Raw genomic sequence first — 72,089 nt, 5'->3', positions numbered from 1 at the left:
AAATTTATTTGAGCATAAGCTTTCATGGGCTAAAACCTACTTCATCAGATGTATGCAGTGAAAAATACAGTAGGAAGATAAATATACACAGAGAACGTGGAAAAATGGGTGTTGCCATACCAGCTATAATGAGACTAACCAATGAAGGTGGGCTATTAGCAGCAGGAGAAAAAAAACTTTGGTAGTGATTATCAGGGTGGCCTATTTACAACAGTTGACCAGAAGGTGTGAGTAACATTGCGGGGCGGAATAGCATGGGGAAATAGTTTTACTTTGTGTAATGACTCATCCACTCCCAGTCCTTATCCAAGCCTAATTTAATGGTGTCCAGTTTGCAAATTAATTCCAGTTGAGCAGTTTCTCGCTGGAGTCTGTTTTTGAAGTTTTTTTTGTTGGAATATTGTGACTTTTAGATCTGTAATTGAGTGACCAGGGAGCTCCCACAAAAGCTTATGCCCAAATAAATTTGTTAGTCTCTAACGTGCTGTAAGTACTCCTCATTTTTAAACTGTTTTCACTGAAATCAAAAAGAAAAACATCATAATAATGTTTTACTCAAGAACTTCACTATAAGTAGTGGTGAGCAGAGTTCTGAACACGAACTAAGCTGATAGTGTCCAAGGGAGATTTAATTTTCCCCTGTAAATAGGACACCCTCTTCAGGGCATTCTGGATGCTCACTGCACTTCCAAAACATAGTCCAGAAAAGCAGCAGCTCAATGGCCTGTCTGTGCTTGTGTTTCACATATGGATGGTCTAGAACTTTTTCATCAAACTGTTTTTCCACAGAAATTTGGATTTATTTTTTTTTTTTTGCAGAAAGATCTGCTTTCCGGCCAATAGCTGAAATATTTCAGCCAAAAAAAATATTTTTGATTCTGATATTCTGCCACCACAGTGCCTCATGGGCACTGTAGTTCAGTTGCTTCATATCCGTATTCTCCATGGGTGAGACTCTGCAGCCAGACTTCAATTCCCATGGTGTACCACAATCATGAGACTCCCATAATGCACTGCCTCCCTGCACCAGGAGGGAAGAAGACCAGGAGGTATCACAGGAGATATTGTCTGATCAGAGAGCGCAGCCTATTGAGAAAAATGGGAACATGAGGCCCCCAAACAACAAATCAGACATTCCCCACGGCAGCATTTCCTAATCAAATTACTTTGGTTGTTGGTAGAAATATTTCAGTTTTTGATTTTTTGCAGAAAAGTTGAAATTTTCCCTGGGGGATGTAACCTGTTTTGTCACCACCTCTAGTTTCAAAGAAGTTTTGCAAAGAGCTGTACAAATTTTGAAGGGGCCATTGTGTGATTGTAGCACCTGTACCACTCATATGACTAACCCCTTTCTGTGCTGACTGAAGTGCTAAGAACATTCATGAAATACATGTTATCTTCTCTATCCATTTCAATGTGTTTTTATCTTTTATTTATTTGTATAGTCCTCAGGAAACACTGTGTATGTTCCAGCAGCAAAACTTTCAATGTTAGTAGCTTTCATTTGAAAGAGAGGGTCTGGAGGACATTGACACAAAGCGTCTTGGAATGCTCACATGCCAATATGCTCCTATTCTTTTTGTGATTATTGAACTAGCATAGAAGCTTCTCTACACTTCCATAGATCCAGCATCATAAATCCTGTTTGAAAGCAAGAGGGCCGCTATCAAAAATAGGCTCAGAGAATCCAATTAAAAGTTGTACTTTCAAATGTATTTCACTGTTAATTCGTGCTGAGAAATTATTTCTACCTTTTTAAATATCTGAGCAAAATAGAGTTTTCTGTTCAGTCTCTTGAGCCCTGTCCCATACTACATAAGTTAACCACTGGGAAAGCTTAAATGGACTAGTGCAATTTCATAAATACTATTCATGGACACTTGTTGTATTGACCAATAGGCTGATGAAATGATATTACTACATTAGTAAAATACCTTTTAATACCTCAGTTTTCAACTCAGAAAGAATTGAGAAAGTACTGCAAAGTTTATCCTAAATTAGGTAGGGACAATTCTATAAAGGTGTGAAAATACACTAATGAGCATGGCTTTTCCATCAGCATGGACTCCTGCCATTATTAAGATGATTTTTTTAAAAAGTGAATGGTACAGAGTAGAGTTTTTGGTTATCAGGGAATAACATACAGATTATCAAGGGGTACGAAGTTCTGTTTAAGATTAGATGGTGTCAGGAATACATAATCTGCAATATCTCCAATTGGGGGTAAAAGGTTGATGGGTCAAAGTACAGACATTGAGATATGAGGTTATGTTGTTCATAAAATGGCTATGTTCAGGTGTGGAGTATAAGGAGTGGATACGATGATGAGGATGGATTGACACTCATTTAGTGAGAATTAACGTTCAGTGAGTTTAAGGTCCAGTTCATATGGTCCAACAGAAAAAGTGTCTCGGTCCCTTTCTTGTAGTCGATGCATGATGTTATTAAAGCCCTATCAGATCCGAGACAAATAAGCAGAAATGCAAACTTTCCTCCTGTATACTTTACTTTTGAAATAATGTCCTTAACTTTATCATTTCAAATTGTCAGTGTTACCAGCTTTGCCGTTACTTTCGGATATGCTCATTTATTAGGGTTACTCTTCTGGGGGCAGGGTGGGGGGGCGTTTCTGTACTTCTATCAATGTACTCTTGTGTCACTTGTGTTCTCATAGGGAGCTCTACTTCTCCCTGCTGCAAGTTCCCTCCCAATGGAGCTATCCTGCAGGACCTAGATTCCCCAGAGCTGGGTTCTTCCAGCCCCAGAATCAGATGAACACACACATACATTAAGAGAGCGCGTCTGAGAGGACCAGGTTAATCAGCATTTCCAAGCTGACCCCTTATATGTCCCTGGACTCAGTAGACTGGGTCAAACACCACCTCCAAGCTGTCACCCTCATATGCCATGGACACCGCACCGGAATAGGGTACGCCTGAGCACGCTGGGTCGAGCAGCACTTTCAATCTGCCACCCTCATATGTCCCAGGTTCAGCATGTCCCTATCCCCACTTTCATGTTACAGTTGTTCTGGTAGTAACCCACTTGATGAGCAAACCCCACAGAATTTTTGGGTGCTGCAGTGATCTTTTAGCTTAGGTATGAGAAGCGTTGCTGCAGAGTGAATGAAGAAACCAAAAATCACCCGGGGGAGGGTGGAGGAGAGACAGAGAGAGAAGCAACCAGCTTAATCATGAAAGTCATTTATTGCCAGGTAATAACCATAGAGGAGCCAAACAAACAAAACAGTTATAATATTAAATCTAATTTGAATTTGATTGTAAAAGTCAGGTTTTGAAAACTATAACTGATCACACAAGTCAGGGTCAGAAGGCTATACCTAGAGAGAGAGAGAGCTGGGTTCTCACCACTCCGTAAAGCTTGAATCAATCAGGGGGCCCAGGTGGTGGAGGTAGCTGAGGGTCCGGAGTGCTGGAGACAGGCAGAGCCCCCAGCACAATCAGTCAGGAGAAGATGAAGTCCTAATGGAACTGACGCAAAGTTTGGATCCAGGCATCAGTACACTTAGTTGAGCGTGGGTAGGGGGGGTTCTGTAGAGAAACAATGGTTCAAGGGAGAACACTAGATTTGTTTATGTGTAAACTGATGGCTCAAGGGAGTATATCAAAGTTGTTTTGTTCAGGCTAGACAATGGGAGTTGATCATTCCTGGCTATGGGTGGTGTTCCTTGGAGGGAGCTCCCAATGCAATTAGGGAGCTTCACTATTTTGGATACAATAAAGTATTTTATACTAGAATTGGTCTGAGCCGGGTGTGTGCAAATGTGGGTTCATTAACATCTGGAGCAGAAATCCCCCATCATGCAGTGCTTCCCTGCTTTCCTGGTCCCAGAGTTCCATACAGTTCTTGCCTTGCAATCTCTTTTCTCCATTCTGTATGCTAATGGAGATGCCTCCTTGTCCCATCTTCAATGCAGATGAGGCTAGGGGAGTTTCCTTAATCCTGTCACCTTTATCCCAGGGGTTTAGGTGTGTCTTTCACTGCCTTTTCATTGCTTTTTGTAAGTCTTTCTTCTGATTGGTTTTGGTTCAAGCAGAAGCTGGGGTGGTGCGGGGGTGAAAGGTCTTTTGTGAGTCAGACAGGCTGGGTACTGCACCCTGGTTCCCCAAGAACACAGAGATTCTAGGTAACATCAGATTGTAAAAATATTTTGAAATTGTACAAAAATCAGTTTCCTCTCTGTAGTTGGAGGAATGTGTGCTTTCATCTGTCACGAGCAACAAGAGATGGTTTTATGCTACAGTATTATCAGCATCCTATTAAAAATCATAAGTAAATTCCAAATGAGGTTTTGAAAGCCATACTTAGCACAATTAACACTCTGAATAAACATGTTATTTACTGTGGGCCATATGCTTCTCTTTCTGTGTAAAAATGCACAGAATGGAAACACAGCCCGCAAAGTTTCAGGACTTTCGAAAGTTGCCACTCTCCTGACTTCTGGATAGAGCAGGAGCCCAGGAGGAATATTCCCAGCTAGGATTTTTCATTCAGCCAGAGACCTACAGGGATACCGAGGGAACACTCTTCAGATCTCAGGCTATATATGGGTTTCCTTGTTGCTTTTGTGGGCTTGTCTTCACTGGAAACTTAGGTCATGTTAGAATATGACTTTGAGGTGACATGTTAACTAACATGATGTCAAACAGACTTTGCAACCAATATAGGCGGGGACTGTTATGTTTAATATTGTGTCAGATGGTCATGGAACTATATATTTAACCACAACCAGCTGACATGTTGTTAAACACAACTTGTAGGAATCTACACTGGTTGCAAAATTGTGTTTAACATCCCGTTAACTAACATGAACCCACAACGTTGGGTTTAACTTGATCTAAATTTCCAATGAAGACAAGATCTGTGTTGTTCTTGCCTTCCAGATAGCAATGGAAGTCTGACTCACACAACTATAGCCCAAAAGGCACTCACACTTCTTCCTACTTCTTTCGTGCATCTAACTAGGAAAACTGGCAGCCAAAATTCACTTTTGGTATAGCTCCTCCATCAGAGGTACTAAGAGTGGAAGTCATACTGTAGACAGGATTCAGACCTTCTTGCTACCATGTTATCTAACACAACATAGAGCAAGATTAGTGATAAAAATGCCTGAGCCCTTACTATTGTATCAGATGACATCATTGCAAAGTACAATTCACTAACAAGGGAATATCCACAGTGAACAGTCCCATGACTTCTTCCCCACATTCTGGCCAAGCTTTTCTTAGCTACATGGAAATTAGCTCCTGCACAGTGGTCTTGGAAAAGCCAGAGGCAGCTGTGGAGGAGAACACTTACAGAATTGCTGCTTTCCCTCCACATCATCCCTCATCCTGCACAATTACTCAGCACAGTTAGGACTTTTCTCTTGGCCTACATGTTGTAACAGGTGATGAGGGAAGCATATGCTTTGTCTCTCAGGGGTTCTCAAACTTCATTGCACTGTGACCCCCTTCTGACAACAAAAATTACTACACAACCTGGAGGGGAAGCGGTGTCTCGGGCTTCAACTTTGGCTTGGGCTTTGGCCCCAGACTCCAGCAAGTCTAACGCCAGCCCTGGCAACCCCATTAAAATGGGGTTGTAACCATAGGTGCCAATTTCCCCTCTGCCTGGTGGGTGCTCGATCCCCCGCCCCTGGCCCCCCCGCCCCACCTCTTCCTNNNGTTTCTATCTGCCCGCTCCTTCCCCCCCTGGCTCTGCCCTCACCCCACCCCCATTCCACCCTTTCCCCAAAGTCCCTGCCACACCCCGCCTTTTCCCACCCCGGCCCCCCTCCATTCCCATCCCCATTCCAGTCCCATTCCACCCAGTCCCCGCCCCTGCCTTGCCTCTTCTCCACCTCCTCCCCTGACTGCACTGCATCCCCACTCCTCCCCCCTCCCTCCCAGAAAGTCCTAAGCACCACCAAACAGCTGTTAGCTGGCGGGGGGGTGGGAAGCGCTGGGAGAAAGAGGGAGGAGCTTGCATGCAGCGTGCTTGCGGGGGGGAAGAGGTGGCAAGGACGGAGGAGATTGGCTGCTGGTGGGTGAGGAGCACCCACTAATTTTTCTCCATGGGTGCTCCAGGGCTGAAGCACCCACGGAGTCGGCACCTATGGTTGTAGCACACTTTGGGGTCCTGAAACAGAGTTTGAGAACTGCTGCTAGACAGTTCCTCTGTAAGAACAAAACACAGCATTGCAAACATTTTCCATCTACTCTTCAGTCACATTTTGCTGTGTGAAGTGAAGGAGCAATGTAGCCTGTCTAGAACCACTGACTCTGTTACCACATCAAGTTTTCTTTGAGATTGATTCATCGTGGCTATCTTTTGTTCCTCCCTTTTTATTTTCATTTGAGAATATGGCCAAAACAAAAATAAATTCATTAGTTACCATTACTGAAAAAGTGTTAAAAGAAAATATTTTTTAATAAAATCTTTGTATTAAATGAAGATTTTAATGACAAAGGATAGTAAAATTAATTGTACATCCTGACAGCAACAGAGAGTTATAATGGAGAATGTACATCAGACACTGCATTTGTTCTATAGTACAAGGAGAAAGAAGGCAGAAAGGAAGCCAAAGGGTTAAAAAAAAACCCAATATATTATTACCATGGTGAAAAGAGAAACATAGTGATTCTAATCTATATTGGGACTGTTTTTCAAGCAAATTTGAAAATATTCAGTATTCAAACTATGATCTCCTGATCTGCTTTGAACAAAACTACTCACCACTTGGGCATTTTGTCACAAAGGCCCTGATTTTCCTCTCATTTATATTGGTTTTACACTGAAGTAATTCCATTCCCTTCAATGAAGTTACACTCAATTCACACCAGTGTACGTGGGTGGAGAACTAGGTCCCAAGAATACATTTAATCTATATATGCTTCATGTTTGCAAAATCTTCAAGTAATTGGAGCATCTACGATATAGCTGTTGGAAAGAGCCATGGCACATGGACAATAATCCCCTTCTCCCAGTCATACTGCCTATGCCAGCTGCAGAGAGAGAAATGGTTTAAGAGCTGCTGGCAGATCCCCCTACATTGAAGTGACCTTCCTGTGGCTAGTTACTTTGGCTAAGATGCCCTAACACAGGGTTGAATCTGAGCTTGTGTGTGAAATACTTCATAGTAAAAGCTTGCCATTTTATAATACTGAGCATGAATATAAGATAGACTTGGATGTAAAGTCACATCAGGTACAGTGGCACTTTTAAAGTGTCTCCACAGGTTTTGAAGTTCTTACCAGTTGGATATACATACCCTGTACATGTAGGCAGAGGTGATCAGAAGAAGTCCATTGAAATTAGTGGGAATTTCATCACTGAGTTCAAAAAAAGCAGAGTTAGGCCTACACAGAGCACATTTGAAAATCATACCCATACTGGGGATCACCAGTAAAAGCAGCAAAAATTTTCCAGTTGACAGAAACTTTTAAAGTGAAACCACTGTATATATTCAGTGTAACCTGGATATGCTATAACTGTGCAGATCCTATTCACCCCCACATTATGGGCCAATGTGAGATGCATGTGAAAGTAAAGCATGTGAAATAGTATGCATGTGAAAGTAAAGCATCTGATTAAACTCAGAGCTGGAATGCAGATTTGGCAGGAAAGCTCTAGACACACTTTTACTAAAATACACAGCAACTGCTGAGAGGACTAGGAAAGCTCTAGCCCCAAGTGACATGCATACACAAGTAACAAAGGGAAGTATGAATACACTCCTCAGTAGCAATAACCATTTTTTCATCATTTACTAAGACCTCCCTATTATATTTTCTCAGACACAAATCATGTATTTCTCAATCTAGGTGACATTTATTTTAGATTTAGAAACTGCACAGAAAGAACTAATATAAAGTCACCATGAGGCAGGAGAGCCCTGTGACTCCCTCTGTGACATTCTGCAACTGAACTGAATGGCAATCTGTCCCCCAGCCAACCCTGCAGCTGCCAGGGAGAGGCCTCTATATTTAAAGGTGCAGTATCTAAAAAACAGAATGGCAACATCGGGGTTTAAAGTAGAATGAAAGAGGAGGAACTCTCACTGCACCAACTGAGGATTGGGTGAGAGGGCTGTACTTTGCTTATATACGCTTCCTTTTACTTTAATCACTGGGTAACATCTCCCTTCAGTGATAGTACACAAACTACACACAGCATATGCATCTTATGAATTTCTGCTTTGTGTAGTGTGATGTGCCCAGGTAACAAAATTTACAGATTTGTCCCAGAGGAAGTGCCCAGAGAAATTTATTTTTGTTTCCACCATTGGTTACTTGTCTGCAGCCTGAATACTCTATTGTAAACACTATCAAATATAATAACTGAAATACAGCAGGTTGCTTAAAAGCCCAATTGCTGTCTCTGCTCATCAAGAGTTGTTAACCTGCTGCCTACTGCTTTTGAAAATTCCCCAGGCGTTTCTCCAAGTTTCCCTTTGAAGGCTGCCTTAAAGCTTTGACATCAGTTGGAGCTACATGAAGGAAATACCAGTTCCCTCTCTCCTCCAAATTCTGCATTTCCCAGCTTAAGCTTTTAGACTGATGGATAAAAACAAAAACATTTAAAAAAATTCCCAAGCCCATGTTTAAGCTTCCTTTTTCCAGTCAATCTTGAGACTCTAATATTGATCAAGGCTTTTCTAAGGATGCACTTGTACTCCACCCTCATGCTACTGGTACACTGTGTCCTAGTTTCAATATCTATTTCAATTAAGAAAATAGAGGAGGAAATGACATTTATTTTTTAAATAAAAAGCTTTCAAGCTACCCTTGCAGGCTGCTTTGAGGATCTGGTATTGATCAAAGCTGCTTTGAGGAACCATCTCTTTTGCCTGGAATAGGATAGCATATTGTCCATATAGACTGTTAATGCAGTGTAAGATATTAAAACAGCTGGTACATTTTTGCACTAGAAGCAGTGCTGGGAAAAACTCTTAAGGATTCAAAAATCTGTGAATGCCCCAGAGATCTGAATAAAATCAGATGTTTCATAACCCCATCTCTTTTCACTCTGCCTTTCATTTTCTCATCTTTTTGTTTTCTTATTTGTGCACTTCTTCCTGTCTCTTTTTGTCCCCTTTCCCCTTTGTCTTGTGTTTCTTATGTTTCCTTCTTCCCTCCCCACATCATCCCTTTCCTGGCTACTTCTTTCTCTTCTTGATCCTCTTTACTCTCATGGCCTCTTTTGTACTTCTTCCCATTGATCACCCATATCTTCTCATCTGCTTCATGTTTTGCTTTTATGTCTGCCAGTCCTCCTCATACTTTTTGCCAAGCCACCCATTCTCATTTCTGAATCAGTCCTTCCAGAAGCAGAACTGCCTGCCTTTCAGTGACTGACAAGAGGTGTGGGCCTACCTCTCCTCTCACTTCACAGAAGTCAGTGGACTTACACTGGTGGAAAATCAATGTAAGTGACAAAAGAATCAGGTCCCCTGCTTTCAAAGCTGTTGGAAGCACGTTGAGCATGCTGAAGAACAAGTGGCCATGCAGGAAATAGGAGAGGCTGTGCAGGTTACAATTGCTGAACTGGAACCTTCAATGGAAATTTCTGGTTTTGTTCAGGAAATCCAATCTTGTCAAGTCAGAGGAGAATTTGTAGTTGCTCAGGTGTATTTCTACTCTTCAGTTCACTGAACTGGTTTGTTCAGTTCCAATTTAAATATAACGCTGTGAGTGTCTTTTGTATTGTAGGGTGTAGTATATCTAAAAGGGTTCATCTGGAAATAAACAGCTATGAGAAACTGCCAGAAATGGTTTCATGCCCTCAGAGCATGATGCACCAATGGGAGATTGTTATGATGATGTAATGCTGCTAACTTGTATTTCATTGATGGAGGGTATTGTCTTGTGAATTGCTGCTCCAGAGTTATTGTTTTGGGGGGGGGCAGTGGGGAGGGAGGAAAGATTAAAGAAGTTTCTTTCTCCAACTTGCAATTCTGTTCAAGTTCTTATTAAATGCAGTTGCTTTTATGAGTCACCTACAGGGTCTTAATTGCTATCGTTCCAAACCAAAAATGGGACAGGCTCAAGATCGTGTCAATAAAAAGGCGAGAGAGGGTTAAAATAAAACATGTCCTTCTGGCACCATAGGACATAAATATCAGACTGCCTGCAGTGCACTCCACAACACAGTAGGTTTAGTCTTTTGGTGTTGTTTTTTCATGTTAAATGCTGTAGCAAGGATATTTTTTTTAAAATAAAAAATAAAACTGGGCAGAATCCTTAAGGGAATTGCAATTAACTGGAACGACAACTAATGTGAAAGTTAAGAACTTAACAGCTGTGACAGTGTCCCTTTAAATTATACTTGTTCAGTACAATGGAACTAAAGTGTTCTGTGCTTATGCATATCTTTCTAACAAATGAGTGCACAAATATTTGGCTCTTAACTATGAACTAAATGGTATGACATTTGCCTGGGAAAATTAATTACTTTAACATGTGTTGTATAAAATATGGAATAATTGTGTACTGTATTTGGATGCTGCAGAATGTTTCTCAGCTATCAAGTTATTACCAAAGGAAATTTATGAGAAATAAACAAGAAATACAGATGGATGTTGTAAATGTCATGTTATGCTCAAGGGCCTTTTGTGGCTGAATAATTTTTATGTGGATGAGGAGGCCAGGATCATGCTGATCCTCAAGCCCAAGCATTAAGTCAAGTTATTACAAGTTAATTTTTACATTTACATGTAATTTTGTTGTTATAAAATGTATCTGGGACATCTCTGTTTCAAGCTGTAGTGCCCGATAAAGATGTCTAAATATACAGAATAAGACAAGATCAAATCAGATTAACCTTAGGGATGCTGAATATCCTTGATACAGAATTTAAAACTGTTTGGATATGAGGGAAGGAAGTGGAAAAAATAAGGTAACTGTTATTGATATTATAGTTGATAGGATAGGGAAAGTGCTAACTTAATACTGTTTGAGGTTTTTTGGAGGTAGTGTAGAAATCTTCCTTATAGATTTTCCACACAAATGGGCCCCTCCCTGCAGGTCTGTCACATCTCCCAAGTAAGATGGTTCAGTCCCTTCCACAACACTGTCCTCTCATCAAACTCCAGGCCCCCACCACCAGAGGAGGCAGAGAAGATGTCTTGCCACAGTATGTAAATTTTTTTCCTAATCCACTCATTTAAAAGTTAGGTTAGGTTCTGAAGCAGGAGGGTTTTTGTTTCTTCCAATCTTTTGGATTTTTAAAGTGTAATCTTTACTAACGTAAATCTGGATGTCTCATCATCCATATAAATGTCCAGTCCTTTTTTGAATTCCGCTAAGCTCTTGGCCTCACTGATATCTTGTGGCAATGAGCTCCATAGGTTAATTGTGTGTTGCTTGGAAAAGTATTCCTTCCTGTCATTTTGAAATATGTTGCCTTTCAGTTTCATTAAATGTCCCTTTGTTCTTGCATGATGAGAAAAAAAAATGTGACCTACTTTCTGTAGACAATTATTTTGTATACTCCTCATATTCATCTCCTCTCTTAATTAAACATTCCATCTCTGGATGTTCTTACACACCTATGGTCACTCTCATTTCCTGTTTCTGAACCACCTCTACATATCATATCCTTGTAAAGGAAGGATGACCAGAACTGAACACACTATACTATGCATACCATGAAATTATGATGTGGGTGAGGTAATATCTCTTATTGGGCCAACTTCTGGACCTGAAGAGAAGCTGTGTAAGTTTGAAAACTTGTCTGTCTCACCAACAAAAGTTGGTCCAGTACAAGATATTACCTCACCCACCTTGTCTCCCTAATAGCTTAGGACCAACACAGCTACAACAACACTGCATACATGAAATTATAATGATATTCTAATATTTTCAGTGTTATTTTCCATCACATTCCTTATGTGTCCTAATAGCTGCTTTGCTTTTTTTGACCAATGGTTTTCACTGAGCTGTCCACAATGATATTCAGGTCATTTTCCTGACTAGCTACAGTTAATTTAGGAACTAGCAATGTTTTTGACAGTTACAGATTATTCCCTCCAATGTACGTTACTTGGCATTTATCAACACTGACATACTTTAGCTATTGTGTTCTCTACTCACCTAAATTGGTTAGAGCTTTCTGGAATTCCTCCGTCTTCTCTGGATTCGAGTAGCCTAAATAATTTGGTGTCATCTGCAGATTTTGACACCTCATTGCTCCCTCCTTTTTCTAGATAATGACAGTTAAACAACATTGGCCCTAGCATGATACCTCATGGTATTATCATTTTCTTATTACATCCCAAAAAATGACATTGCAAGAATGTTAAAGTTGCAAAGTCAAGCCCTCAAAATTCAGGAAATTCCAGAATTAAGGCTACATGTGCCCTCTTGTGGGTATGTATTATGAATAGTCTTTAATTACATGATCACATAGTACTTTTCCACAGGACTTCTACCTCATTTAGTGCACTGGATAGATAGTGGTCACTGAATAGACAGCCATTCAATATTTCTGATCCACAAAATAGCCCAATGTGCTTATTATCTAACTAGATGGTCAACATAAACTGCACTGGGAGACCTAAATGATGGTTTTGCCTTAGCATTATATTTGTTTTGGTTTCAGATCTGTTTAGTCTTATGGGTAGGTGACATTAATGTTATTGAGTTGGGTTACTGTCTGTGGGCTTCACAGAGGAGAGGGGTTGTGGAGTTTAAATAGTTTAAAGGTGCAGCACATCAGGGGTTTAATCTATACAGCAGCCACAATTCAATTTTAGAAAAATGGAAGGCTTTAAATTTTTCCTTTTTTTCTTCCTATTGTAAATTAACTTCTCTCAGACAGAGAATTATACAGGAAAAAATTACAGTGACTTCTGAAATTAGTCTTTCATTTAACAATGACAGCTTTCTATACTGAGGCAGAGTAAAAGAACTGTAAACTATGACATATTTGTTGGATGTTTCCTATTACACCTCTACCTCGATATAACGCTGTCCTCGGAAGCCAAAAAATCTTACTGCATTATAGGTGAAACTGCATTATAACGAACTTGCTTTGATCCATCGGAGTGCATACGCCCCCCCCCCCCCCGGAGCACTGCTTTACCGCATTCTATCCAAATTTGTGTTATATCGGGTCACATTACATCGAGGTAGAGGTGTACAACGCTCTGGCATTATTTTTCATATTATATAAGATTCCTTGTGATAGATAACATCATTAAGAGCTGAATTGAAATGACTGTAAACCTTGCAATAAGGCATTCCTAACTCAACAAAAATTGGCTCAAACCGAAGCTCCAGATCCAAAGACCATCTAAACTTTGTGTCAGTTCACATCCAGACCCTGACTTTACTTATGGCTCCATCTTTATAATGAGTCATACTAAAACACCAGATCTAAATGCCACCAGTCTTTGGGGAAGTTTGAACCCAGAACCAAATTTTATAGGTCAGGCACAAAGCCATGCTCACAGGTATCTCAAGAACTCACCTAGGGAGGTTTTCAGAAGTGTGGAGGAGGAATCTGCATTTATTAATGCTGATTCTAACTGTAACTGTTCGATTGCATTTTTCAGAAACTGGTTTGATATTTTTCAGAGTAGCAGCCGTGTTAGTCTGTATCCGCAAAAAGAACAGGAGTCCTTGTGGCACCTTAGAGACTAACAAATTTATTTGAGCATAAGCTTTCGTGGGCAACAGCCCATATTAGCTCTTCAGTGACCCTCAGTTTACCATCTAGAAGCCAACAAACCACCTTTCAATGTCATCATCGAAGAGGACATTTTTGTGTCTATCCAGCCAAGTCTGTTGCTCATGCTTATGCTGTGATTAATCACTGCAATGATTACACAAATGTCAACGTTCTATTCACCTGGGGTCCATCTTCTTCTGATAAAAATGAGGAGCTAGTCATATGAATGCCTATTAACAAATGATAAAGCCATATGGTGTCTGCAAATAAATGCATGTTCAAGCTCTATTGGGAATACAGTCCTAAATTGCCTGAGGTGTACCCCCGTCTAGCCCTTCATCTCTATATATGATGAAAGCATGTACTTTGTACCAATCTGCTTCCTATGGAAGAGATTTACTTTAGTTTGGATCTATACAAGTGGGATGGGAAAAAGGCCATCAAGATGAGTCCTTCACTGCTGGCTCTTCTTTTAAATAAATAGTGAAGCTGCCGTCCTTAACAGAAAGATAAGAGCGTGTTGATTTTGCTCTGTGCATGCTTGGTTCTAGTAGTACATTAGGAAATGTAGAGATGTGGGATGCCTGGTAGCAATAGCAGTAAACTATTACAATCAACCATTACATTTGTCTGTCTTGTGTAACTTACAATAACTTAGTGCATAAAAATTAGTAAAATATCAACTGTGTGTAGTAAAATATTCTTATTATTACCTCATACATTTATGAACGTTTTGCTTTGAAAGTCCGCTATTCAAAAGAAAACAATGAGGTGAGCAATCACAATTAATGCCAGAGTTTGATGTTACGTGTCCACATAACGAGAAACATGGCACAGAGGCCATTCATCGCTATTAGGAAGTAAATTATTAATGTTTCTAATTAAAGGGCTTTTTGAAATAATAATACATGACAGAAGTTTGCTTACATACACATAGAAAAGTCACCCCAGATCAACTCCATGAAAGTCATGGGAGCTCCAACCAAAATGGCATATAGAACCTGAGGAGAAGGAGCAGTATTATAATGACAAATTACAGCAGATTTGTCATTATACATTGTTCTATGGAAAGTTAAAGAGATGCTATCCAGGTTGGAAGGCCCCCACTTTGGCCTACAGTGCTAGTTTATCCCCTTATATCTGCTTGACAAAGCCTGAGTCATTCTTTATACGTGTGTTTTTCCCAAGCCAGTGACTGACTATGCTTTTTTCTAAAATAAAATAAATTGTATTACTACTAGGCCAACACAGCTGAGCAACCTTGCAACAACAAACCAAAAAGCCATCTTAGAATGGCTAAAGATAGTCTGTGGAGACCTCCCTTGCATAGCGGAACTTTCTCTGTCTGTGGAAAGACAGCAGAGATCACTCTGCCGCCTCCTATGCCAGCTGTCTCTCTCCCCTTCACACACTCCCTTCTATTGCAAGGGAAGGCATGGGGTATGTCAGGCATGTTACATGGATAGGTCATAGACAGAGCATACACAGAAGAAGGTGTGGTGGAGCAAAGCTCTATTAAGCCTGATCCTTCACTGTTTTAAGTTCTATTACCAGCAGCAGATGTTAGAGTTGGGGGTGGGCTACTCTAACTTCCACTGGAGTTGGGCAGCTAAGGGTCAATGAGCAGCAACTGGCTCCCTATCACCACCATTCTCCTGTATCCATGTGCAGTTCGACTGTGGTGGAGAATCAGGGCCGTACATCTCAAATTTCCAAAGCGACATTATAGACACAAATAAGGTTATGATTAAATAAGGGAGGGTTTTTTAGATTGAGTGTCCCACTGAAATAAAATAACCTGTTTGAAACAAAAGCAGAGTAGACACCATGCTTCCTTACCTGGCAATAATTCAGGTAGAGCACTGGGAGCTCCATGAGCTGATACGTGCAGCATTTCCTCATAATTCTTCTATTGCAGGGAGTGGGGAAGGTTTGAAATGGCAGTAGCTCAGCAGCTTACAGATTTCCAAGGTACCACCAGCAGCGAAGGTCCTCTGCACAGATGCTCTGTTCCTCTGCGCTGACGCCTACTTCCTAAGGCTCCTTGGTTGTTGGGCTTCTAAGAAACTCTGTGTCCAGAGGCTCTCAATATCATCCCTGCTCCTGGAATTACCCTTCGCATTAGGTTTTCCAATGTGGAACAAGAACTGGCATGTGTTAATGCTGACTCAGTCAATGAGAGCTTGTGCTGCTTGGCCTCATGCAACTGGGGTAGAGGAATGATGTCATTGTACAGTAGACCCCTTCCTACCTTTGGTGTTCCCCCACCTGAGCAGTGGAGTCCAAAGCCCAAGAAGGAAGAGAGGAGTTCCTGTGTAGTCTGGGGAATTAGAAGATCATACACTCCACTTCCACACCCCTGGACAGACATCAAGAGGTTCCAGTTTCCTTCTGCTCCTGTAAGTGGATGGGAGCATTGACCTCTACGATATAGTCATGTTGCTCTCAAACTGGGCTTATCTATCAATTTTGCATTACTTGTACGTACTGTATTGGGGCTTGGGTCAGGGTTATGAAAATGACTAGTAGTTCTAGTAAGTGTTAAAATTCCGGGAAACACTCAGCTTTATATAAAGATGTGAAGAAAATCTCTCTGGAAATAAGTGCCAAAATACTGAGCCATCAAATTAATGCAATGAAACATGGTAACATTCATTGAAAAGAGAATGCTGCACATTTTAAGCCCTTGCAATTTTTGTTGATCTGAGAAAGAGGGGAAAATGTGCACCAGAGAAATTTATCATCAAAGTATTACTGACAGCTTCTTTTTCTATGTTAATTTTTTTAAACCAGACTTATTTACTTGTCAATTGAAAATTAAATCAGTGAGAAGATTCAATTAACGCATTACACTATTCCCTGTGAGTACAAACATGACTCACAGCAATTCATACAGAAGACCAGCTCTTGCTTAGTTTAACTACACGACCTGCTTAGTTTTAAAGGGACCCTGTCAGCCAAAACAAAGACAGCTTAAAAAATTCAATTTAAAGTAGTGGCAGATACCAATCCTGCAAAGGGACCCTCTGCCAATTTCTGTAGTTCTACAATCATATTTTCCTATTTATTTTTAAGGTTATTTCTCTCTTATTGCACCATGAAAGATTATCTCCACTAGAAAATTAGGTTGTGTCAGAACATGGCCTTGAGGAGCTGTGTTAGCTAGCACAATGTTAAAGAAAATTGTGCAGTCTTAACATAGGGATGTCATGTTTAACATTGTATCAACCGGTTGTGGAAAACCGGTGTAATGCTGAGCACAATTTCCTGGAAGCCACTTCTCAGCACGATTTGCCCTTGTCTATAGTGCTTGGTCAGTTATGGTCGGGACTGTCACTTGTCTTCAAAGGCAATGGGCTGCATGGCAGGGCAGAGGTAAGTTATGTGAACTGAGAGGTTTCCCTGGTTGCACATGCAAGGGCTATAATATCAGTGGCTGGCTTATTTGTGTTGGAGACAGAAAAAAGCCATAAGAGGGATTTGTCAGCATGATGCTGAGAGGAAGCAGAGAGAGAGGGCTTCTTGAGTGCAGAATTCATTGGAGTAGCAGACTTGGAGATTTCTGAGCAAGAAAATGGCCTGCTGTTGTTTGTTTCTACCGTGTTCAGGGAAACAGGCTCTGTGTACATTTTTGTCGTAAATACACAAGTTTACACTAGGAATATACCTGACTCATGTCATGAATTTCATATCCTAATGGAAACAACCTGACCACTCAGACCAAAGGGGCAATGATAGATAGATTCTATTAGTGTGTTTAGCCTAAGAATTTTTCTTTTAATTTTAAATATTAATCTTATGTTTCTGTGGTTACTTCGGAGGATGAAAGGGAGGCATTGTAATACAGCGTCGGGCTTTCTGAAATTAAACTTTATTTAAAATAAATTATTTGGCTTGCGACACTTTTGCAGATTTTGATAAGCAATATGGGATTTTTGTTTGTTTAAATATCACACTGTAGTCAGTGAAAATGTATAGCATTAATGGATTTGTATCAATCTTCTGAGAGCACTTGTTAGGTCTTTCTCTCCTCAGGGTAACTCTTCCAAATAGTTTCCCTTTTGTTTTAGTTGGACGCAAGATCGCTTTGATTATTTTCATAAAAGGAAGAGACAGAAAATATCTATTTGATTATCAGCGCCATCCCTCTGCAAATGCAGAATTTAATCCTTTGACAGGAGACATGTCAAACATTAAACTGATACTCCATTTATCCATGCCTTGTATAATCTGTAAATCCTTCTAATGAGATAAAGGTCTGCAGTTTGGTTCCAAAAAAAATATTTGGAGCATTTAATTGACTTTTGCCTCTGATCCCTTATTGAACTTGTAGCGGCCTATGTGATTTGTTGCTGAGTCAAAGAAGGCTACATTAGGTAATCTTGGATATTAAGGCAATAGATTTTCCATCTCCAATAAGGTTAATTAGAGATTAGGAGAAGCAATATGGATGATCAAGGAGATCAAAACACACTGAGATATAGTCTTGAGCAGTCACTTCATTACTCAGCATTACCTGACCCACCGGGAACCAATGTTGTTGCTTCTGACATACCTTTTTGGACTCATCTTATTCTTGTAGATCATGTTGCTTATTTCCGTGCCTGAGATTTTCTCTTCTCTCTTCAAAAACATATCTGCAAAAAACTTGGATGTGTTTTTCTGTTTGGAAAAATAAGACGTTTATCACAGAAATTGAAATCTGTCTGATTTGCTAAAGCCCAAAATTAAGTTGGCATTATTTCCATTGATTTGTGAGAGATGTTTGTCACCTTTCGAAAGGAAGCAAAAAATTGCAGGCTTTTAGTTCTGTCATTTTAGTGTTTTGTGTATTGAGTAAGGGAGATCAATTTGCACCACTGATATTACCATTAAAGGGACTAGTTTGACAAAGGAATATGAAGTAAAAGTGACTATATATCTTCTGAGTCTGAACAAATTAATTTAGATTTTTCATTTATCTTTTGCTCCATTTAACGGCATTAGGTTGGCCAATAGTCACATCATGGCTGAGGACCTATGTTCACAGCACTAACATAATGATAAGTAGGTATTCCTGAGCAAGAAATGAGATAGCCAGATTGGACTCAACATATCCAACCCTGAGCATTGCAGCTCCACATGCTCTACCCTCAAAGTGCACAGTGGGGCAGGTCTGGTGGCTCCTGAAAGATAGCCCAGGAGAAGAGCTGGAATAACAAAGACTGTACATCAGGGCCTTTGGCAAATCCCTTTATGGAAATATGCATGTGCAAGTTTCACTCAGAAAACACCAGCTGTGCAATTTATGTACCACATGACATTTATTAGCACTATACAATATTAATGGAGCACACATTAAATGGATTAAGAACTGGCTAACTGATGAATCTCAAAAAGTAGATGTCAATGAATAATCATCATGGAATGGGGGTATTTCTAGTGGGGTTCTGCAGGGATCAGTACTAGGCTCAACACTCTTCCAACACTTTCATCAATGATCTGGGAGTAAATACAAAATCACAGTTGATAAAATTTGCAGGTGACAGAAAGATCAGCTGAATGATAAATAACAATAATACAGAACAATCAGGATCACTTGGTAAACTGAGCCAGAGGTAATGGGAGGGCTGAGATTTGGAGCTGGGGGTGGATATACTAAGGAGCCTGGGGTGCAGAGGGAGCTCAGGCACTGCCAGGGCTTTAGCAGTGGTGGGCGGGCACTCACCTTGGCCTCACAGAGACACGGCAGGCAAAGGAAGTGGTGAGGGTGTCTGCAGCAGAATAGTATCCCTGGTTCCCCACCCCAGACCTCCAGACACTCCAGCTCTCTACCCTAGCTACTGCTTTTACACAAATGTCAGTGAGTTCTGCCCTGCTGGGGAAACAGCCCTCTCACTGACCCCAAATGATGCAGCTCCTTCCCTGACCAGTCCGCTTCCAGCCCCCACCTCCAAGCACCCCCTTTCTCTGGCACCACGGAGCCTTGGCTGGAGAAGGAGCAGGGCCTGGGCTGCTCCATCGCACACCTTCCCCAGCTACAGAGGAAATATTGTGTGGGGATGGAGGGGAACAGCTCCCACAATATTTCCATTGTGGGCACATTAGCCCCCACTGTCCTGCTAGAACTACCGCCTCTGAGCTGGGCCCATTCAAACAAAAAGCCTTTTAATACAGTCAAACGCACAGTTACACATCTAGGAACAAGGAATGCAGGCCATAGCTACAGAAGGAGTGTATCCTGGAAAGCAGTGACTCTGAATAGGATTAGGTGTCATGGTAGACAAACAACTGAAAATGAGCTCCCAGTGGGATGCTGTGGCTAAAAGGGCTAATGCAATCCTTGGATGTATGAACAGAGGAGCAGTGAGTAAGAAGGTGATTTTACCTCTGTATACAGAACTAGTACGTGTTATACTAGAGTACTGCATGCAGGTCTGGTGTCCACATTTCTAAAAGAATGGTGAAAAGCTGGAAAGAGTGCAGAAAAGAGCAACAAAAATGATTCAAAGGCTGGAGAAGGGTTTACAGTGAAGGGTTTAAAGAGCTCAATCTGATTAGCGTATCAAAAAGAAGACTGAGAGAGGACTTGATTACAGTGAATAAATATCATCTGGGGAGAAAATACAAGGTACCAAAGGGCTTTTTAATCAGAGAAAGGCAGAACAAGATCAAACAGCTGGAAGCTGAAGTCAGACAAACTCAAATTGAAAATGAGGCACAGTTTTTTAACAGTGAGTGTGATTAACCATTGGAGAAAACTGCCAAAAGGAGAGTGGTGAATTCTCTATTTCTTTGTGTCTTCAAATAAAAACTGGAGGCCTTTCTGGAAACTATGATTTAGCCTAACACAAGTTGTGCTTTAGTCAAACATAAATTATTGGGCTCAATACAGGGGTATATGGTTGAAATTTAATGACCTGCAATATCCAGGTGGTCAGACTAGATCAGAGTTTCTCAAACAGGGGTCACCGCTTGTGTAGGGAAAGCCCCTGGCGGGCCAGGCCAGTGTGTTTACCTGCCCCATCCGCAGGTCCGGCCGATTGCAGCTCCCACTGACTGCGGATCGCTGCTCTGGGCCAATGGGAGCTGCTGGAAGCGGCGGACAGTATGTCCCTCGGTTTGCACCGCTTCCAGCAGCTCCCATTGGCCCGGAGCAGCGATCTGCGGCCAGTGGGAGCTGCAATCTGCCGGACCTGCGGACAGGGAAGATAAACAAACCAGCCTGGCCTGCCAGGGGCTTTCCCTACACAAACGGCGACCCCTGTTTGAGAAACCTTGGACTAGATTATCTAACATCCTGTCTAGCCTTAAACATTATGAATGTATGTAATTCCTCAGCAGTGTGACACAGGCAGTTTGAGGAGCAGGTGAGAATAGCAGGCATTGGTATGTAGTTTCAGGTCACCTTAGCAAATAGGAATTTAGACCACTGTCCATTAGTGCCATACTTCAGACTTAATGTCCCCTTGCAAATACATAGTCTTCACTCCTATCAAGTAGCAACAGTGCATGTGGCTTGCTATCCCCCAGGCAGTGTACCAGGATGTATAACTGTTTACATGTGCAATTGACACCACACAAGCACATGGTCTGGGCAGGATAGTGATCTCATCAGCTTACACTGGCTGAGGATGTCAGCAAGACCACACAGGTGCAGCCATGAACCATCCCAATACACAGGAATGATAGGCATGCTTAAGATTCCAACCATTCCCAGTACACAGAAGGTATTTTGTACCACAATGGAAGTGTGATGTTATGTTAGTATAAGGAAGCGTGGGTACAGTCCAGTGTAATCAGTGGTGCATGGACATGCTGGTGTTAGCTATGGTACCAGGAAGAAAAGCAACCTGTATGGACAGGGCATTCTTCCAGTACAGTCATTTGAGGTGTCAGAACATGGGCTTAGCCTGGGCCAGTACCATCTGCCACACATTTTCTGGATCTCATCTGGATAGCACTCACATTGCACAGCTGTATTGCCCCAGATGTTGTTGCTGAACATTGAAGTTCTACCCAGGATCATTTAGCACTGTCACTCCCACATAGCTGCCTCCTGCATAACTGAGACATCAGTGAAAAGGTGATAAAGAGTGTGATGTGTGGAGTATGCATTTTATGCTCAAGTTCCCAGCCATCCCTTATTTGATTCTCTTTATAATTGATTATTAAGGTAGTGCCTATAAGCCCCCATCATGGGCCACGCCCCCATCGTGCTCTGTGCTGTACAACCATTGTGCTGGGCACTGTATTCTATGGGCGTGTGTTTTATATTGCCACATCTTCTTGTATAAATGTACTTCTCCTATCCACACCAGGGACTGACTCTTCAGCTATTACATGCTGAGGACATTGTCTAGGGGAGCTACATACTCTTCTAGCCCCTCCCTTTGTTTTCCTGCTTCCCTGGCAATCTATGCAATTCCAATGAGGCTCTGTTTGCAAAGGTACCAAAGGTAAGCAGAATGCTGTCCATAGTTTCTAGCTGTCTTCCTACCCAGTATCTTTTCATAAATTCCTTTCCAGCTAATAATACTTACATCTTTTGTAAAGCACTTTGACACATACCAAGTGAAATTGCTGTGTAACAGCTAAGTATTTGTATTTATTACTATTATTATAAATGATGCCTAAGTATAGGCACATTAGAAACACATAAACTATGATAGATTAGACCTTCTGTTGTTCTGAAGACGTCCTTGATGTGTATTGCAGGAAGCCAAACCAAAAACCAACCTATATGGTTAAAAATATGGCACAACAAATGGCATCAATACTCATTTTGCCACTCTGATTCCATGTGAAACAGCTGGCTAAGGAGTGGTTCCACATCCATGAAGCTAGGTCTTCTTTAGCTGGCAACATGAACAGGGAAATTAAGTTGTATAGCAAAATAAAGAAAATGCCAGCGCTGTTCATTTCTAAATGGGTAAAAATTCTGATTTAGCTCACAAGAGAAATCATCTCAGATTCACTTGAATGAGGAGGACTAAACACCTCATCAAATCACAATCCCACCTGCTTTTTGAGGATGCTGGGTGTTCTATACACAGCAGAGGTACAAGATAGGAGTTGGGTCATTCTAGCCAGAGGTTAGAACTAGAGTGCATTGGCAGAAATGGGTGGGATTCTTGGACAGCTCCAATCTAAGCTATGTTGCCCCTGACCAGCTCTCTGACTCCCTCAGGAGAATCAGCTTCACTTACCTTATTTTTTTTTAAAGCCATACAAACAAAACACAAATCTCCTCTATTTAGATCAGAGCAAAAAAATTAAAGTGCTGCTGCAGAGGTCCAACTGGTAAGCAGGGATGAGTCATGGAAGCAGCTTACAGGCTTTTACTCAAGTAGCTCAGGCACCTGAGAACACACTTGGTTGGGGTGAAGACGATGAGCTGAGAGAAGCAGAAATGGGGGAAAAAAGCATATTGTACAATGAATGAGTTAGCACAGTGGCTCTCAACACTTTCTGAGACATGACCCCACATTATAACAGAAAAAGGTTTGGGATGCCCCTGTCACTAATTTACACCTCTCTCTCTCTCTGCCATAAAGAAAGGGAGGGTATGAGCCCCAGGTTAAGAATTTTTGCTTATACTGGTTTGGCTTATTCCCATATGGAAAGAGGAATAAACTATACCAGTATAATGCTCTTTTAACTGGTTTAACTGCATCCACACTCAGGGCCACCCAGAGGATTCAGGGGGCCTGGGGCAAAGCAATTTTGGGGGCCCCTTCCATAAAAAAAGTTGCAAAACTATAGAATATTATAATCTTGTGGAGACCCCTGTGGGCCCGGGACCTGGGGCAAATTGCCCCCTCCCACCCATCCACACTTGAATTTATACCAATTTAATTATTTCATAAAAAAATCACACCCCTATCTGAAATAGATATACTGTTAAAAAAAAAACAAACACCTTTATATAGCTTAGACCTAGAGAGTTGACTGGAGCTAGATCATTCAGAACACTGCATATTTTTGTCCAAAAATTGTAATTAAAAATGCTGATGATAAACTACAACTAGGATACTCTACTGAAACAAATTATTTGGGGCAGAGTGCATTTATAATTTTAGAGAGGACTAAAGAAGTGTTACTTCAAACTTCTCTATAAAATGTATAAATACAGAAAACCATTTGAATCAACTAAACTATAGACATTATTGGAAGAGTAACAGTAAAGTTTAATATCATTGAAATTTGTTCTTGCATCAGTAGGAAGGGATTTGCATAAGTAACTCCCATTTTTGTTAATAGGAATCGTGCATGTGAATTCTTTGTACAATGACAGACTGTATCCTATTTGCATCATTTACATTTCTGGTGACACTTATGTTTGAATAATATATTCTGTTTGTGTATCCATGCTGTCACTTACTAAATTATACAGTCATGACTCATCAACATTTCCAGTTTCTTCTGTAGAAGCAAAGGCAAGCTTACAGGTCTATAAATTCCTGGATTTGTATCCTCTCTCACTCATTTCTGAGTATAAACTACATTAAGTACTCACCAGCATTTAATAACCCTGTTTTCAGTAAGCTATCAAAAATGTTCCATAAAAGCTTTCCAATTTTGTCTGCTTTCTTTAGAATTCTAGGATGTGATTTATCATTCTGGACCAAGTGCTTTGTCAACTTTTAATAGTTCTTATTGCCTTATTATCCACTCTAGTGCAACAGTAAAACCTTTTGATATTTCACTTCCTTCCCCCCAGGAAAATGTATCCCAGTTCCTAGGATATTACCTTCTGTTGCTTCTGTCATTACTGGGGCGAAGAATTCCTTTAGGCCCTCTGCGTTATCAACCTCATCCATCTATTCCTGCATCCCGATGGCCCCTAGCAACTTTGTACATTTGGTTATTTAATGTCATTTTTTCTTTTTTTATTTGCAATTTTAATCTTCTTTGTCAGTAGTCTACCCTTTTAATTTATCTATGTGCTTTTCCATAGGCTTACTTTCCTCATAGCGGGTTTTGTGGTGTATATCCCACTTCAATTTACTATTTTTAAATGTAGTTTAGGAATCCAGAGCCGTAACCAGTGCGGGGCAAGTGGGGTAGATGCTCAGGGTGCAGAGCTGCAGGGGTGGAGAAAAAAAGGTAGGGGGAGCAAATATGCTTGCTCGCCCCAGGTGATAAAATGCCTACTTATGATGCTGTAGGAATCATACACCAAGTCGCTCTGCTGTCCCATATCATAAACGTGTTTCTTATGCACAAACGCAAATCTTACGTCAACTTTGTCATGACTTTTTTTTAAGAACTTTGTAGACACATTATTTTTCTTTGCTTAGTATTTAACAGGAACTGCAACTGCTTTGTGGAGACAGAAAAAGTCATCTGGTTTTACTCTTAGTTCTGTAGCTCTCTTCATCTTCTACAGAAATGATATTTGACAAATAATTATAACATTAAGTCTAAGTAAACCACAGCAAATATTCCTACATGCCCTCTAGCAAAGGAATTTATTTTTCTAGTGAAAAAAAATCTCAATATCACAGAAGGGTTTGGTAGATATCTTACACTCTTGTCAACTTTTATACAATGAACTCCCCTTTTAAAACAAAGACCTAAACTAGTTATAACATCATAATATGCCCTCAGTGCCTGTTTATTCTGGTCAGTATGAGACTCATGAGTATGAGGACACTAACCATAAGATCCTTTATTCTATATACTCAGAAATACAGGCACTTAGGGCCTGATCTTGTACCCACTTAAGTTAATGAAAAGATTTTGTCTGAAAAGACATGGGAGCAGGTAACTTACCAAAAACAGATGGATAAAATAAATGTAACTACATCATCCTCTATAGAAGGTTTCATGTGCGGGGAACTAAGCCATGGACTTGATTGGTTTTTTGGTTTGGTTTGGTTTTTTTCAGGAACACACAAGAATGGAAGGTAGAATAAAGAGGAACAATATGGACTTTTTCAGATTTTTTTACACTGGCAACTCCAAAATGCACCTCAGCCTTCTGCAGTACTACTGCAATGTTATCAGCCTTTCCCACTGGTGAAAGATGAGTTAATTCATTTCAAGAATCACTGGAGGTAGTGAAAAAACAAACAAACCCAAAACACCGCCACTTGTAACTTGATAATACATACTAGTAGTGTTGACCTCAATTGAAAATGTTAAATACTTAACAGCTCGATAAACACAGAAGGCCAGCTAGTCAATAGTAAAGTCAGTTATACCTGACTTTGTAAGAGTGGGGCTCACTCATTACTCCAATCTCCTTAATTCCTCCATTTTTCTCAATAGATGGTACCATTTCTGTTGGTTTTATGATCCAAATGAAAAAGCTTTACAGACCACTTGTAGGTCACCGACCATAGTTTGTGAAGAAACGAGCTTCATTGTTGAAAGGGTAAAAATGTGTAGCCAGCAAGTTACCACTTCCAATTTAAAAGTTTTACTATTATTAACCTTCATTTAAATATCTTCCATTTGAGTTCCAAATATGCAGACTCTTTAGCATGGGCTTAACCTTACTCACATAACCAGTCAAATTGAAGTCAGTAAGACTAATCATGCTCAAAATTAAGCACATACGTAAGTGTCTGCAGGATCAGGGTCTTAGATAGCACATTCTGTGGGACAGGGAACCTGTATGTTTATAAACCAATAATCACATTTGATGCTATATAAATAACAACAGCCTTAATTTAAAATGCTATAATTTCTGGAGAAATTTGTTATCCTTGATAATCACACAAAACTATGGGAACACAAGGTGGAGTACATTATTAATATTTAAGATTCATTCTATGTAGGTTTTTCTCGTAAAAATTTGGTTAGATGAAGTGTGGAATCTTCAATATTTAACCACCAAGACATTTAGACTGACTCACTGCAGAAGATTTAAAATCTCAAAATAAAACCATCTTCACTTTTTTTTTGACTACATTGAAAGTTTGTTGTGCCTTAACTATATGAGAAAATTGGGTCAAGTTCCCATCCCAATTTATGTATAGTTTGAAAAAAGTATGAAGTTTTATTAACAATCATTACAGGACACACGGGTTCTGTCTTCTGTTGAATCAATACTGGCAAGCATATGTAGACAATCTGCTTGAAATGGAAGTTTTTCAAAGCATCTATTGTAAATGGGATTCATGATCCAATACTTATTCACTGATTTCTTGATACTATTTTCTATGAAGGATTTGAAAAATGTACACTGCACCTATGCAGAAATGCTTGCACACGTATTAAAGAGCATTCTGCTTATTTCTGGGGAGGAGAAAGGAGTGCTAGTGTACCTCTATCACCACAACATTTGGGTCACAATCAGCCAGCTGCAGATACTTCCATTGAAATATACATGAGCATTGCAAATAAAAAAACAGCACTCAACAGTGAAAACACTTTTCTGCCTAGTTTCCCCCTACATCTTTAGATGTGAATAAAGGTCTCTAGGATATATTTTGCGATGCTTCCTTCTCAGCACTGGAAATTATAGACTTTATGAAACATCTTGAAGTACTACTGTTTAAAGAGCAACATTTTCTCCTTCTGTGATTAATTTTGATAGTTTCTCCATTTCTAAAGACTACTGCATGCTTATGCCTTTATTCTTAAGACAAATGCACTTGAAAACTGCTGCACTGTTGAATATCTGCTATACGTTTAATTTCAGTGCTGCTGTTTTCAGTTTGCATTTTGCATGTTGCATGAAAATGGCCTCCACAGACAGTGAGACAAATTCTGGTCCCTTAAAATTCAATAGCAAAACTCCCATTGAATTCAATGGGAACAGAACTAGGCTCAGTGTAAATGACAAATTGCTTGACATTGGTTTAGCTGCCTAGAAATAACTGTTGGAGTGTTGATTATCAAGATATACATATACAAATTGAATAGACAACTTATTAAAGAGCTCTCTCAAAACCCACTAGGCAGAAAACTTTATTATGTTTGTTATATGTTACACAGGGATATAGGAATTGCCTTACTGGATCAGACCTGTGGCCAGCATCAAATGCTACAGAGGAAAATGCACAAAACCTCCCAGGAAGCAGGTGTGGGTTAATCTGCTCCTCATTAAGGTGTCATCCTAATCCTTAATAGACAGATATTAGTTTCAGTCTTTAAACATGAAGTTTTAGAACTTTTCCAAACAATGTATTAGAATTAACTATTATAACTCGGGATAGTCTTGGTGTTCATATAAATGTCCAGTCCCTCCTTGATTCTCTCTGAATTCTTGGCTTCAATGACTTCCTATAGCAATGAGTTCCCCAATCCAAATATACACTGAGTGAAAATGTATTTCCCTTTACCAGTTGTGAATTTTTTACCTTTCTTTCTTTGAATATCCCTTTGTTGTTATGTTACATGAGAGGGAAAACAGAAACTCTTGATGTACCTTCTCTAGACCATCTATTATGTTACATATTTTTATATATTGTTATTGTTTCCTTTCTGAGGTGAACAATCCTAAATCTTTTCAATCTCCTTATATGAGTTTTCCCATCCCTTAATCATTGTCACCTTTCTCTGGAGCCCCTCTAATTCTGCAATATGCTTTTTGAGATGGGGTGACATAAATGCACATTGTATTTTAAATGGTGGCATACTACTGATTTGTATAATGGCAATTTCTACATTATTCTCCATCCTGTTTGCTTTTTCTGACCACAATTGCACATTAAGAGGACTTCACTGAGTTGCCTATAGCAGTGGTCTCCAACCTTTTTACGCACAAGATCACTTTTTGAATGTAAGTGCAACCCAGGATCTACCCCACCCCTTCCCCACAGGCTTCTCCACTCACTCCATCCCCCCTTCCTTCTGCCGCTTGCTCTCCCCCACCTCATTCACTTTCACCAGGCTGGGGTAGGGGGTTGGAGCTAGGGAGGAAGTATGGGCTTTGGGCTGGGGCTGAGGGGTTCACAGTGTGGGAGAGGGCTCTGGCCTGAGTCTGGGGCAGAGGGTTGCAGTGCAGGAGGGGGTGAGAGGTGCAAGCTCTGGGAGGGAGTTTGGGTGCAGGAAGGGGCTCTGGGCTGGGGCAGTGTTGAGGTGCAGGAGAGAGTATGGAGTGCTGGCTCCAGAAAGGGGCTCAGGGCTAGGGTTTGGGCTGTGGACTCCTGCCGGGCAGCACAGAACTTCAGGTGGCTCCTGGGCAGCGGTGCAGCGTGGCTAAGCCAGCCACCCTGCTTTCCCTGGCCCCACACCGCTCCCAGAAGGGGCCAACACATTCCTGTGGCACTTGGCGGGGGGGGCAGGGGTCTATGCGCACTGCTCCTGCCTGCAAGCACCAACCCTGTACCTCCCATTGGCCAAGAACAGGGAACCGCAGCTAATGGAAGCTGCGAGGCCAGTGCCTGCAGAGAGGGGTAGCACGTGGAACCACATGCCCCTTCCCCATCGAGCCACAATAGCCACTTACAGGAGCAGCATGGGGCCGGCACAGGCAGGGAGCCTGCTTTAGCGGCAGCTCCACTATACCACCAGACTTTTAGCAGCCAGAGATTGCAATAGACTGGGAGAATCTCCAGAATTGACAACTCGATGGCGATCTATGGGTTGGTGACCACTGGTCTACAGTAAAGTCCAGATCCCTTTCCTTGGCTGCTACTGTTAATTTAAAATCCTATGTGATGTATGAGTAGTTGAAAATTTTCCCTCCAGTGTGCAGTACTTTGTACTTATGAACACTGAACTTCATCTGACCTCATGTTGCCTATTCACCTAGCTTGTTAGTCTCTCAAATTCCTCAGTTGTCTCTGGACTTGACCAACTTTGTTGGTTTGCAAATTTCAGATCATTAATAAATTAGTACAAATTCTTGATGTAGCCCACTGTTCACCTTTTCCCATGATAAAATTTATTCTTACCCAGTTTCCTGCACGAGCCAGCTTTTGATCCATGACAGTACGTTGCCTCTCAGCCATTGTTAATTAGTTTCTGTTGTAGCCTCTTGCAAGGAACCTTGCCAAGGTCAATTTGGAAGCCCAAATAACTTATGTCAATCATCTCTCCTTTTGACATTTCTTTATTGACATGTTCAAATAATTTTAATAGCTTAGTCAGATACTGAAACTGTGCTGGTTAGACACTATCATACCTCTATCTGCCCGTTGTTCTATTTTTAATTAGAATTTCAACCACATTACCAGATATAAATGCAAAGATGTCTTGTATGCACTTTCATGGCTTGCACTACAGCCTTTTAAAAATATATGTACACTTGCTATCCTCAAAATCTTTCTGTAATATAGTGATTAACAAACAAAAGAAGACTGCATGTTTGTAGTAGCTGCGCAGTCACTTGATTCTTAAGCTCTTGCAGAACTCTCGGCTGTATACCATCTAGGCCTTGTGACTTACTGCTTTTTTAAATTATGTTTGTTCCGACATCTTATATTCTGACACCTCACACTCAGCACCTCATCTTTATTACTAGAAAAGAGGTTCAGGACAGGAATCTTCCTAACATCCTCTGGCGTGAAGATTAATACAAACAATTTAGGGTCTCAATAACATCCTTATCCTCCTTAATTGCTCTTTTAACCTCTGGTGATACTAAGGACCCAAAGATTCTTTCATTCTAACAGAAGCAGGAAGCTAATATATTGTTTTCTACTTTTATATATTTGCTCTTCAAAATCTATTTTGGCCCTCTTACACATTACCTGCTTTAATTTATGCTTCTAGTGATTGGTTTCTCTTGGTTAGATTTCTGCATTGGTTTCTCTTGGTTAGATTTCTGGCTCAGATAGCCCTCTAAGCTTGCCATGTAGTCATAGTTTACTTCCTACTTTCCTTGTTCCCTTGTGTTCAGAAGTAAGCATACCTAGCCCACATATCACACATGCTGTCTCACATGGGGGGTTCCCCACTGTGTATTCTAAAAATATGTTGGGCCATTCAACATGTTAGCAAGGGAAAAATGGGTTACATATTCAGGGCTGGTTCACCATATGTAAACCAGACACTGTGGCTGAACCTGGATGAGAGAGACTCAATCCAAGAAATAAGTGAGGAAATGCTTGTTGACATGGTAGGAAGCAAAGAGTAATTAGGTGAATGGTATAGGACATCTCCTTTGATTGAAGGGATCTGCCTGCTCTTTGCGACATGTTCATGAGTTTGAGGGCCAGGGCAGGTCTTGAAGTTGGTAGATCTGTTGGGGATAAAGAAGTAACAGCAGAACAATACTTTTTTAAATCTCTGCTTGGGTGGAAGGTTCCAAATTCACTGTCACATGTAGACCTCCCTCCCTTTATACTTGCTTCCTGCTTTAGTCTGACACAGCCCCAAGCGTGCTGACTTATGGAGCATGCTGTAAGACTCATTTGCTTTCCCAGACTTTTGAGATCAGGATGAGCAGGAATTTGTTCCCAATAGGCTGATGGAGGAGGAGAATCCCTGTTTTGTTACCAATTTATAGTTTTTGATTACTTACATATTAGATGAGTGCATTTCTACAAATCAAAGTAAGTGACTCACCTTCTACTAAAAACCTCAGATCGAACACACCAGCAATATAAGCTTGTTTAGTTCCAGGGGTTAACATAAAAAAGTGAAGTGAATAACTATCGCCTACTGAAAGTGACTGTGGCAAGAGCTTTTGGATCACTCAAATTACACTGTACTGACATGCTTTAAAGTCCAACTAAGCATTTTCAATGTTAAACGGAAACTTCAGTCCTTGAGATTTCCAACAGGGTGGATTAAATGAGCTGTTCTCCCTGGATTACAAAATATAAAAATGTAATTTTAAATGTCAAAGGTTTAAAGAGTACATATTTACATAAGAAATACATGTATTTCAACTGAAACTATCTGCACGTTTAAGTATGACATGCATTTGATGAAATGTGTGTAGTTTGTAAAATACACTAATTTGTATGCAAATACCTGTGCTGCATCCCTGAATGCTAAAGGATGTGGGAAGTTTATAGAATAAAGTACAGAAAGACCCCCATCAAGGTTTGATTTTCACCTTTAATATGCTCATGATTCTTTGTTACTTAATACTTCTGTAAAAAGTTATTACAGATTTACAGATTATTGCAGTGATTTCTAAGGAAGATTGTCAGCCCTGCGGCTGAAGCTACACATTGTATACATTATTAGTCATTGGCACTATTAACTACAGCATGAAGGACAATACCTTTTAAATAAAGATAAAGCAACATTTAACTGGAAAACATTCAGATTGAAAATGGAGATTTCCTTCTTACATTACTGTAACATAGCTATATCCCACAAATTACATTTTAAAAATGCTATTTTCTGAACGGTCACAGAATAAAAAAGTCATGATGAAAATTAACCAGTTTTGTCCAGAAATGCTATTATGAGCACACTGCAGTTTTTCGGCAAATCTTATGCCAAGCATCAGAAGGCAAAAGCCTAAAACATAAAAGCATCCAATTTGTCTGGCTAGTCCATTCTCCTTGCTCTGGAGCGATCAGTGACCCACACTGCTTTGCTTTAAGACAGTGCACTAATCACTACTACTGTTCTTTGTTGTGGTTGATGCCATCAGGAAGACAAAATTCAGGTCCTTAAGATGCAAGTCCTAACAAAAAGCCTCCAACAAATCCACTGGATACTACTATATTCTGTTTGATAAATTCTGTTGACTGAAAAAGAAAATAGTTTTTAGTTATCTATGTAAAAGCATTACATCTAATGGGAACATTTAGTATTTTTATCATGTTTAACCAAGAACAGAGGTTTGTACTATTTTTAATAAACTTAATTTTTCAAAACTTGTTAGTTTAGCAAATATAGTACATGGTGGAGTCAGGTACAGTGCATGCAGACTCTACAAACTTTAACAATGCGCCTCATTTTTGACTTCTAGCAATGCTCTTATGCCAATATTGGCCTTTTTCTGTGCAGAAACTCTGCACTGTACACTTCTAGTTCTCACGTTTTTACAAAAGGGCAAGACCACTAAACTCATTTCAGTTTTAACCAGACACAGGGAATTATTGTAATTAGATTAATTATAATCTCAAGGTCACTTCTTTCTGATCCACACTTTTGTAACCTTTAATCCTGTAAATCATATGCCATAGGAAAGCATCATACTGTATCAACAGATGTTTGGATATAAGTAGCAACACAATATAATCTGTGTTATGACAGCTATGCAAAATAAATATGATTTACATCTTTTCTATGATGTAACAAGCATTTTGTAAAACAAAAACGTTAGGTATTTCAGACAACGGAGAAGTCTACAATTTTAAAATCAAAGCCATTTGAACATGACTTCATTCCTCCCTGGTCCACTCCTCAGCCTGTCAAAAAAGACTGATTAAATTACATCTGATTTAAAGAGCTGTATACCAAGTTTCAGACTGGAATTAAAATTATAAAAACAATTTGGCAACCGAGGTATAATTCTCTATAGGTTATGTTGGAAACACCAATATCTTTAACTACAGAGACACCAGTGTGGGCATTGCTATGATTCTCTTCAGCATAACAAAAATCAGACTTCAAGACAAGTAGTTAGAAAATTAGATACATTTGTGTTTCAAGTGTGTGCAAAAAAGCGTGCCCATACATCTCCTGGCAAAAAAGGCTCACTTTTTCTAATATGCTGTTGGTAGAGGGAAGTCCTCAAATGAGAAACTATTCCTAAAACTAAATGGGCCTCAGCTATACTAGAAAAATGTTGGTAGTTTCTCTTCAGTGTTATCAACATTATGCACATCACAGGCACATCGCTAAACTGGTTCAAGGAATGAGGTGGACAACTCCATGCAATCTAAAGCATAGTTCCCATAGTTACTTGTACATAGGCAAACTCATTCCTCATTTTGAAGTCAATATGAAAACACTTAGGGTTAATTACTTTTAGTACAGTACTTCATCAGCAATTATTTTAGAGATTCTCTGCATTTGTTTGGTTAAGAGTACAGCAGGAGACAGTAAAGCCTTGTAGATGGACGTTTGCACCACCTCCTGTTACCCAGATGTGAAGCTCAAAGATTACTCAAAGATTATTAATACCTATGGATTTAATACCAGCTCCAACATGTTTTCACTTAATTCAAAATGGGGGAAAGAGTAACTTTTTTCAAAATCATAATTTTGAGCTGCACCACCACCAAAAAGCAAATTTATTTTACTCAAGTAAAGTCATAAGCAACCAATATTTTACAATACTATCTGGCCTTACAGCAGGATACAAATTCCCAGAACTGCCACATGGCTGTTGTACCTCTCTATTTTATGAAGACAATCCCTGAAGCCTGATCAGCATAAGATAAGTAATTGCCATGCTGGCATGAGAACAAAAAATCTCACCTGGAAGTGAACATTAGTATAACAAATAGGTACTGGGCTTTCCAGAAGGATTTCTAACATTTATTACAACACAGAAAGATGTTCTGTTGGTGAGATTGTGTAAGCCTTTCCTAAGAAGTGGGACTATGCTCCTGAAATTTTGCACATGCCATCTAGAATTTTAGTTATCAGGCATAACTATGACCAAATGCAGTGGAAGGCCAGAAACCTCAATCAATGTAATCTTAACCAAAATGAAACAGCAAACAATTCAGAACAATTTATTTTTTAAAAACATCTTACCTCTTCAATGAGGGTGCTGATTTCAGGTGCTGCCCTGTTCGCACGTTTTTTTATCTGTCTTTTTGCTTTGTTTACATCTTTTTCAACTCTCTTCCAGTCAACTTGCACATAACCACTATGACTGGCAATCTAGGGCAATGAAAAAAAATATTAAATAAGAACAAGTACACTAACCAATCAAATCACAAGACGTTTGTGTCTACTCAATTTTAAAAAATGGGTTCTCTTTTTCTAGAGAAAGACAAATGGAAGCTCAAGTACTTTAATTGCAGATGCTACAGATATTGTGTTTTAACATGCCAGAGATTATTTCTGTAATAAAACAAAAACATATTTGAAAAAGAACTGGCAAGGTTCAATAGATTCTTGTTTCTTTCAACCCTTTTCTGCATTTTATACTATGCTTGAGATTAATTTACAGGTTAACATATACAGGTCAATTTATATACTCAAATATTTATTACTGCTTTACTTGCAGCAAAATAGAAACTGAAAGCACTTTTATCAAAGGACTAAAATGCAGCTTTGTTTCATTTTAGTTTCTTTCAGCATCACTGCTGAAACTCTAATTAAGGACAGGATGCTCAGGGAATCTTATCTAAACCTCATACAGAAATAGAGAACCATCCTCTTTTCTTCAGTATTATAAACTGTTCAGCATAATAACAACCTAATACTACAGGACCCTAGCCCTCTCCACATCACTAAGCCCCAAACAAATGGTATAAGTATCAGTGAATAACAACATGAATGACTTCTACCATAATGCCCACAAGATATTAGGCAACTAATTATGGGCAAATAGAGGAGCAGTTGCAGTCAAGTTCACTCTAATTTGAAAAAACAATCCCCAGATAGCTAAAAGAAAATCCCACATTTTTTACTATGAAGGTTTTATCCCTTTCCCCCATACTTTTGTTATTAGGCCCTAAACTTGTAAACACTTAAGCAGCTGTGTAACTTGACACACAAACAGTCGCACTGAAGTCAATGGGACTACTCACATGAGTAAAGTAATGCACATTTAAGTGGCTGTAGGGCCACAGATTGCAAATTTTTTAGGGCAGAGACTGCATTTTCCTATAAGAGTGGAGAACACCTATCACATTGTGGACAATGACTTACTATAAATAATTCTTCTTAATTGGATAACACTACAATTATTCAAGAAAGGAAAATCAAGACTACAAAGCTCTGCGATTGTCTTTTAAATGTTGGGTAAATCAGTCTACGTATCCATTAAAAATATATATCTTATCCATAAAACTTTATAGGTAAGTTTTGATTTTGTATGAACTCAAAATCTGAGATTCATCTAGTGAGTAAGTCATACAGTGGAATCTTGTTCACAATCTTAAGTATGGGGCCACGAATAACTCCTCCATAATGTCTTGAACTTAAACACCAAATTTTGATTTGCAGTCACTGGGTTCTCCTGAAGGCATTAACTCAAAAGAATCTGCTTAGCTAGATTACCTCGCTGCAGTTACTCACATGGGCTGTGCACATCTTTGTTATGGAACACAATAAAGAGAATCCAGAAGTAGATGGAAATAGGAAGAGTGCACTAAAGAACCAACTTCTCCACAGCAAGTTTCACCCATATTCAACCAACTAACCTGAGGAAGGGCTTGTTACCATTAGATAGCATTCAGTTAGTTTTACAACAGACAGACAATGCTTGAACGTTTACCCTGTTCCAGATTTATAAATCTGATACCTGAACAGGCAACATTACACATCACACACGTGTACACTTTAACAAGGTGTTTAAAGACTCTAACTTTATCATAGAGGCGTTAACAAATGAACTAAAAGAAACACAGAAGTAAATCTTCCTTTTGAAGAGTTAAAATCCAGGGATTAGACCTTCAGCTAGCGTCAACTGACATAGTACCATTAAATATATATATACACACATACCCCGCTACCTCGATATAACACCACTTGATATAACACGAATTTGGATATAACGTGGTAAAGCAGTGCTTCGGGGGAGTAGGGCTGTGCACTCCGGTGGATCAAAGCAAGTTCAATATAACAGTTTCACCTATAATGCGGTAAGATTTTTTGGCTCCCAAGGACAGCATTATATTGAGGTAGAAGTATATAACAATGGAACTACTCTAGTTTACACACGCTAAGGATCCAGCCCAAAATATTTCTATTAAAACTTGTCAGACCTAATGCATTTGCTTAAAGGCAAATTTCCAGTACAAAAATTTTATTTGCTTTGGCAGTTCTGATGAATGCCCCTCTCAAATGGTGCACAAAACTGTCAAGTCAGATATTCAACACAAGAATTTGACAAATTCTCACCTTTTTATTCTCCCTCCCCCCCCCCCCCTTCCCAGGTAGCATGTTGCCCTCTCCCAACTTCATTGAGATGTCCCAGCATGCATCATTCCGCAATATCATAGCTATCACGGAACACCAGTGGAGTATGTAGCCAGACTAGAATAGGCCAGGTAAATCCTAGCGTTATTTTTGAACCTTGAATGGTTTTCAAAGGTTCCATTTGTTACAGAATTATTTAAGTGAAGATTTGAATCCATCAATGGTCTTCTACATTGAATGAGTCCAAATATGGAAGAGAAAGAGTAAATGACTTACTATAAAGCTTTTTATGATTAAATAATGGCTAACAGAAGATTGACTTAAACACAGACCTTAGTCTAACAGGAGCAAAAAGCAGTAAAAACATTTTGCCACTAAACTGAACAGATATGACTAATATACACAAGTAAAGGGGCATGCAGCATCAATATCCTCAGATGCCCCAGGAACCTCTCAGACTCTCACTGCTGAGTGGCAACTTTGCATGATTTATCTACACTTCCACCACCAATACAGTCCCATGGAACAATATTGTATACAGTGATTCTCTAACTTTAGCCTTTCCTGAAGGGCCAGGAAGGAACAGAGGTCTCCCTTCCTTGAGATTTTGCACACATTAGGCTCAGCTAACCCCGGTTACCCCCTCTCTATAGTTCCTTCCTATGACCTCTTACCAGCGGACAAATTGGCTTACCCAGCCTGATCAGCCAATCAGCTGATTAATGCCTCAGTGATCGGAGTGTTGGCTCACTTACTAGGTCCCAGCACTCTGCCACAAGTACAGATCTCTCAAGTGACAAGGTGCTTTAAAAAACACCACCAAAGTCACTTTTCAGAGGGGAACCAGATTTTAAGGATTTGGCATGTTTCTCCATAGTTCTCCCTACTATAAGGAACCAGTTAATCTAAAGGCTATAAAAGGAAAGATGTTAAGTTTGTTACTGTTTGTTATGAGAAATGAATTATTTTTGTTATTTTTATTTTTCCAGTGCCTATCTATTATAGTGGACTTGAACTGGCTTTGTATCAGGCACATTAGGAGAATTTAATCTTTTTATAAAAAAGAGATACATAATTAATCAAATTAAGTTGTTCAAAATATCAAACTTCCATGACATTTGATGAGGAAAATAAGGTCTTGACTTATAAAATCCATGCCAATTCCTTAATGGATTATTTTCCTCCTCTTCCCCTACCCCTACAAGACTACTTTTTAATAGGATCGGTTGTAATGTTGCTAACTGAACTAGCCTGTTTTCAGAATTTGACTTATCTGCTACCTGTGAGACACTAACCACGTAATATATTTTGTTTGTAGTTTCCAACTAGATCCCCTGAAATCAATTTAATATACACTAAAAAGAAGTTAGGTTTTTCTTGAATTTCAAAAACTACACAAATAGGACTCTACTTGAGTACGCGTCCCCCTTCTTGTTCCAGTGGATTCCTCTGGTATTTGTAACTTCTCAACATTTTGCATTAATGAAACTTGCAACTTAAATTTTTTTTTTTTTTTAAGTTTCGTTGATTTCTAGTCACCTGCCAAAAACCCTTCTACCTGTTCAATGAATGCATTCAGCATATTCCTGAATTAAAGTGAATTTACTCTGTGTATTTATAGATGATTTTTAAAAGGAAAAACTTTAAAGACTATGGAAATGTAATTGGACTACCATGCAATTTACGACTAATCTTTAATATGCAAAGTACCTAGAATTAAATAACTAAGACATTTACTTCATTTACTTCTATCAGAATATGATCTGAATCAATCAAAGATGGAGACAACTGAACCTAAATGTACAACTGAGGCATAACAGTTCAACTCCGTCCAATCCGCCCCCCATAAGTTTCCTTATCAGATATTTTCCATAGAAAAGGCCAACACACACAAAAAAATCAAGATGTACATAAACAGATACAGCAAACCTGTCTTCCCCATTTATATATAGGCTCGTTAGTGATTTACAAGCTTTTTGTTTCTTTTTTTAATTCGAAATTTGCATGATACAAATTGACAAGGCTAGCCAAGTGGTAGAATGCTGTACTGCTAAGCAGGAAACCCAGTTCTGAAACACAAACCTATGCTCTTCTGGACAAATGAAATTTAAATTTGGAAGTGCAATGAGCACTCCTAAACCAGACAGGTTGTGTCTACATGAAGAACTGAATCATTATCAACTGATCCAGAGATGTAATGCACTTGTTTAAGGCAAACAATTCAGTGTATCCATGCTAGTCAGATTGATTTGTGCACCATCTCCATATGTGGGTTATTCTAAATCATTTCAGATGCGACACCCTTGGGATACATGTCCCACAGTTCCAGGCACAACTCACAGCAATAGTCAATCTTAGATATTTCAGAAGGTCATCAGTAGAGAGAGAGACACATTGTGGGGAAACTATCAGAACCATTTCAGTTTGACTCATTTCAATGTTGTCCCCATTGGCACTAAAATGGATCAGATTGAAACATTTCTCAGACCTGCTAAAAACTCTCACAGTTTTTGGAACATATGTAAATTAACTGGCGTACCTGTGTGAGAACGACAACACAACACTTAACACGGATCTAGAGGAATCAAGTAAAAAGTAAAATTTGCTAGTGGATGGAAGTGACCTCAGAGTGCAATAACATTTTGGCTAATTAAGGAGCAGCATTTTGAGGTCCCAAACTAATACATAAGGAAAAGTGGGAGAGGTTTTTGGAAACTTCAAGGACCTTATTAGTGAGAAGAAGATTGTCTAGTCTTTAAAATGGCGGGTATAAATATTGGATTTGGAAATGGATTAGGCCACATGTCAATCTGAGATGGAGAGGGACAGTGCCCATAATTAACCACTGGAACAGCTTTCCAAGGCATGTGGTAGATTCTCCATTACTCAAAGTCTTTAACTCAAAATTGGAGGTCTTTCTAAAGTATATGTTCTTGATCAATCCCATATCATTGGATATAATGCAGGAGGTCAGACTAGATGATGATAATATTTTTTCCTCAAAATCTATTAATCTGGACTACAGTAGAGCTGACGAGGTGAGAACAGTTGGGCAGGGAGACAGCTGTGGAGCTGGGAGAGGTAAGAAGAAGCTGCTGCTGAGGAAAAGGTGACAGTGCTAAGAGAAAGAATATTCTCAAAAGTGGTCCAAAGAGCTGAGCTAGCAGCAGCTGAAGAAAAGGAAACAAAATCTGGAAGGAGTCTCAAATAGATGCTGGAGGAGACAATCTGTCCACAGCTATTCTTAAATTAAGAATTTCTAATGCAATTATTTGTATCAATTTTTTATATCTTCATAATTACACAAACAACAACAAACTAGGTTTCAGAGTAGCAGCCATGTTAGTCTGTATCTGCAAAAAGAATAGGAGTACTCGTGGCACCTCAGAGACTAACAAATTTATTTGAGCATAAGATTTCATGGGCTACAGCACACTTCATCAGATGCATAGACTGGAACATACTGTAAGAAGATATATATACATGCAGAGAACATGAAAAGGTGGGAGTTGCCCTACCAACTCTAAGAGGCTAATTAATTAAGATGAGCTATTATCAGCAGGAGGAAGAAAACCTTTTGTAGTGATAATCAAGATGGCCCATTTCAGACAATTGTCAGTCAAATCATCTTAATAGCTTATCTTAATTAATTAGCCTCAGAGTTGGTAGGGCAAACGTCTGTTAGTCTATAAGGTGCCACAGGATTCTCGCTGCTTTTACACCTTTTCATGTTCTCTGTACATATATGTATCTTCTTACTGTATGTTCCATTTTATGCATTTGATGAAGTGGGCTGTAGCCCATGAAATTTTATGCTCAAATAAATTTGTTAGTCTCTAAGGTGCATAAGTACTCCTAACAATAAACTAGACACCTAGACTATGACTGAATTAGACTCCTTTCACACTTAGGTACCTTTGAGATTCCATCCCCCTGTTAACGGAAAATAAAGATTGCTTACATTCCTTGATCTCTGCAAGCACAATTTTATAATTAATTTGCTAAGGCTGGCAATATCAACTCAAAAATAGTATTTCAATTTCTGCATTACGTTTTCATTCTTTCAGCTCACTTGAAACTATTTTTATTTAAAAACATTTGATTATTCCTGATTGTTATAATATTTCTGATCAATAGCTTTAACAAACTGTACGTAAAACTAAGTAAAAACATACCAGCACAGGAGCAGTATTTTTCTATTCATTGGTAAGGCTAATATAAGAAATAGATATGGAACTCACCTTCCCCTTCCCAACCCAAGTATAAGCCAGTAGCTGAGTTTTTTCCATATAATTCAATTATAAAACATTCCCTAAATATTAAAATATGAAATTCTATATACCTGAAGTAGAAGAAATCCACCACCTACTGCAGTTGCTGCAAGTTTTCCAACTTTCTGGAACAAAAATCCTGCACACCTTAGAAGACCCAAAAAAATAACATTCCAATAAAGTTAAGATTGTCTGGCCCACAATGCCATTTTTCAGAATTTTCATATTAAATCCTACTAAAATTTTGGATGCCTAAAATGAAGCATTTCACTTTCCTATTTCTTACTCTGCAACCTGCAAATTATGAGAAATTACAGATTTATGTAATATAAACACTTTTTGGTGATGTAGATCAAGCACAAGTCTAGATCAGTAGGGATGTTATCAACTAATGGTTATTTGATGTCCTCTGGGAAGTGAGTTGGTGGCTTCAGGCCTTGTCTACAAAAATAATGTAATTAAATTGCACTACTTTAACTGGTACAATCAGTTAAAGCATTACAACCCCCTTAGGGCAAACAGTTATATCAGTATAAAGTGGCCTTTTATAGGTACACCTCTACTCAGATATAACGCAACCCAATAGACCACGAATTCGGATATAAAGCAGCACTCGGGGCGGGGGGGGAGAGGGCTGCACGCTCCAGCAGATGAAAGCAAGTTCAATAGAAAGTGGTTTTACTTATAATGCAGTAAGATTTTTTGGCTCCTGAGGACAGCGTTATATCAGGGTAGAGGTGTATATCTATTATGGTAGGGAAGGAGAAATAAGCTATACTGGTTAAAGAGACTTTTGTACCAATATAATTGCATCCACAGTAGGGGCTATACCGATTTAACTATTTCAGTAAAAAAATAAACACTCCTCCCCTAAAAAAACAAAATAGTTAAACCAGCACAAAAAACTGCATGTAGACAAGGTCTTAGTCTATTTTCGAGTGTAGAAAAGCTTCCATTCTACTTAACATTCTTGTTGGCAGACTCTGAGATCAGTCTACCACCTTTGTCAGTTCTAGCACTGGCCTGTGCATACCAGGACTGAAGTATTTTTCTAAGGCTGTTAAAAACAGGTTTCACTACCACTCCACAAACTGCATCTGTTTTACAGAAAAAGTACTTCAGTTTCTAGACTCCTTGATTAGGCACTTTTTTGTGATTTTGGCACTAAATTCCCATTACACTTTGTTCTAAAAACTCCAAAGGCTTTTGTACATTTATCTATTATTTATAAAAACTGGAGGGAGACACAAACAGGTTAAAAATCATATTGAAACTACTAATTCCCCAACTCTATTATTAAACACCTCATATTATTTAAACAATTTAAAAATAATAATGGTCTTTTCACCATTATGCTTTTGTGTTGTTTTTACACTTTACTCAGCTTGTACAAGAGAGATTCATTCCACTGTCATTTAGCCCGTTCTACTTTCAGGTTCTCACATGTTTGCATTTTAAACATAATAGCATTGTTTAAATCCAAAATTATGTTTTCATTAAATTAAAAAAAGTGTTGTAATATAATATTAATGTTTCAAAATTAGAACTTAAGTTAATACTTTGTACTTATGATTGTAAACTTTTTTTAAAACACTCAGATGACATATCTTTTTTAGCTGAACTGATATAACAGAACTTCACATTTCACTATCTGTAAGAAAAACTGTACAGAAGTTGTTCAATTTCAAGTGGCTTTTGCTTTTAAACAAAAAAGCACCTTCACCTAAAAAAAAAAAAATTTGGGGCCCTTGACTAAGTCTGCCCCACATTTCTTCTGATCTGTTTTACATGTAAGTAAACGTAACAAAACAAACAGGCCCTCATGTCTGTATTATAACTAATAAAATATGCTACTCATTAGCAACACTAGCATTATATACTGTAATTTTCCATTTGTTTGTTAAAGACATGACCTTAAGAGTTCTGTCACATCTTCAAAGCTCTTTTGCAATAATTGGCAAGGGCTCTTTTTTATAATAGGTGTGTTTTACTGACACTAGGCAGTGCTTTTGAGGTGTGATCTAGTGCCAGTTCTTTCCTTATCTCTTCAATTTACAGTTATTAATTAGGAAACCATGCAAACTCAAACAGTTTATCACTCTGAATGATACAGAACAGAGCAGTCAAATGCATGGCACAATAATCAAAAGTGATCCTCTCTCACCAGCCAGTCACTCCGCCCATTACAATCTGAGTGGCTACAGAATACTTTTCTACAATTGGTCCAGAATTTCGGCCAAACACACGATTCCACCAATGGTGACGCCTTGCATATTCTGTTAAATCCAATACTTCATACGAATCATCATCACAGTCGTGCTCTTTAAAAAAATAAAAATTACCATAGGTGATTCTCCTTTTAGTGAGTGTTCAAAGCAAGTTATAAAAGCATTAGTTCTAAACTTCTCAATTGTGTAGTAAATTTATGCTTTATGAGAACTAAAACAATAAAATCACTGTAAGCAGTTGGGTAAAAAAGTCTCAGCCTTTTTTAAATTGAGGTAAATATGGGTCAAGAGGCTAGTAAATTAAGATAATACTATAGTTTGATGTGTGTATCACATTACTATCAGTTGCAATCAATATTTAATAGGCTTGACTACTTAAAATGGAGGGCAAGTGACTCAAATAACAGAAACAGCAGACCCAAAAAGCTGGCACTGTTACCAGGTAACCAATGATAAGTAGCTGCAACTACAAACTGTTCACTTTAATACACAGGGGACAGAAACATCACATAAGGATCATTTGTATTAGGCCTAGTCTAGACACAGTTTTGTACTAGTATTATGATGGTTAGGGGTGTGATTATTTTTAACCCAAATAGTTATAGTTTTACACCCCCTACTGTGGATGCAACTGTACTAGTATAAAGATGTATTATTCTTGTATAATTTACTTCCTTTCTTGACCAGGGACACATATACCAAGATATAGCACATTTACGTCGGTATAACTGTGTCCACACTAGAGAGAACTCCAGATTCGGGGATCTGAACCCGACTCCCTTTCGATCGGCCAAGGGCAACAGAGGCCATCGCCCGTCCCTTCAGAACGGCGCTCACCTATCTCTTAGGACCGACTGACCCATGTTCAGCTAATGGTGGTACAACTTTTGTATTTAGACAACCCTAAAGAGGAAAAAAGCTATGGCAATTTCTTCATCCTCACCCCAACTCTGCAGAGTACCTTGTAAATTTAATCTCTCCGCTTTAATGGGCTTTGAATAATGCCCTAAATGGAAAAGTTTATTCATTTCTCTCCTTTCTTGCCTGTGCTAGGATTTCTGGGGGCATTTGTGACTACTTGACATTTCGATGGCACATTTTAGCCGAAGATCTGACCTTGCATTAAACACAGTTACGCCCTGCAGCCCTGACCCCGGCAAGCAGCCCGGCTGTCCCCATCCCACACGCGAAGAAGCGATGGGGCCGCACACAGAGCCCCAGGGACTTCGCGAGAGACGCCGCCGTGGCAGCAAGCACGGAGCCCGGGAGTCCTGGCCCCGAGCCCCGCCCGAGGACAGCCACTTCCCAGCAGCACAGGGCGGCGGCGGCGCTTCCTCCTCACCCCCCTCCGCCCCGCAGCTACCACGGGCCGCCCCCGCCATGCCCCTCCCCCGGCCGGGCAAAGGGGCAGGGAAGCTCCCACTAGGGGGCCCGACTGTGGTGGGAACGAGGCTCCCCGCGAGGGGACCAGGCCAGGCCCCCCCACGCGGGCCCCACAGCGGCGGCCGCGCCCACTCACCCGACGCGGAGCGAGGCCTCCGAGCCGCCATGTTAGCGACTGTTTACTGGGGGGGGGGGGGGGCTGGAAGCGGCGGCTTCCGCCCACCGGCCGCTCTGCGCCGCAGACGCCGCGCTCTATGATCCCGCCGCTCGCTCGGCTGAGCGGAGGCAGGCCCGAAGGCTTCCACGAATAGCGGCGCAGGGCGTCGCCGCTTGGCGACGGGGAGTGAGGGTGACGTCACACCACCTCTGCCCGGGGGTGTGGGGATTGTAGTTCTGCTGGCTGGCCTTTTGCGCCGGCAGGCTGGCCTGGCGAGCGGAGTTCCTGGCGGTGGGCGCCTTGCGAGCCTCACTCGTGCGGGGCCGGCAGCGCAGTGCTGTTCTATCGTGATGCCAACTTTTCCGAACCTAGCGCTTAATATTCCCAACAACTGGTGAAAATTCTCGATAAAGTTTTTACAGTGCTTCCGTGTGCCAAAACCTGGGAATTTGTGAGAAAATGTTTCAACTTGGAAATTTGGAATTTTTCATTCAAAACATTTTACTCAAAAATTCCAGATTTGGGGAAATTTCCCAGGATAGAAGCACTAGGCAGCGCTGGGCCGTAGAAGCCTTCTCACCACCCCTGCAGCAGGGATGCCAACAGCTTGGGGGCGGCCTAGCGCCATTTCCCAGCACGGCCAGCCCCAGGCATTAACAAGCGATGGGGGCAGCCCCGGAACCCCACGAGCCACGTCACACACGTACAGGATTCCTTGTTTTCGCCTGCTGGCTTCTGCTCCCTCAGGGCAGCGAGTCCCACAGCGGGCAGCAGGCAGGTGCCAACTGTTGTAACCCAAAAACAAACACCTTGGCCCACCCCTTCCCAAGGCCTGCCCCATGTCACTATGTTCCCCCTCCCTCGATGGCTCTCTCTCCCCCATCCTAACTCTACTTTCACTGGGGTGGGGTGGGTGGGTGGGCCTGGGTGGGCTGGGATGATGGGGTTCAGGAGGGGGCTCCAGGGTGGGTGGGAGGAGGTGAGGACTCTAACTGGGGGTGCATAAAGCTTGGGATGGGGCCAGAAATGAGGGGTTCAAGTGCAGGAGGGGTGGGGAAGGAGTGGGTGGTGGGAGGGGGTGAGTGCTCACTGGGGTGTGGCTCTGGGGTGGGGCTAGCGATGAGGGGTTTGGGGTGCAGGAGGGGTAGAGGTAGAGACAGACACAATATTAGCAGCTCTAGAAGCAAAACATTCTGTTAGTTGCTGTTTTGATCAATAGCCCTAAGAAGACAAAACTCAAACTTTTCATCTGTTTCTGATGTTACTAGATTTGGAGTGTTCATGCTGGAGGCAGTGCGGCCCAGGGGATAAAGTTGAGACCAAGAGTAGGAACCTTGGTTTTAATCATGTCTCTGAGACTGACTCACTATATGACCTTGGGCTAATCACTTAATAGTAGGGTTGTCGATTAATAGCAGTTAACTTATGCGATTAACTCAAAAAAATTAATCGTGATAAAAAATAAATTGCGATTAATCACAGTTTTAATTGCACTGTTAAACAAAAGAATATCAATTGAAATTTATTAAATATTTTGGATTTTTATGCACTTTCATATATATCTTGTATTGTGTTGTAATTGAAATCAAAGTGTATATTTTGATTACAAATATGTGCACTGTAAAAATGATAAACTGAAGAAATAGTATAGTTCAATTCACCTCATACAAGCACTGTAGTACAATCTCTTTGTCCTGAAAGTGCAACTTACAAATGTAGATTTTTTTTTGTTACATAACTGCACTCAAAAACAAAACAATGTAAAACTTCAGAGGCTACAAGTCCACTCAGTCCTACTTCTTGTTCAGCCAATCGCTAAGACAAACAAGTTTGTTTACATTTACAGGAGATAATGCTGATGCTTAGGCACAGGCGTGGGGCCCGATTCCGGGGAATCGGCCTAAAGATGGCCCTGATAAGCAACCTCTGAACAAACACTGAGGAGGCAATTCCAAAATGATGGCTTAATTCTAGGACCCAGAGCTAAGTAACATAGCTTTTCTGCCAGTGATCGAGAAGAAGAAATCAAGAGAACTCAAAATAGTTAAAAAGCCCTTCTCAGGGAGGAGGGAGGGTCATTTATCATCAGCAGTTCAGGGAGACAGGTTAACACAGAGAGATACTGTGGAAGGGGTCTAAAGAAGTTGGCCTTCCCCCAGATCCAGGAATTGGTAAGCCTTAGGAAAAGACAGGCAAGCATGTCAACTGTTTATTGTTTTAACATCTATTTTTCTGTGAAATATTTTAATTCTAAAATATTTAGTTGCATGCTTCCACTCTGAGAAAGGTAATGGTTAGAGGATCCAAGGGGTGAAGTGGGGTGAAATCAGAGCAGTGGTGGGCAGCATTCAGGTTGCACGTGGCCTATCAGGGTAATCTGCTGGTGGGCTACGAGACAGTTTGTTTACATTGACTGTCCACAGGCACACACCTCTTCCCACAGCTCCCAGTGGCCAGGAAAGGTGAACCGCGGCCACTGGGGGCTGCAGGCAGCAGTGCCTGTAGACAGTCACTGTAAACAAACTCTCACCATGGCCCACCAGCGGATTACCCTGATGGGCCACATGCAGCCCACGGGACACAGGTTGCCCACCACTCAGTCAGGCCAGGGAGAGGAGAGAGATGCAGTTAGCCCGGGAACTGTGACAGTTACATTTATCCGTCTTTGTAAAGTCCTTTGAGAACTACAGATGAAAAGTGCTCTATAAGGTCTAAGAATTACTATGGATCATAGGATGACAAATTAATACTGTTTATAATGGGAAACATAAAGTTGTTGATTGCCACACATAGCACAGACATTGCACTCTTGTATACTTCCATTACGGTTGCAAAATTCACTACAGTAATTCTTTAAACATTCAGAAAAAGGCAATTCAGAGGCAAAGCTGTTACTCTGTCTTTAACTATCTCCCTCCTGCACCAAAAAAGAGGGAGCTTTTTGTGTTGATTTGATAAATTAAGGCACACCCTTGATATACCTGATATTATTTTAATTAAGTTTCTTTTTTATTACATGTTTCTACAGTCTCTGTATTGGTAACATGAAAGTAGTTGGCATAACTTTAATATAACATCAGGAACATTGTGGCAAAGTAAACACTGGGAAAGCAAAGCTGTTCAGGTATGATAACTTTTAAATATTGATTAAACGAGAGGCTGTTGGTGAGTGTTCTTATTGAAATAGGTTTGTTCGTTGTTAAAAAAAATGAGTTCTCTTCTATGTGCAATGTGGTTTTACTTTTATTTTAATAATGTATTTTGTAATGCTTTGTGTTTCAGCTACATACTTAGTTTGCAGCTTTTGTTTGACTTAAAAATAAAACTTGTTTTATCTTTTCCCCATGATCTGGTGTCTGCTTTATTTTTATTATTTTAGCTAGATTGTGCTGGCACTCATCATGTTCTAAATGGGTTCCAAACACAGAGGAAGACACAGTTCTTACCCTGAAGAATGTAAAAACAAAGGAACGGGTAACAATTTGTTTTTCCAGTTTTTAGAAAGGGTAAACAGGATGACCCGAGTAATTATAGGCCTGACATTCATCCTGGGCAAGATAATGGAGTGCCTGAAATGGGACGTGATTAATATAGAATTAAAGAGTATAATGTGATTAATGCAAATTGACATGAATTTATGAAAAAAAGATCCTGCCAAACTAACTTTATCTCTTTTTGATGAGATAACAAGTTTGTCTGATAACAGTAGTAGTGTAGACTTAATATACTTAGACTTTGGCAAAGCATTTGACTTGGCATCACACAACATCTTGATTAAAAAATGGAAAAGTATAAAATTAACATGGCACACATTAAATGGATTAATAATTGGCTATTGGATAGGTCTTAAAAAGTAATTGTAAATGTACTACATCATTACAGAGGGTCACTGAGACAACTCTTAGCCCTGAGGAAACATACACAATATTATTTTTGTGGCAGTATATATCCTCTTTAATTTTATCCTCGAAGCTCAAATATCCTATTCCCTTGGTATGTTTGTCCTTTAAGTATGCAGGAACTGTCTCCGACTCTGACATTTTCAGGTATTAGAGTGATGGGTGTAAGAAGGAAACCTCCCTCTTTCTCTTTCACTTGTAAACAGAATGGAGATAGTTACTTATGTAGAGAAGCAATGATCATAAATCAATCACACATACTATTTATACAGTTAACAGATGTCCTCATTAAGTTTATGTAGTATAAGTGCACTCAAACTATTCGTCAAAAACAAGAACAGTTTTGAATAACTATGTAAACAACTAAAAGTAATAGCGTAACAACTGAGCAGGACAGATTTAAATCAATCCACAGCAGATAAGCAGAAGGTTCTCCAGAAGCCCCCTTTGAGAAGCAAAGAGACAATATCATATCATTTTCTACACTCTCAGATACTCATTTTTATTCCTGATACCCTGAACCAGATTCTTAGTAATAAGTTTATTTCAGTTTCTCATAAGAAAAGAAAAACAATGGAGACTTCTAATCAGTAACACCCTACTACTAAACAGCATATAAAGGCGAAATTGTTCATCTGAGTCATAGCTGGCAAAGGGAAAACCTTCAATAGCTACAAATACTTAGTCATTGTGAAAATTCACTTCAGCACCTGGCTGTTCTTAGGTTTTCTCTAGCTTATGGGAAAGTTCCTGAAAAGCTTCTTCTGTGGCTCCCTTTATTTTGGCTGAAATAAAGCTCCACACACTTCCTCCAGGGATCTGAAAACATACACTTGGCCAACACAGTCAACCCTGAGACTGTTGGGATTTAGGACTACTGCCAACAGCCCCATTCCCTGTAGTTGTCTCTCCTTTCCATATGCAAATTTCAAAATAACATTTCTCTGTACAAAAGACTTACATACCAAAACAGTCCTTGGATTAGTGGAACTGGATCTGTTCTTTGAGGGCAATGTTCTTGCAGAGATTAAGGCCCCCCTGTAGCTTCAGAGACATTCAGCAAATCAGAAATCCATTTTCTTGAACATTGTTACAGGGCAAGAGTGCTTTAATAACCAGACACGTATCTAACTTTGAAGCAGCAATATTTAATATGACTATAATATAAAATAAGTTCTTCAAAAGACAGATTTAATTCAAAATATAGTCCAGAAGAATCCGATCTGTGAGCAATCAGTTTATTTTGGTTTAAAATTTGATTAACAGTTAGGTATATCGTATTGTAGCTTTATGATCTCAGGTAGAGTGGGTATAAATTTTCCAGATTTTAATTTTTGTATGAAATGTTCTTAACATTTTGATTAAAAAACACATTATGACTATTTTTGAGGGGGATTGAGAGTTAAATGAACTTGGTGAGAAACAGAAAATGTTTTTTTTCTTTTGTTTTTCATCAGACCTTTGCTTCAGTGGGAATTTTTTCAGCCAACTGTAGTCTCAAAATTAACAATCTTCAACTCTTCTCACTACATTTTCAAGAGCCTGATGTATCTATCCTCACTGGAGCACTGAAATCAGTGAGAGGTTTGTATGCGTAAACATGACTGGACACCAGGTTGTCGTCCAAGAGGACAGAAAGAGAGGCTATTCTTCTCTTTCTCAAGCCACTTCGGAAGAAATGTAAAGTTTAAAATTTTTAGCAAGAGAAAAGTTCAGTTCAATAAATGCAGGAGGTAGCATGTCCAGTGATAAGAGTAAGGGATTGTGTTTGTTTTCCTGACTGTCACTGACTCACTGCATGACCATGAGCAAGTCATTGTCTGTATCTACATTTGGGCTTTCCCAGCACTGCTGCCACCAGTTCATCTCCCTTGGCTACTGCAGTAGTGTATAGAGGGGTCTCGGCAGCCACCAGTGTTTCAACCACTTTGTGGTTTCAAGTTACTCAGAGCAGGCCAGCAGATTTTGGGGCTTTGCAGTGGGTCATCTTCCAGGTGGAAGAGAAATTAGTCACATAGGTCCAGCATAGTTTGTTCTAGTCTCTTTTGATTCACAGAATGTACACAAGACCTGTTTTCCTTGACACAGAGATGGTAAAAAAATAACCCCAGAACTGCACACGGGTATGCTATTTGCAGAAATTCCACCTAGGACACTACTGTGTTCATCCCAGTAGTCAGAAAACAGCTTCCTTTCAAACCTCTGGGACCCTCCCACCTCGCAGGGTCCTAGACCCCAGGCTCCAGCCCAAGCCCCGAAGTCCTACACAGTGATGAAACAGCCCTGCAGCCCGAGCCCCACAAAGCCTTACTTAGCTGGCATGGGCCAGCCGTAGTTGTCTAGTTGCTACGCAGACATACCCTTAGTCTCTCTGTGCTACTTTCAGCACACTGGTCTTGTCCACACCAGGGAATCTTATCAAAAGATACTGCTTCCACTGATTCAGCTGCACTGGTGTTGGTGTTGGTGGATGCTATTGTGCAGAAAAGTCTTAGTGGCACTAAACAGTTTTAACTGACATGGTGATAAAAATAGCGGTCTAGAGCCTTGTCTACACTAGGCATTCCACAGGTACTTCCGCCAATTCAGCTGAACCAGTAGTAGCTCAGAGAGAATATTTGGAAATATTTCCTAGTGTAGACACGGCCTAACTGTGTCCTTCCTGCTTTCGTTGTATCCAATAACACCAAAGGTGGCTGTTCAAAGGTAAATTAGTGGGAAACTAGAGCCAAGATCATTAAGTTGGGTATCGGTATCTTGAATCTTTAGAAACACTGCTTTACTGCAAGGCACTCCCATGAACTATCTTTTATAATCTTCAGTAATATTCAGATTTGTGAGCATACAGCAGATTAGTTTTATTTTAAACATTTTAGTGTGTTCAATGCAGCTTGTATGATTGTTGGGTTGTTTTGTTTTGTTTTTTCTCTTTTGATTGATCAAAACCACTAAATAATTTGTAGAAATATATTGCTTGTTCATGTCTTCTTCCTAAATCTGTTTAAGATGAAAGGATGGTTTGTTTGTGCTGTCATTAAGAAAACCATATGTTAGTGTGGCTTTAAGGGGAAGTGTTTTTATTTTTTTAAGCATTCAAGTAAGGTTGACTCCAAAGGAGTCTGAATTGCTCATCCAAGTACAGAGGCTGAACAATGACTGGGCTGCAAGTAATGCCAAAAATCTGTTCAGCTCAGTCCAATTATTTCCAACATTAACATCTGTTTATAAAAAATGTCTTGATTATGTGATGGGTTGGATCACAGAAACCCCCTGGGAATTGCCACCTGATGTGCCAAGACTACTTCTATCCCTGCCTTCCCTGCCAGCTCGGGGCCCCAGCATCCTGTCCTGCTGAGCCAGACACTCCCGTCTGCTCCAGCAAAGACCCAGGGTCTGAATACTTACCCCAAAGCTGCAGGTTTACCTGAAAGCAGCTAACTAAAGTGTTCTTGTCTTTAACACTCAGATGCCCAATTCCCAATGAGGTCAAAACCCAAATAAATCCGTTTTACCCTGTATAAAGCTTACACAGGATAAACTCATAAATTGTTTGCCCTCTATAACACTGATAGAGAGATATGCACCGTTGTTTGCTCCCCCATGTGTTTATACATACTCTGAGTTAATTAATAAGTAAAAAGTGATTTTATTAAATATAGTAAGTAGGATTTAAGTGGTTCCAAGTAGTAACAGACAGAACAAAGTAATAAGTCACCAAGCAAAATAAAATAAAATGCGCAAATCTATGTCTAATCAAACTGAATACAGATAATCTCACCCTTAGAGATGCTTCAGTAAGTTTTTTTCTCAGACTGGACACCTTCCAGGCCTGGGCACAATTCTTTCCCCTGTACAGCTCTTGTTCCAGCTCAGGTGGTAGCTAGGGGATTCTTCATGATGGCTCTCCTCTTTGTTCTGTTCCACCCCTTTATATATCTTTTGCATAGGTGGGAATCCTTTGTCCCTCTCTGGGTTTCCACCCCCTCCTTCTCAATGGAAAGACACCAGGTTAAAGATGGATTCCAGTTCAGGTGACATGATCACATGTCACTGCAAGACTTCATTGCCTACTTGCCAGCACACAGGTATACAGGAAGACTTACAGGTAAAACAGACCCATGTGTAGACAATTGTCCTGGTTAATGGAAGTCATCAAGATTCCAAACCACCATTAATGGCCCACACCTTGCATAATTACAATAGGCCCCCAGAGTTATATTTCATATTTCCAGTTTCAGATACAAGAGTGGTACATTTATAAAAATAGGATGATCACACTCAGTAGATTATAAGCTTTGTAATGATACCTTACAAGAGACCTTTTGCACAAAGCATATTCCAGTTACATTATATTCACTCATCAGCATATTTTTATAAAATTATATAAACTGCAATGTCATAGATTACACCTCTAAAATTTCTTGATGCACAAAGAAAAGTATGCACTCATAAGTTCTATGCATCCTCTCAAGTGTCTGGGACTAAGCAAAATACACACTTTCACGTACAAGTCAACACACATACAAATATCATGGAATTGCCTTTTCATCCAATGATGGAATGATTAAGAATGTACCAGCAGAGTTTGCAGGATCAAAGTGGGGCTGGAACCTACAAACACTTATGTATATGAGTAACTAACTCAAGTGAGTAGTCCCATTGAGATAAATGGCACTATTCCCTTTGGTAAAGTTCTTAATATGTGTACTTGGTTGCAAGATCAACACCATATTTTGTAATGTACATTTAGTGTTTATGGGTTATGAAGTTAGCGAGGTTTGAAGTGGACTAACTCAGTGTAACAAAACTTATTTGGGGCCCACTTGGGTCTTTCCATTGACTTCACTGGGAATTGAAATAGCTCTTTGGCTTTCAGCCTTATGAACAGTATTTGGTTAAAAGAAAAGGATCAAGTCAAATACCAGTGCTTGTATCCAATAGCATGGAGGCACAGTATAGGAATCTAGACAAAACAGAATAGCATTGGCTGGGAAATTGTTACCTTCTCCATGATTATTGAAACTGAAGGAACTGCTCTCTCAGCAATGTATCAGTGACCAAGCAAACAGCCCATGGATACTGATGTATACTTGGTGAGTGTTCATGGAAATATCTTTAGAGACTGCAGATTTTGTAGTGGAGGTGGGCAGGAGATGGTTGCTAAGGGTCAGACTTTGACACCCTCATTGACATAGAGTAGCGATTTACTCTATAAATGTAACAGACCCTTTGGAATTGATGAAAACTGTGTGCAGAGTGAGGAATGCATAAAGTGAGTAATGGTGGCAGAATTGGGCCTTAAGTTGGTTAGCCTATGAAGCACTGAATATTGTTATGGATTGGTTTAAACCTCTTGAAACACCATTTTAAGAAAGATGTGAACAAATTGGAGAAAGTCCAGAGGAGAACAAAAATGCTGAAAGTTTTAGAAAACCTGACCTGTGAGGGAAGGTTGAAAGAACTGAGCAAGCTTAGTTTAGAGAAAAGAAGTCTGGGAGGAGATGTGATAAGGTCATATCAAAACTCTTTCAGAAGCAGAGATTATATATTAATAGATTAATTATTATTAGAGAGATATTATTAGATTTTTTTCCTCTTCAGATTCTACTAAGCTTAAAGAGGAAGGATGGTTTAGTTACATGGTTAGGGTTCAAGGCTTGGGTTCAATTCACTGCTCTGCCACAGACTTTGTGTGTGACCTTAAAGCAAGACACTTAGTCTCTCTGTGCCTCAGTTTGCCATCTGCAGAATGGGGACAATAGCACTTCCCTACCTCACAGGGGTGTAGTGAGAATAAATACATTAAAGATTGTAAGGCAGTCAGATACGACAGTGATAGGGGCTATATAAGTACCTAGCATAGATAAGTTTATGTTAGTGCTTAACTTCCCTGTAATGATTTATGTAGAGAGCTGATCTCCTATTCCCTCTCCTCATCTCTTCCAAAAATGAATTTATTCATTGCTGCTCTGTGACTTTCAGAATATTGTAAAATATTAGAACAATCTGAAAAAAAGATGACCATGAAAAATAGTCTGAGTCAATAATTTCCCTCTTGAGAATGTGTGTCTACTGCCACAAAGGGTGTGGGAGATCATATTCTGAATTTGCATCGGTCTTAAGCAAGGAACATTTCAGTCATGTGGGAATGGAACTTGGCAATTAGGACACTTAGTGTTAAAACTGGAGACTACAGAAAGAGTGCCAATGTGTCAGACTCACTAAGCTGTGACATGAGCAGAAATTCCAGGAAAGGCCAGGGCAACACTACCTTCTGTTCTCACAGTATCATACACCAGTGCCTTCCCAAACTTGTCCCAACATATTTTCCCAGTTTTAGAATTTAAAATAAACAAACTTTCCTGTTTCAGGAAATATGCTTTAATGAGTCAATTTTCCCTCTGTATTAAAAAATGTAGTCACTTACTTAGGGGAATAAACATTATAGTTCCATGTCCTTCAGAGAAAATAAGTAAATCTGGGCTCTGGTTTTGGCTGGCTCCATAAATACAAACAATTTACCTGTTTTTGGCTAATCTTCCTGGTCCTTGGTTTCAGGAACCTTTAACAAAGGCCTTTCCTAATCAGTGACCAGAGTAGTCCTGTGCCACTGTATGGGGAAGGGCCAGCCAAAGATTCTGGGTGAGGTGACTGGCCCTATTGAAGTCAGTGGGAATTTTGCCATTGGCTTCAATGGGGCCAGGATTTTACTCTCCCTCTGTTATCCTTGTTCTTTAACAATTCCCAGAGGGAGAGCCTTCTCTCCAACATTATCAGCTAAGGCAGTTTCTTCAGGCTTTTCCCGTGCATACATATTACCTCTTCCTTGATTGGCAGCATGCTGTGGGATAAATTAATTGGCATCACTCTCATAACTCCAAGTTTCCAATCTGATTATAAAATCAGTGCCCATAGTAATGAATCTAGCAGTAAGAGCAGAAAATTTCTCTGCTAGCTGTCTGTGCCAAAGCAAAAACTGATGTTAAACTTTTCATTGATATTTTCTTCCTACATGCTGTACTAGCAAGTGCACCAACTTGAAGGCACTGTAAAGCATCTGTTCACTTGTTTAAAGTAGTGGAGAGTTATGGATAAGTTGTATTTGCTGCAAACTGTGCATCCAACATGATACGTGGAAAAGCAGGGACTGCAACTGTCTTGGCTTAGGGCTATCACAAAGTTTGCTACCTGACACAGTGCCAATTACTGGTGATCTTGAAGTATCTATTAGACAGGTGTGAGTTTTTTTGGATGAATGATAAACTGTGTTTTTTTTAAAGGCATTAAAGAACCATGCCTTAAGATGTGATGAGCACTCATCTTCATTTTGAAGTAGAACAACTCTGGGCAATAGATTGTTTGAATTCAGCATGAAGTCAGTAAAGGCCTTTTGGGAGAGCCATTCTGTATTATGCCAAGGTTTGCATAAGCCACCAAAAACAAACAAGAAAGAAGCAGCAGTTGTTGTTTGAGGCAATATCTCTCTTGGAACACTTTTGTTTCAATTTAGGGTAATGTACAGTAGTACTTTCTTGTAGCTAGCACACTTTTATAACTCCAGAAATAATACCGCACATAATACTTCCAATGTGTTCACATTTTAACAGTCAGAAAAAGGCTCTTGAATGAGTGGCTGGCTACTCTGCACAATTTCTTGAAGCGGTGAGAGTATAAAGCCATTCACTGTAACAAGAATTTCTAGGAAGAAAACTGTGTGATGCTAAAACCAACGTCAAAGCACTCAATGCCTCTCAATTGTTTTCCACTAGCTCTACTCAGCACAAGAGACAGTTGTTGCAGTCTGTAGGAGTCAAAGTTATAATGCTTTGTTATCTGGGAATTTGCCCTCTTTATTAGTGTGACACTCTATACCCCATGTTCACCATTTTTATATATTATGATATGTTTTGTACAAAGCATGCCTTGTGAGGTATCATTTGAAAACTCATAAGCTGCTGAACATCATTGTCCTATTAAGATGAGTGTCACATCACTGCACATAAAATTATGAGATTTTACTATATGATTGTTAGTGAAACGTATTGTAGTTCTGGATAACACCCATAAACTAGTTTTTCAGAGACAAATACTCACTGATGTATCAGCATAACCAAATAAAACACCAAGGGGTTTATTACCTAGATAATTGGATGTTCTTCAGCAAGGGGGAAGTGTAAAAAAAAATTTACATTTCCTCCTAGATACGGTGTGAATCTCACATACACAGGAAACTGTTTATTTAAACCCCAGCAGGGTGAGAGGAGGTAATCCAAAAAGAGAGGAAGCAGGTATAAAAATAAAGGACAGGGACTTCCAGAGGACCCCTCTCTATTCCTTCTATCTCTCTGCTTATGACAGCAACAATTCTCATAGAATTGAACAAAGGAAGGAGAGTTCACAGACTGGAAATGCACAGCCTGTGAAATATATTGCAGCTCATGGTGAGACAAACCTTTTACTTTTAAGCCTATTAGCTTACATGTTTATCCTTTTATTTCTTTTGTAACCAGTTCTGACTTTTATGCCTTACCACTTACAATCACTTAAAATCTATCTTTCTCTAGTTAATAAACTTGTGTCATTATTTTATCTAAACCAGTGTGTTTGGAGTGAAGTGTTTGGGAAACCTCCACTTGAGACAACAAGGCTGATGCATACAATTATTTCCTTTGTTAAAATGATGGACTACCTACAAGCTTGCATTGTTCAGTAGTGCTCTGGACAGGACAAGATGCACATTTCAGGGATGCAAGGCTGTTGATATGCAAGTATCACCCTGTGTATAATTCCTGGATGGCTAGGCATAGCCTTCATGTGTTCAGCTGGGGGTGACTTAACATGCTAGGGGCTGTGTGTGAGCAAAGCCTGAAAGGGTTTGTTGTTCACCAGCAAAGCAGTGTGTGACAGTGCACACTCGCCCGGCACTGGACAAGAAAGGGTTAACACTACATTGTAGGTTGAGGAAAGCATGTTCCCTTTGCTCTACTGGGCATGCTCCAGGTGCACTGGTATAAAAGGGAGCAGCTTAGCTCAGTTGGAGCTGACTGCCAAGGAGGAAGGATGTGATCTGCTGGCTCCAGCTGAGGATCAGCTGAAACCTGAGGTTGTGGAAGCTGGAGACACTGTAATTCAGTCAGACGCTAAGGTACCTACAGAGACCCTGCTGCATCAGGAGTCACCGGGGACAGCGCAGACTGGGGAACCCAGAGACAGCAGAGATGCCCAGACCATAGCAATGGGAACTACAGTAGTAAGCAGCCTAGGTGTAGTAGATAGAGGCTCGATTAGTGAACTGGTGTTCTGAGTCAGTGTGTTTTGGTAAGAAACACTCCCCCCACACCCGCTGACTCAGTGGCACATGCCCTTGCCACTACCAGGGCCCTGGGCTGGGGTCCAGTGGAGGGGGAGGGCCTGGACCCCTCTACCAGAGCTGCCACCCCACTTCTTGTGTGTGGCCCCCTTCCTGACTGACTTTGGTCACTAGGCCTCACTGCCCTGCAGAGAAGGGTGAATCTATGGACTCTGACCGGTAGGCCTTACTGCCCTGTCTTCCTGGGGCGAATGTACTGATTGTGGCTACTGGGCCTTACTGCTCCGCTAAAAGGAGCAAACATATTGACTTTGGCCATTGGGCCGCATTGCCCTTACTCATTAGGGCAAAGTTACTGACTGTAGCCACTGGGCCCTAATGCCAACTGGGGCCAATTTATTGACTCTGGCCGTTGGGCCGCACTCCCCTGCTAAGAAGGGCGAGTATATAGCCTGGGGTTAAGAATGTGCTGGGACACACTCGCCCTGCACTGGACAGAGTTTTCCCCAACCCTGTCAGACAGTGTAAAGAGCACTCCAGGCTAGAGAACTAAGCGGACACACCAGTCCAGATAGCACCCTGGGGAATGTCACAATTAGATGTTCAGTATGCCAGTGAATAGCTGAAAATGCTTAGCGGGATAGTTTAAGTTTTTTTTATGAAATAGGATTCAAGGCTTCCAGAAGTTCAAAGATACTTCTGGCTCAACTATGACAAATACTTTGGAACAACTTAAGATGGCCATGAGTATTTCTGTTGTTTCTGCAGTTGCTTGGGATAGAGTATTTCATACAAGAGGATAGCTGAACACTAAAACCTGGATCCAGCAAAGCACTTCAGCACATATATAAATTTAAGCCTCTGAGTACTCCCATTGAAGTGAAGTACTTTGGGCCTTCATCACAATACCCTGTCCATGAGTTGTGAGGAAGTGCTCTGCAAGTGGCCATGCTGATGATGCACAATACTCTGGCATATTGCATATAGTCTGATAAACTGTTCGTCTTGCATAACAATCCTGAATGTAAAATATGCTGCTCTGTCACGTCCTCCAGCCATTTTAAAATGTAAAGTGTGTGCATTTCTGAAGAATGGGTTTAGTTTTCTGTACTAGTGTTTCCAAGTTATCCACAGCAGGAACCAATTTTTCCTATGTGTTTGCACTGCACCTAACAAAATGGGTTACGGATCCTGACTGGAGCCTGTGGAGTCTAACAAAGGGCAGATGGTGACCTATTCTTTGTGCCTGCACAGGGGAACAAGGGAATGTAAGGTCCCGCCTTTTATTCCCCTGCACTAAGTCTGTATACCACAGTTAGCTGCAAAGAGAGGAGAGCAGCCTCCACTACACCCCTATCTCTGCTCATGTGCGTGGAGAGTGGGTGGGAGGGGACAGGGAAGAAGTGGAGTCTTCCAATGATGTGACCAGCACAGCAGTGCCGATGCACCATGAATGTCCGCTGCACCAGGTATAAGGCTGGCATAGGGCATCTCCCTCTTAGTGCCAGGGGGAACTGGGAGGCAGACTGTAACTCCTGGAGAGAATCTGCTTCCTGGTCTGCTCTTGGGGCAGCACAGCTCGGCACTGCTCTGTACATGGGACTTGAGACCAAGCCACGATTTAAACCAGGGGTTATCAGACTGGGAGTCAGGACCCCCCAGGAGGTCATGAGGTTATTTGGGGGGGCGGGGTCACGAGCTGTCAGCCAACACCCCAAACCCTGCTTTGCCTCCAGCATTTATGATGGTGTTAAATATATACAAAAATGTTTTTAATGTATAAGGGGGGTTGCACTCAGAGCTTGCTGTGTGAAAGGAGTCACCAGTACAAAAGTCTGAGAACCCCTGATTTAGACCAAAATAAGTAATTATAAGGCTTAAATCTGTCACCCTCACTCATGCTGAGTAGTATCTTATGCCACTGATAGCTCAAGGACTTCAATCTATGAATGTAAGAGGGGGAAAAAAGGGCCACTTGCCAATGCCACTTACAATAGCACCCTGTACATCTGGCAATGTCTGACACAGTATCAGTTTTTCAAGCACAGTGGTGATCTTCAGGATGAAAGGGGCTATATAAATATAACTTATATTGTCTAGTATTAGTAAAAATAAAATGCTCTGTTACTCCAATAGGTGCTAAGAGTCAGCAACAGTCAACCTTATTGGCTGGCAACAGCCTGAAGTGTGTTTATTTTACATGAGATGGTTTCCTAGTTCTCCTGCACTCCAATGATCTTAGGTCAGTGGTTTTCAACTTGTGGTCTGCAGACCCCGGGGGCATGGGCAGCAGGTCTGTATAATTCTTGGTGGTGCCCAAGTGGATCCGTCCCATCCATAGGATGGACTGGGGCAACTGGCCCTGTGCTTTGGGGGGTCCCACACCTCAGGGGGATGTGGGGTCCAGGGTGGCCTGGGGGGTTAGCAGGGTGCCTGGCGCCGACAGCAGCGAGCAACCCTGCTGTGCCCCACCTCTTCCCACCCTGCTCCCATTCCACCTCTTCCCCAAAGCCCCTGCCCCTGAGCAATGCCAGGGGCCGGCAAGGTGAAGCACAGTGGGCTGGGGCTAGGTCACTCGCTGCTGCCAGCGCCAGGCCTCCCACTAACTCCCCAGGCTGTCTTGGACCCTGTGACCCCCTGAAGCACAAGGTAGGGGTAGGCACCACCATGTTGTGTGACGAACACTTGACAAAATGACTGGACTTAGTGACGGACAATTGGGGCAGGTGGGTATTATGTCATTCAGTCATTCAACCCATAAAATAGCACACATTTTGCCACACTGAAAAGAAAAAACCCAGTAATCTAGCTAATAAATAATAATAATTATTAATAATAATAAATTCAACTCATATAATTAATGAAAAATGTGTGTATACTGTATATGAGATTATATGAGAAATGAAAATGAGCTTGCTTTGGGATTTTACAAGGTACTTATATCATTTAAACACATTTGGTACCTTGAGTAATGATAACGCTTCTTGCAAATCACATAAATAGGGAACCCATGGTGCCCTTCCCTCATTCCATTGCAAAGGCACAGGGGTTATTGCTGGCTGCCAAAAACCATATGGGAAAAACATATGGAAAGAAGAGGATCAATTTATACAGAGGGCTCAAGGGGACTCGCATAGTGCATTAATTAACACGTAATAAATACATCAAAATTAAATACATTACAGAGAGAAGAACCTGTAATGATAGACTTTACTTCATGAAAAGCTTCAGAGAAAGAAGATGCAGAGGGAGTAATGATAGAGGCAATCCTAGGGAGACCAAAGGGGCCCGTAGAGGGAGCAGACAGAGAACAATGGTAGAGGCAGAGTCACTGCAGGGTTGATCCAGTCTTCTTCCTCTCCCCTGTGGGTGAAAACACTGATCACTATTACTATAGGACGGAACAATAGAATGGAATGCCCAGAAGAATGAATGACTTGAGGACAATTTCCTGAAGGGACCCTTACCCTTGCGGAGCTTTTCTGGATCCAACATTTACTTTTCTATACAGGGTGGTTTGGCCCACAGAAATAAAAATCTGCACATCTTCCATGTGTTTTTGGACCAATGGAAAAACCCAGGTACAATTCAAGTGACTTTTAAAATTGCCTGTGAAACTGAGTTAACAAAATAAATGAGCTTATGCACAACCAGAAAATATACTGTACTTCTCAAGTGAAAAAACTATAAATGGACTTCTTGACAAAGAAACTGTAAGTTTTCTTAAAGGAAAAGCCACAAACTGTCTGGAAAGGAAGAGTAGACTGAATTACTTGCCTCAGTGAAATTAAATATCCAGAGAATTGCTGTGCCTGTGATGATGATGATGACCAAGGCTTGCTCACCTATGGCTCCGCCGCCCCGTGCTGTGGAGGCACAGCCAGGCAGGTCTGGATCTGCAAGCAGGTCCCCTGCCTCAGGTGCAGCTCCTATTGGCCGTGCTGGCCAATAGACTGGGAGTCTCCCGGCCAATGGAATGGGCTAGGCTGGGGGGAGAAGTGCAGAAGGCAAAGGGGGACATTGTAGGGAGCTTTGGAGCAGGGGAGGCAGTGAGGGAGGGGAGTTGTCTGGCTCAAAGGGGAGGGCTCTCTGGAGAGGGGTGACAAGGGCACAGGGGTCAATGGGGGTCTCTCTGGGGAGCAGAGAGTTGTGTGCGTCTCTGTGGGGCAGGGGAGAGTGATGGACAGAGCCAACCGCAGCCTGGGTCTGCTCTGCGGGGGGTGTTGCTATAGTCCCCTCAGGAAGCCCCTTCTGTACTGTATTTTATGCCAGTTCCGGGGTGCCCATCGCTGCTCCTTTTCCCTGCCCGTGGCGCCATCTGTTCCCACAACCCCCCGGTTGCGTCTGTGTGTCTGTCTGCCCCCACAACCCCCCGGTTGCGTCTGTGTGTCTGTCTGCCCCCACAACCCCCCGGTTGCGTCTGTGTGTCTGTCTGCCCCCACAACCCCCCGGTTGCGTCTGTGTGTCTGTCTGCCCCCACAACCTCCCGGCTGCGTCTGTGTGTCTGTCTGTCCCCCCAGCCCCCTGGCTGTGTCCTTGTGTCTGTCTGTTCTCCCAGCCCCCCGGCTGTGTCCTTGTGTCTGTTTGCCCCCCAAACCCCCTGGCTCACTGGCTGTGTCTATGTGTCTGTCTGACAGGGACAGATTCCTGCTGCTCGCTCTCTGTCCTGGGCTGAGAGCCGCTGCCTGTGGCTCCTTCCCCATCCCTGCTGTGAACTGGCCAATGGGCTGTGAGCCGGATCAGCCCTGGGGCCTCTCTGCAGCACGCAGTGATTCTGGGGTGGGGGGAGCTGCCCCCAAGTTGAGAGTGCTCCACGTTGCCAACCAATGGCATGGGGACCCCCAAAGCATGGGGCCTGGGGCCCCAGCATTGGTGGAGCTGTACCCACCTTCAGGAATATTGGTGGAGCATGGGCACCATGGGCCCATATAGGAAATTGGCCCAAAGCCCATTTAAGTCAATGGAAAGGCTCTCTCTCATTGATCTCAGTGGGCTTTGAACCTTGCTTTAGCAGAGAGAGGACAGGATTAGGGAGACAGGATGTGTCTGAGGGAAGGTGTGCTTAGGTTTTTGCATTTCTGGAAAGGAGGCTGCACCGGTGACCAACTGGAACACAAATTCACCCATGCTAGAATACCTACCTTGGTGGAAAGAAGGCAGTGGGCAAGATTCACCCTGGCTCTGGGGCAGAAGAATGCCATTAGTATCCACACAGGGCAGGATAGAGTACAAATGATATTTAAAACCTGAACTATTTCCTTGGCCTTGCACCTTGTGCAGCCATTTACACCCGTGCAAAGTGGGTGTTAAATGCTACCAAATCCAAAGCTTATGCAAGACAATGGAGACTGGGCCCCTGTTGGCAGGGTCTGTCATTGCCCGACATTGGAATTCCATTAGCTTAGAACTAAATATTGGGGTTTAGCTATCCAGTTGAACTACAATATAATGCTGTTCCCTCTTTTGCACGGTCAAAGAAGTGTTTTTAATACCCATCTGGCAGAGACAGAGGGAAGAAGCCAAGATTTCATGGTGCAGGTCTGCCTGTCAGGGAGCATTACATGGCTGTGTAGACTTGCTGAGAGGCTAGCTGGGAATGCGCCTGAGCAGTGAGGCAGCCAATAGTGGACTTCCAGTTAGCAAGTGACTGGATCACAAAATCCAAGAGTTCAAAATTTAGAAGACAAACCAAACTAAACCCAGAAGATTAATTTTGCCAACCTGAAATCCATTACCACACTTATTTCCAGTGCAGATGTCTCTGTCCTGTCCATGTACACTATGGCACCAGGTCCTGAAATGGCAGAAAATGCACAAGGTGGGTAATGCTGTGCTACATCTTAGACAATTGGGGAATGGTACTGTAACCCACACACCTTATGGGTGTGGTGTTCTGTCTCATCTAGTGGCACCAAGACTACTTAGAGAGAGAGAGTAAAGAGTTTGCTCTATAGACTTATTTACGAGGCCTTGGCTTTTAGCTCATGTGGTAGAGGCTCATGCACTAAGCTCAAGAGGTCCCAGGTTCAATTCCATCAGTGTTACACTACTTTAGACTCAAACATTTCACCACTCCATCTTCTGTAGTCCACGTGACCTCAGAGTTCTGTACCACTGGGCAGCCCTGTCTGCTTTTAGCCTGCCTGTTGGGAATGTCAAATGAGGCTGAAATTAAGTTTTGGAATAGAATAAACAGGATGATGATGTTCTTACAGTGAAATGTGAAGTGTATTAAAATTGACTCATTCATTAATCCTCACATTGTGACCTTATTAGATATTCTTAGTTAATGCAATGCTTTTAAAATACCTTAAGAGGGTTTTTATTTTAATGTAAAATGTCCAATACATCTTGTTTCCATGTTTACAAAGCAAAAGGCATTTTTCTTGGGAAAGAAACCACATAGGAATGATTATTTGTTTCCAGCCTAAACATTTAAAAATGTCCTATGGCACATCACATGTACTATGATGATTCATTTGTTGTGATTTCCTTATGTTCTCTGAAGGGGTAGTCTCAGATCAAAACTATTGCTAACATATGGAAACATGTTTTATTTGCCTCTACTGTATTTTTACATTACTGTACATTGAAATTATTTGTATAATGTTTTGTAAAATACTGTTCCAGTCCACATCTTAATTCATGCTTTGTTTGCCATCCGTATTTGGCACTAGACTGGGACACAAGTTATCCAAAGGAAAAAAATGTATACACAGTTATCATGCGGGGAGGATTGTTCATGCTAGTTACTAGACTTATTCATTAACATTTGAATAGGGCATAGGTATTCTATTTTATTGATTTGGAAAATTGGTAGGATCTCATGATTGAATGGGATAATCCAAAGATATACTTTTATACCCACAATGGGCCATATGTATTCAGCATTCTTATATACATTTGTAGTCAAATATATTCACTCACTTTTTAAGATTTAACAATAGCATTAAAGGCCATCCAAAACTGGTTCTGTATATTCTAGCTCTAATATACCACAAGGTCAAATAAAGTCAAAGCACATCTATAAAATTTTGAGATTTCTATTGAAAAATTAAGTTATCTTAATGTAATAGGCAAAAACAAAAATGTGATTTACTCCTTGATCAAATAAAATTTCTGATATTGAATATCTAATACAGGAATCCTTGCAGAGCAAGAAATGTTAAATGTTATAACAGGTTTTTACTTTACCATGTAATTAAAGGCCAATCCAAATTTACTAAACTTTAAGTGGAATGAGCAATTCTTACTGCAGCCCTTAAATACTGTCAAATCCTTAATTAGAGGGTAATCCTTCAAACAATTTGTTCTTGGTTCAACTTGTAATCTTTTTTTAAGGAAACTTACCATTTATTTCAATGGAAGGTTCACATGATTTAGGAGTATAGGACTACGTATCATGCCATGTAGCATTAGTTATCTATGCCAGTAGTTATACAGAGCTGGGTTGGAATCAGAGCATGGGATTCACAGCAGACAGTTCTAGTGGAGAAGGAAAGAACTTCAGGACAGATTCCAAATCAAAATTTAGAGCTATTCAACCATAGACTGAAGCATGCTAAATTGTTTACAATGTAGTAAAATTAAAAAGCAAAATTCTTTCTGCTCTGCAGGTGAAAAAAATTAAAGTAGGCACCAAGCTACAGTAAGAGAGAGAGAAAAGGAGTAAAGTAAATTGATGGAGGCAAGTGCATTCAAAAGCTTCAGCTAGGCACTCAGGAAAGTTATGTGTTGAAAGGTGATTTGTCCATTATGTTTACTTGCAGGAAACAAGAGTCAGCAGCAAGACCAAACCTGTAAACAGCTGTATTAAGCCTGGAGATTCCAGCAATTTCTTATTTCTTATTTTAAATATATATATTTACTTTTAATAATATAATACAATACAGTATGCCATAGAAATTGCTACAAAGCACATGAGGTTGCGCAGGTATAACTGATGACGAATTATGGCCCCCTCTGTATTGTTACTCCCATTTCTCAAGACATTGTGCTTTATATTAATTGTTATGATGTAGTGGATAATACATCATTGCCGTATGAAGTCAATGGGATTGCATGTCTGTAAACGAGGGCAGAATTTGGTCCACTGTGACAAATTAGACCAGCATAAATTATTATAGTGAAACCTGTAGGCGATAGTAGATTTATTCCATACATGAATTTGACATATTTTATGTTATATGGAAGCAGACAACGAAATAACTTTAAATAGGCCTCCTAAAATACATGAATAGTAATTACTGATTACACTGTGGCGTAGCTGTATATAGTTAAAATATCTAGTACAGTTTTAAAGAGCTTTATCCAATGTTTTATAGTACAGGTTTGATCTTTCTAATTTACAGCACATTGTGGTTTTTCTAATATTCAAGACATCGGTCAACATATTTTTCCATGCTTTTGATACTGTAAATTCCATACAATTTCATTTCGAAAAAAATAGCTTTTGTGTGTGTGTAATGTTATGGCCACAGTCATAATTTATTCTGAACTAGATTTAATAATGCTTTCTCAGTATATTTTAAAATAACAAGATTTGTTGTCGGGCAATATTTAAGAACAGCATATTATTAACAGGGTGAAAGATTTGCATCTACTATTTCCCAATACGTCTATATCCATCCATACTCTTGGGTGTCCCAATCCCAACCCCCATATTTAAATAACTACTTTGTCTTTTATGTAAGGATGAGTAGGCTAAACTTACTTCTGAAGGAGGCACTAGTTTGCTAACCCCCACCTTTAATATACTACACATGAAAATATTGTTTGCAAAGGTCTGTGCTTTGAGGGCAGTTCATCACAGGGAAGCAACACCTCAGACCTTGATTTGGAAGAGTTAATTCAGTGTGCCTGGGAATTGATGTGAAGTGATTGGACGAATCACAGTGAGAGGAAGGCAGCTTACAATATGTTATAGCTTTCGTGTGAGAAATGAGCAGAATGGAGCATCAAAAGGGATATTTTGCCTAAAAAACACACATCAGATCTGAAATTATACTTCTGTTTCCCCATCATAGAATTCTTGTCAATGGGAATGTTAACTCTTAATGCCAAAACTCATGAACTTCTGTACCTTTGTGGAGGACTTGGCAGCTCCAAACCAAGCCCCTCCCTACCTCATCAAAACAAGGCAAAATGCTCATATATAGGCCCTAATTTCTTGCTTGCTCTCTAATGAGTCTGCAACATTTTATACAAAGAACTGGCAATATTCCATGGGCTATCAAATAATAAACAGAATATATTCATGAGTGGGGCAATGTCTAGTTAATAGTGTTACCATTGCTTGCTGTAGGTCTGAGCAGTAAGGTTGGTCTCCAGAGAGAAAGTTGTTTTCTTTTTTGTAAACTTGGATTTTATGGGAATCAGATCCTTAGAGCCAACAGGTGGATTAATACAGCCTTAATGCTAAATTCAAATAGATGACATAATTATGGATGAGATGGGCAAGGTAATTCAGCAGGATATAACGTTACTAAAATGTTTATTCTTTCCCATTTATCTCAAGTACAGTTTTTGTTTGTAGCCTTCCATTCTCAAGCAGCACTCAAACAGAACTTTTTAGTGACTGTTTTGCCAAATGGAAAGCACTGTATTATATCAAGGGTCCATAACATCATAAGGCAAATTCTGCTCACTCTCTCCCCTTCTCTGTCCCTCTTCCCCCAGCCCTCCCTGGGAATTGTGTGTGGATACCTGTCATAAACAGATAGCTAAGGGTTAATGTTTCTTTTACCTGTAAAGGGTTAACAAAGGGAACCACACACCTGACCAGAGGACCAATCAGAAAACCGGATTTTTTCAAAGTCAGGGAGGGAATTTTTGGGGGTCTGAGTCGTTTTGTCTGTCTCTCGGCTATGAGAGGTTTTTTTTCTATCTTCAAGCTTCTAATCTTCAGTTTCAAAGTTGTGAGTACAAAGGTAGCAAAACAATAGGCTTATAATATGTTTTGTTATGTTTTACATGTGTGTAGTTGCTGAATGTTAAATTGTATCTCTTTTTAGTAAGTCTGTTTATTATATTTTATCTTTTAAGTAATGTCCTGTGTATTGTCAATTATGCAGTAATCATATGTTCATTGTGTTTATTTTTCTTTTTTTATAAGCTTTCTTTTAGACTTGTTTGAGTTTTCTCTCTGGGTAGGTTGGAATTGAGGGAAGGGGATTCTCTTTGTGTTAGATCTAATGGAGGGTAGGAGTCTGCAGCACGGGAATTGGTGCGGGAGGAGGGAAGAGGAGCTAGATCATTTCTGTTCTTGTATTTGGTGGTTTGTCTCTTTTGGGAATAGGAGGACATGCTCTTGGTATTGTGATGTAAAAGAGATTGCATCAGTAGCTCTCAGGTTAGCCCAGAGAGCAAGTCGGGTGGAGAAGAGAGGGGAGAAGTGGCTATTTCCCTTTGTGTTAAGACTCAAGGCTTCTGAGTCTTGGGGTTCCCCAGGGAAGGGTTTGGGGAGACCAGAGGGAGCCAAAACCCTGGAATTTTTGGATGGTGGCAGCGAGATCAAATCTGAGCTGGTAATTAAGCTTAGAGGGGTTCATGCTAGCTTCTCAGGTTATGAACGCTAAGGTTCAAATCTGAGTAGGAAGCTACGACAATACCTAAGGGCATAATTCAGGTAGAAAGTTGAGATGTTAAAATGCTATTTCATCATTCAGTTGTTCTCCCCTCTATCCAAGTGATGCAGGATTGGTCACTACAGTCCATTTTCTAATGTCTTGTCCAATCTAGTTTTAAATGTCCCAAGAAATCAGACATCCACTAGCTTTCACCACTTCCACAGCCTAAAAGAACTTGCTGACTGAAGGTTTCCTGATATGTAACATCAATTTTCTATTACTTAAATTCATTCTATTAAGTCTTATTTGTTCCACCCTACTTTCCTCCTTGATGTTGTCCACTCCCTCACATTGTTCTTTAGTCAAATGCATATTAATTCTGATTATTCAAAATTCTTGGGGGCATGGTGTGTTTATGTTATACCTATATTCTGATAACTTGGGAAGCCAAGATAGGGAGCTTGCATAACTTACAAGTTCTGCATCCCCTTTTCTGTTGCATTAATAAGCTCTGGAGACTTCAGAGTTTAAAGACTTCAGCACATAAATTTTCTGTATAAAAATATGTCATGTACTGAAGTCAAACCTTGGTATTGAAACTTTAGGGAACACATTACATAACAGAGACTGAGTAAATTAGGGTCTGGCAACATGGTTAATTTTTTTATCGTATCTATTTTTTAAATCTTGCTTCATAAGGCAAAACCTTTAACATCCGTCATTATTCTGCTGTTCTCTGAACTTCCTCCAGTTACTTAATAGCTGGACCACAGGCGTGGGGGAGAGCGGAGGGACTGCAGGTGGAAGAAGTGGGGAGGGGCTCCCACTTGCTCTGGCCCAGGGCCCCACAAAACCCTAATCCGCCCCTCGGTGGGACACAGCTTAGGTGAGTAGGGTAAAGACACGTCTGAAGGGTGCGTGTGTACTCAAGTACATGCCTTATACGACTCTTTACTTACCCAAGCTGAGCCTCCCCAGCTACACTGATATTTTTAGCAGTGTACTGTCCTGCTGCCTCCCCACTGCTGGAGTTTTCCCTAGAAAACACTCGAGCAGTGGGGAAAAGCTCTAACGAGGGTGAGGCAGTGGGGAAAGGCTGCATTGCTGGAACCCTTCCCACCTCGGTGAATGACTCCAACAGCAGGGAAAGCTTCAGTCTTTCCCCACTGCTCAAGCTCTTCCGCAGCTGGAGGGGAAGACTCTGGCAGCATGGACCAGCTGGCAGAGCCTTTCCTTGCAGCTGAAGCCCTTTTCTGCTGCACAGAAAGACTTCAGCAGTGGAGAAAGGCTCTGGCAGTGGGGAGGCAGTGGGGAAAGGCTCCCTCCCCCTACCAGAGCTTTTCTTCACTGCAGCAAAAGGCTCTGGCAGTAGAGAGCTGCTGAAGCCTTTCCCTGCTGCCTTACCTCTGCCAGAGACTTTCACTGACATGTGCAGCTACACATTGCAGCGTGGACACGGTATGCTTTCCACTGTGATGTATAGCTACATGTACACTACATGCTGCTGAACGTGGTATGTAATATAGATGTAGCCTTAGCGTGTGGCAGGTTAATGTGCTGTAGATTCACACTCTGGCTTGCCAGGCACTAACTTGCTGTGTAGACAAGCCCTAATACATTATCATCTATCATAATCTTTTGTTTATGAGCCTCCATCTGACAATGTCAGCATTCCAGATCACCTTAGCTCTGAGTGTAAAATAGAGAAACTGTGTGAAATCCTTTACTAAAATCCAGTTGTGTTATATCTGTCATCTTCCCTTTAGCTACTAATTAAATTCAGTATAAAAAACAGTCAAATGACTAGCAAGATTTATTGAGGGTTTTCAGGGTTGTTGTTTTTAAAATTCTTTTGAAATTATTACAAACAGATTTGTCAAAAGATAAGTAGCTGTGATTATGAAATTACATAAAGCTATTTAAACAATTAAATAAATAAATCTCTATGAGAAGTCCATTAAACGATGCCAAAGAGATAGTCAGATAAAAAGAAAACAAATGTGTCAACACAAAAAGATTTCTGAGCAAAATAAAATTTAGGGCTTCTTGGCATATAAAATGAAGACACCAAGGAGCGTATAAAACAGAAAAGGAGAAAAGCAGTAGAGCATTTGTTATAAGAAAATTTTGAAGCAAAGAAATTTGTGAAATATCAGAATTTGAGTTCTAGCCTTTATCGTAGAAGTTGTCTGTTTTTTTTTTTAAATCACATAGCTGAAACAGCAGAAAAGACTTACCTTGCAATTAAGTGACATCTATGAATTTGGATACTTTGTTAGTCTGTTGTTGTATCAACCACACAAGGTATTAACAAGCTTCAACAGGACTTTATTTTTACAGTGAAAACCTCTTTACCAAGCTGCTGCTGCACCCTCTGTAACTCTCACTTATCCTCCTCAACTCCTCCTCCCTCCTTCCTGTTTCCTGTCCTTTCAGACTCCCAACTGCCAGTGCTCCCAGTTCTAATAATTACAAGCAACATCTAAACACCACATCTGTATTTGGTTGGAAATAACATGGAAGTCTGGACATGCAAGAAAGCAAGTGCAGAAGATCACGTTAATACATTTGTATAACTATTGTGGGTTTTCATGGGAATTTCTGGAAAAAACAAGCTTTTACTCTAATCACAAAACTGAGAAGTACCATACTGAAACAGGTGGAGCAGCTCTATGCCACTCCCAAGCACAGTACTGCAGGCCCTTCCTGCCTTAGTCCACAAATTTGGGCTGCCTGCTTGAAGTAGGATGGCCTGTTCCGTAAGCTCAGCAACAATCTCTACAGTTAAATAAAAATAACAAACCTGGAATCTGACTGTTTGTGCATTTCAGTAAACAAAGAAAACCTCAAAGGCAAATGCTTTGTTACAGCGCTTGAAGGCAAGGCCCTCACCTGGACCTTGGGTTCTGGGCAGGGGTGGCTCTAGGTATTTTGCCGCCCCAAGCACGGCAGGCAGGCTGCCTTCGGCGGCTTGCCTGCGGGAGGTCCCCGGTCCCACGGATTTGGCAGCAGGCCTGCGGGAGGTCCGCCGAAGCCACGGGACCAGCAGGCCCTCCACAGGCATGCCGCCAAAAGCAACCTGTCTGCTACCCTCATGGCGACCGGCAGAGCATCCCCTCCGGCTTGCCGCCCCAGGCATGCGCTTGGCGTACTGGTGCCTGGAGCCGCCCCTGGTTCTGCAGAACTCCTCTTCCCTCTCTCTCATCTCTGACCCTGAGAAGAAGCAGGAAAGCCTTCTTAACTGGCCTACTGGCTCCAAACTGGTCCCTGTCTCCTCCTGGCCCTTCTAGGACTAAATCTTGTTGGTATCCTGGCCTGAGCAGGAGTGGGTGTCAGGATGCTGATGCCTCCAGCATGGGGCAGAGAGAGCCTGCTAGACCCCATTATACATATCTTTTGAAACGTCATTAATCAGCTCAAGACTTTATCATATGGTGCTGCACCAGGTTCCACAGTAACAAGTGTAGTATAAAAACCTAGATATATGGACCTGGAAATGTGACAGTGTTAAATTCTATTAGCAGTCATAGTAGAACACTGAACAATTTTAAAGTGTACACAACACTTTATTATGTATTAAGAGGACTGAAAATTAACAAAGATGTCAGGAAATCTTAACAAACAAATCTTCAGAAATTCCTGCTTCATTAAGAATCAAAATACTAATGTTTGTGGGGTTTAGAACATGTTATAAAATCCAATTTATGCT

General features: G+C 40.7%; 1 protein-coding gene across 1 annotated transcript; it reads right to left on the bottom strand.

Moving 5' to 3' along the window:
* Positions 1–31,602: 31,602 nt before the first annotated feature.
* Positions 31,603–44,652, bottom strand: FUNDC1 (FUN14 domain containing 1). Its single transcript, XM_032795753.2, has 5 exons — positions 44,583–44,652; positions 43,000–43,156; positions 40,907–40,982; positions 34,228–34,356; positions 31,603–32,264 (listed from the first exon to the last, which is right to left on the bottom strand). Exons 1-5 carry the CDS (start codon positions 44,611–44,613, stop codon positions 32,187–32,189), a joined length of 471 nt encoding a protein of 156 aa, XP_032651644.1. The 5' UTR covers positions 44,614–44,652; the 3' UTR covers positions 31,603–32,186.
* Positions 44,653–72,089: the final 27,437 nt, after the last annotated feature.

Source organism: Chelonoidis abingdonii, chromosome 1 (genome assembly GCF_003597395.2).
Source record: "Chelonoidis abingdonii isolate Lonesome George chromosome 1, CheloAbing_2.0, whole genome shotgun sequence".
Taxonomy (NCBI): Eukaryota; Metazoa; Chordata; order Testudines; family Testudinidae; genus Chelonoidis; species Chelonoidis abingdonii.
Note: the sequence above shows the minus strand (reverse complement) of the source record. Positions and strands in the feature narration are given on the sequence as shown.

What these genes read in the sequence shown, in the direction of transcription:
- FUNDC1 (XM_032795753.2), bottom strand. Translation starts at nt 44,613, where the DNA reads ATGGCGGCTCGGAGGCCTCGCTCCGCGTCGG. An exon ending in ATGGGCGGAGTGACTGGCTG is followed by an intron (nt 40,983 to 42,999) that starts GTGAGAGAGGAT and finishes GGGTCTTCTAAG; the next exon opens with GTGTGCAGGATTTTTGTTCC. An exon ending in GTGGATTTCTTCTACTTCAG is followed by an intron (nt 34,357 to 40,906) that starts GTATATAGAATT and finishes TCATTGCCCTAG; the next exon opens with ATTGCCAGTCATAGTGGTTA.